Source organism: Ochotona curzoniae, unplaced genomic scaffold (assembly GCF_017591425.1).
Source record: "Ochotona curzoniae isolate NIBS_2020 unplaced genomic scaffold, NIBS_Ocur_1.0 contig_3622, whole genome shotgun sequence".
Lineage (NCBI taxonomy): Eukaryota > Metazoa > Chordata > Mammalia > Lagomorpha > Ochotonidae > Ochotona > Ochotona curzoniae.
The window spans coordinates 19742842-19809827 of NW_024465926.1; the positions used below are offsets into that span (position 1 = coordinate 19742842).

The window sequence follows — 66986 nt, forward strand, 5'->3', positions numbered from 1 at the left end:
GGCTAAGCAACTGAATTCACTGGTGTATGCATGAGGCAGAATAAGCACAGGTTGGTCTGCCTTTGCTGCAGCATCAGCTGACAAGTGCTGGGAATGGGGGCAAGTCCTGTCAAGCCAGGCTGCAGAACCAACTGGGAAGTGCAAAATCCAGGGCTGGGAGTGGGCCTAGCAGGGAAACTGTAAGTACCTCTCTGATGGGCTGCAACTCCCACTGGTGAGCATGAGCAACAGGGCTGGACAGGGCTGGTGGTTAACCTGGCTGGACAGGTGATCGTACCTGCCAGCATAAGTGTGGGCTGAATAGCGGGGTTGTTTGGGCTGAGATGGGCTGAGTTAGGCTGCAGCACCCATTGGTGTGCACAAAAGCCAAATGGGATGAGAGACAGACCAGACCAGGCTGCTACACACAGCATCAGATGCAGGAACCAGGGCTAGGGGCCTGGTAGGGACTCTTGGGGGTCGCTCTGACTTTGGTTGCCCTTCCCACTGGTGTACATAAAAGGATGGAGGACAGAGCAGACTGGACAGCTCTCCTGGCCAAGCTTTGACAGCAAGTGTCTGGGTGAATGGAGACTCTAAAGTGGACTATGTCAGCCAATGGAACTTGGAAGAATTTCCTCATCCTTGGAGCAACAAAATTAATAGCATTTCAAAACTATCAAGACCACTTGAGAGAACCTTCAGAGCATGCTCCACATCTGGGACCTTGGAAAGACATCAGGTGGCCATCCCCTGTCCCTGGGTACTGATGCAGTGAGGTTACTGGGAGCAGCCCTCTCCCCTTCTCTCCTCACTTTCCCCAGATACAGGAAGAGAAAAAAAGAAAATTGCAAACAATGGTCTCATCCACTTTCCCCTATTCATTGACCCTTCCCACCCTAATCAGTGATCCACATAGGCATGCATCCTTCTTAATTATGTAATCATCAAAACTAAAATTTAAAAAAAAAGATTATTTGCCGGGGGATCTAACATTCAGCCCAATGCTTGCACTCAGAGTTAGCGTCTTTGTTAGACTCAGATGAACATGTGGTCAAGCTCGTGGTTAAGATCCTATGTGATGTGACATCGTGTCCCCTCCCCTGCCCCGTCATTGCTGGGGAAGTGTTATTATTACATGCATTTGCACGAATGGGACCTATTTTAGAAACCTTGGAACCAAGTGACAGATGGAGCTTACCTTTCCACTGGCACCATAAAGCACTTAAAAAAAAAAAACTAGTTTATTTTTATTTAAAAAGCAGGTTTACAGAGAGAGAGAAAGATCTTCCATCCACCAGTTCTCTCTTCAAATGACACAAGGGTTGGAGCTGAGCTTGATCCTAAGCCAGGAACCAGGAACCTCTTCTGGGTCTCCCATGTGGGAGCAGAAACCCAAAACCCAGGCCATCCTCTGCTGTTCTCCCAGACCATATACAAGGAAGGGGACCAGAAGTGGAGCAGCAGAACTTGAACTGGCACCCGTATGGGATACTGTTGCTGCAAGCAGACTTAGCCTTCCAAGTTGCCATGCCAACCCCCACAACATACTTTCTGACAGCACAGATATATGTTTTAAATTAAATCTAACCTTTCACAGTTTCTTTTTGTAATTAATCATTCATTTGAAAGTCAGAATTACAGAGCCCAGCGTGATAGCCTAGTGGTAAAGTCCTTGTCTTGCACGCACCAGGATCCCATATGAGCACTGACTTGTGTTCCATATGAGTACATGCCTGGGGTCCCATGTGGGTGCTGGTTCTAATCCCAACAGTCCCGTTTCCCATCCAGCTCCCTGCTTGTACAGGCCTGGAAAAGCAGTCGAGGACGGCCCAATGCTTTGGGATCCTATACCTGTGTGGGAGGCCAGAAGAAGCTCCTGGCTTGGATAAGCTCAGCTCCAGCCATTGTGGCCACTTGAGGAATGAATAAGCAGACAGAAGATCTTCCTTTCTGTCTCTCCTCCCCTCTGTATATCTGCCTTTCCAATAAAACTAAATAAATGTTTTTTAAATAAATAAATAAATCTTCAAAAAAATAAGTCAGAGTTCTTTCATCTATTGGTTCATTCCCCAGATAACCATAATGGCCAGAGCTGCCCCACGCTGAAGCCAGGAACCTGGAACCCCATCCAGGTCTCCCACATGGGTGGCAGGGGGCCCAGGCCCTTGGGCCATCTTTTGCTGCTTTCCCAGGCCATAAGCCGGGAGTTGGATCAGAAGTGGAGCAGCTGGGACTCGAAGTGGTGCCCGTATGGGATCCCGGCGCTGCAGGCGGTGAAGACTCGGCGCTGCAGGCGGTGAAGACTCAGCTTGTGACAATTTTGATGTTGTCATTCAACAACAGCCTTCATGGTTGGCTTCAGCTGACACAGGACTTCCCGCGGGAACTCCGTACCCTGACTTTCATTTCTCCCAGCAGCCTAGGGGAAGGGAGAGCTTTCCAGTGCTGAGAACGGAGAATCCCAGAGAATTCAGAGAATTCAGACTTCTTCTCCCCCACTCCCCCAAAGCCTCAGGCCCTGACTTCCAGGTAGCTAGCTGCACCCCCACGACCTGTCAGCCACTCAGTCTCCGCCCACAGGCCACCCACTCACAGAGCCAGGTTTTGCTGTGTCCCAGGTTGAGTCTGGCTTTAATGGTCTGTGACTACAAGCCTGACCTCTTTGGGTCTCAGTTTTCCTCTGTACATTGGGGCCGGTCCCCTTTCCATGAAAACTTCCTTGGGCTGCCCATCTTTAATCTCTGTGTAATGTGTGCAGTAATGACTGGGACACCTCACCATGCCTGGTTCTCTTGTGTCCTGAAGCTTGGACCGGTGCTGTTCCTTTTGCAGGTGACATTCCTCCTAATGTTGCTTTTCCAGTTTGTCTATTGAGGGTGAATGCTTGGGTAGGAGCAGGGAGCATGAAAGCAAAGCAGGCAATGTGGGTGTAATGTTGTCCGCTCCTTGGGCCCCGCGCCAGCACCTGCTCCTGTCTGTCAGCGGGCAGCTCCTGCAAGACGGAAGTGGAGGGGGCTGGACTGGCTGCTAAGGACACAAGGAGAGCCTCTGCAGAGTTTAAAGCCCTAGGGGCCATGGCTGTTGTACATACAGTCTGCGGGCTGCTGGGCAGTGGGACTGCAATCACAGTCTAGCCAGGGGCCTCCCGGGGCTGCCCAGAAGAGTGTGATGGTGGCAGGCATGCAGGTGGAGAGAGGCAGGCAGCTTCCACGTGCTGTGCTGATTCCCAGCTGTGCACACACCTTTGAGCAGAGGAGGGCTTCTCAGGCTCCCTGGGGGGAGAGAAGTGTTACCATCAGTAATGACCTGTCCTGCGGGGTTCCTCGGGAGCCCAGGAGGGGGGAAAGAGATAGATCTGGAGTGCCTCTGAGATTCCTGTTTTGGTTTTTTGTTGTTATTTTGGTTTTTGGTGTTTTGTTTGTTTGCTTGTTTGTTTGTTTTTAACTTGAAAGGCAGATTTTACAGAGAGGACAGAGAGAGAGAGAGAGAGAGATCTTCCATCCACTGGTTCACTTGCCAAATGGTCACATAGCTGGAGTTGGTCCAGTCCAAAGCCAGGAGCCAGGTGCTTCCTCTTTGTCTCCCATGTGGATTCAGGGGCCCAAAGACTTGGGCCATCTTCTGCTGCTTTCCCAGGCCACAAGTAGAGAGCTGCATTGAAAGTGGAGCAAGCAGGACACAAACTGTTACCCATGTGGGGGTGCCAGTGCTGTGAGGCAGAGGATTAGCCTGGTGAGCCACCAGGCCAGCTCCAGGGACTTCTGGCTTAAGGAACTGTATGGATTAATGAGAAATGACTCAGCAGTGGGCACGCCAGGTCCGGGAAGAGGCGGGAGGAAGGGCTATTTTAGGATGTGTGGTGGAATATGTTAGTGTCCTCATCGTATCTCAGGCCTCTGGGGCTTGGTCCTCACGGCCATGGGCAGAGCAGGGCGGGTCCAGCACAGGCAGCTGGAGGGACAGAACTAGGTGGCAAAACCAACAGGCAAATCCCTTGAAAGGCAAAGCCAGCAGACATGCTTGGGCATCTCGGGGTGGGTCATGTCACCATCAGACCTGCACCCCACATGCATAAACAGGCGAGCTGGCAGTGCCCAGCCCCATCTCCCAGACACTTACTAGAGTGGTGCGATGGCAAGCAGAAACAACTTCTCTCCACTCTGGGCTAGGAGAACCTGCACGCTTGGAGCTGCAGGCCTGTGCCTGGTCCCTGGCTGTGGGAGATCACCCCTGGATTTCTGCCTGTTACCCGGTGGGCGTGACTCACAGCTTACCTGCCCATGACCTGAAGCACAGCTTCCAGTCCTGCGTGCAGAACGTGACCTCTGACATGACCAGAAGAACACAGCCGCCTCACCGTTTGGTGACCGTGGGGCTTGCTGGTCAGGACCCCTCCCCCCCCCCACCCGCTGAGGCTTGGCACCAGGTAGGATACAAGCAGGTGCTTGCTGGGCGTGCTGGCTGCCCTGCTCCATGTGCATGCCCGTGACCAGCACAAGACCAGGGCATTCTGACACCTGCAACCCTGCAGCCATGGCCCTGACCAGCAGGTAGCTAAGGGTTTGGGGGTGCAGAGTCAGGTTATGAGGTACAACAAAGGGGACTCAGAATATCCCCGGAGGCCGCACAACAGGGAGCTACCGACAGACACCATTGATAAAGTAGTTGTAATCATCTTATTAAATTCTTTATAATTAGTTAATTTAATTAATATTAAATTATTTGTAATTACCATGAGTGGGTATACTTTAATTTGTTGTTTTTAATTTTTATTCACTTGAAGCCGAGAAAGAGCCAACGATCTATCTTATCTTGGTCCACTGTTCAAAGTCCCCCGGGGGCCAGCGCTGAGCCAGGTCTAGAACATGGTAGGCAATGGCAGGGACCAGGACCGCAGCAGCGGGAAGTGGAACTCAGAAGTAAAGCAGGCGGGACTTGAACCAGGCACTCTGATGACAAGCCTGTGTCCTGGGCAGCCTACCTGCTGTATCAGACTCCCTCCCCGGGGGGGACGGACTTTTTCCGATGAATCTCACACACACACAGAGGCTTGGTGATGCAACCGGAAGGAGACGCCTGTCTCAGGGACCATGAGCCAGGACCTCGGGCTGTTCTTTGGGGGCTCAGAACATGCCTTCTGCTGTCGGACAGGGTCCCCAGAATCCAGCCCCTGCTGTTCCTAAGGCAGCGCTGGCAGTGTGCGTGTCTAGGTCCTTTCTCGACTGCTGGAAAAACTGCCAGATAGTTCATAAACAGTGGCTGCAAGGAGCTACTGATTTGCCACGCCAAACCCTCCTGCTCTATTCCTTTCCAGTCCTAATGTAAACGACTTGACATCCACCAATGCGGTCCTTAGTAACCACGAGCTTATTTTGTGCTTACTAAATGAGATCCTGTTTTGTTTTGTTTTTTTACACATAATATCATTTAATCTTTCATAAATGCTCATAGAACATACGAGTTCTCCTCTCCGCGATGGAGATAAGGAAATATTCAGTAAGAAGCGCAGATGAGTTGCATTTTGCAAAACAAAGTGATGGTTTGGTATTCCAAATTATGACCTTGCATCTTAAAGGTTGCAAAGCACTGAGCACCGGCTTCACTCGTGTCAATTTTTCCTGCCCCATCTTTCAAACAGGCATCATGCCAGCCGTCTCTTCGGGGAGGCGGCCGGAGTGACTGAGGGAACGCAGCGTGTGTCCAGCGACCCCCTTCTCACCACCCCGGGGCCGGTGGGGAACCGCGCACTCCTGGTTCTCCCAGACCTGCGCGCAGGCCTCACCGCCGGCCGCCAGGGGCCGCTGTGACGCGGCTGCAGCCCGGCGCTGGCCGCTCTAGGCCGGCGAGGGGGAACGTCGCCGTGCCTCGCCGTGCGCCCGCGCCTCGCCGTGTGTGCCGCCGCTCGCCCTCGGTGCTGACCTGCTGCCCCCGCTGCCCACCATGGCCCTGCTGCACTCGGCCCGCGCCCTCTCCGCGCTGCCCGCCGCCTTCCACCCAGGCCTCGCCGCCGCAGCCTCTGCCAGAGCCAGGTAAGCCGAGACCGACGGCTGCGGCTGCGCCAGGACGTGCTGCCGACCCCCGGCTGCCCTGCGCCGTGCGGCCGAGGCACGGAGCGTCCTGAGCGCCTCCCAGGGACCCTCAGAGTCCCGCATCCTTCCCCGCGCCGGGCACCTCAGGAGAGGCGGGGAGGGAGGTGGGAGGAAGCGTGGCCCTCTGCAGCAGCACCAAGGCTCCCCACCCGTTCTGGGGTCTGGAGAGGACGAGGGGCGGCGGGGTGAGGGGAGAGCACGCGGGCGGCGGCCCCGGTGCCAGGCTCGCGCCGATTGGCCGAGGTGCTGGGGGGCAGGCCGGGGTGGACGCGTGTGTCCTTGACAGGCCATCGGGGTGGAGGGTGGGGTGCGCACCTGTCGTGGCCTCCCCAGGGCGGCTGCAGCCTCAGCTGGGCCGCAGCCCGCGCTCAGGCCTCGCCCTCCACGCTGCATCCCATGACCTTGGCGTGCGGCATCCTCTGTCCATGTCACAGCCCGAGTCCGCGGTGACCACCCCCACCCCCACCAACACCACCAGGGACCCGGTCTGGCCTTCAGGCAGGAGGTCCAGCTGTCTTGAGCTTCATGCTTTTTTTTTTTTTTAAATCCTTTGAAGCCCCGAGTTGGAGGGAACTCTTGTTCTCTGCATCCCTAACTGTGCTCTTTCATTCAGTAGATCTTTCTTAACCTTGCTTCCTCAGAGCCGGGCACTGGTCCAGTTGTCGGCCCTAGAGGCTCGAACAAGCCTGTGGGAAGGACAGGCTTGGTGCCCAGAGCACAGGTGTCATTTGGCACTGTGATGGGGGATGCAAAAGGGAAATTAAAAAAAAAAAGCGCACAGAGTTCTTTCCGGTGGAAACCTGAGCCAGGGGATTAACTTTCTCAGGGATTCGAGTGCCTCGTTCCTCTGGTGAGGAACCAACCAAGTTTTAAAACCGCCGCCCCCTCTCCAGGCAGGTAACTGCGGGCGGTTTCCCTTGCCCTTTCGCGCTGGCCTTTGCTCTAGGCCCGCAGAACAGCCTGTCCTCTGCCAGCGCCGGCTGGCTGGGGCAGTAGGGTTTCGCCTAAGCTTTGACACTTTCTGCTCTCCCTGATTTGGGTCCTTCCTGGCACACGGTGCTTGCTCTTTAAGCCTGCCAACCTAGTGGGCCTCATAGACAAGGAGTTCTACCAGCAGCAGCCAAGGTGAAGGACAAAACAGGGGTCCCTAACAGTGTGGACCAGTATGTTTCCCCGCTGTGATAATCTTCAAGTAATTCCTTGTTTCAAGGGATTTGGCTGGGGGGGCGTCAGCTAAAGGGCTTAGTGAAAATCCCTGCGGGGTGTGACCTTCCAGGCATTCTTTGGGGCTGACTCATTTACTTTTTCCTGTCTTTTCCCCATTAGAATGTAAGTTTAAGGAGAGCAGAGTCCTTACTTTTGTGTTTTAACAATGAACAACAGTGTCAGACGTGTAGGCTTATTTTAAGCGCCGACTTTTAGCTTAGCAACAAAACCAGAATATTTTAATGCTGTGTCTTAGGCCAAAAAGTGCAAGGCTGTTGCTGAGATGTGCATGGTAAGCCACCCCCTGTGGTGCTGTGCCCAGTTGGAGTCCTGGCTCCACTTCCCATCCAGCTCCCTGCCTGTGGACTGAGAAAGCAGTCGAGGACTGCCCAAAGCCTTGGGACCCTGCATCCACCTGGGAGACCCAGAATTGCTCCTGGCTCCTGGCTTCAGATCGCGCAGCTCCAGCTATTACTGTCCCTTGGGGAGTGAATCAACAGACTGGAAGATCTTCCTCTCTGTCCCTCCTCCTCTCTGTATATATCTGACTTTGCAATAAAAATAAATAAATAAATCTTTAAATCTTTAAAAAAAAAAAAAGATAACATCAGTACCAACCTACTGCTTGGGGTTTATACACTGCCGCATGGTTGGATGATAGCACCAGGTACCAGACCATCACTTGGGGAGTGATCCAGTAGATAGAAGATCTCCCTCTCTGTCTCTCCTCTCTGTTCATCTAGTCTGCCTTTCCAATAAAAACTCCGTCCATTGTGGAAGTGTGTGTGTGTGTGTGTGTATATATATATATATATATATATATATATATATATTTTTTTTTTTTTTAAGATTCATCTGTTTTTACTAGAAGGGCAGATTTACACAGAGGCAGAGAAAAGATCTTCCATCGTCTGTTTCACTGCCTAATTGGCTGCAGTGGCCAAAGCTGAGCTGATCTGAAGCCAGGAACCAAGAGGCTCTTCTGAGTCTCCTATAAGAAGATGTGATGGAAAAGAATTTTGAAAACTGCACAACACTGAGCAGGCTTAAGCCTCCTGGAAATTGCGAGGCATTTGGCCTGGAAATGCTTATCTGAATGTTTTGTACTGAACATCTTTTGGTTGGTTGGTCAATATTGCTCAATGTTGAAGCTTTGTACTTACGTTCAAAGTACAGTGATAGGAGTCCCTGTGTGGGTCACAGGTTATCAGCATCAGCTTTGCCCCTGGAGTACTCTTGTTTTGCTCTAAAGCTATGCCTGCAAAAGCATCAGGTACTTACAGTGTGTTTCTATGCAATTTTAAAGAGAATAAGAAAGGCCATTGATGACTTGAAACGTGGTTGCTCATGTAGGACTAATCAAATTAAGCACCCCTGTTCCTATACTTAGAGTGTTTGAAATACAGTTTTTGGGGGGCTGTCATGGTGGCTCAGCATGCTAATCTTCCACCTTGTAGTCCAGCATCCCATACGGATGCCAGTTTGTGTTCCAGCTGCTCCTTTTATATAGATAGGTAGGTAGGTAGGTAGATAGATAGATATTACATAGTATATAAGTATATAATAACTATGTAAATATGTAAGTATATATTTATTTATTTATTTATTTTTATTGGAAAGCCAGACATACAGAGAGGAAGATCTTCTGCCCACTAATTCATTCCCTAAGTGGCTGCAATAGCCGGAACTGAGCTGGTCTGGAGCCAGGAGCTTCTTCTAGGTCTCCCACATGGGTGCCGGGTCCCAAGGCTTCAGGCTGTCCTTGAATGCTTTTCCAGGCCACAAGCAGGGAGCTGGATGTGAAGCGGGGCCGCCAGGATGTGAACCTGCACCCATATGGGATCCCAGTGCGTGTAAGGCAAGGACTTGAGCCACTAAGCTACTGCACCAAGCCCCAGCTGCTCCATTTTCAGTCCAAGCCTGGGAAAGCTACAGACGATGGCCCAAGCACTTGGACACGTGCACCTAGATGGGAAATCCGGAAGAGGCTCCTGGCTGCTAGCTCAGCTCTAGACATTGCAAAGTATTGAGAGATTGAACCCGTGTGTGGAAGATCTTTCTGTCTCTCCTACTCTCTGTAAATCTGCCTTTTGAACAAAAATAATTTTTTAAAAAATGCAGTTTGGGGGCCAGCATAGTGACTCAATCCTTTACCTCCGTGGGCTTCTCCATCCTCCCATGTGGGTGCAGGATTCCGAGGCTTTGGGTCAGCCTTTGCTGCTTTCCCAGGCTACAACAAGGAAGTAGAGTATCCAGGACATGAACCAGCGCCCTCCCTGCACCTGCAAGGGGAGGATTAGCTCATGGAGCTATCATGCGGAGCCCTCTTTTTTCATTCTTAAGTGTCTTCCTGGAATGCCCAAGTGGCCGCAATGGCCAGAGCTGAACTGATGCAAAGACAGGAGCCAGGAGCCTCTTCCAGGTCTCCCTCATCTGTTCAGGGTCCCAAGGCTTTGGGCCGTCCTCGACTGCTTTCCCAGGCCACAAGCAGGGAGCTGGATGGGAGGCAGGGGGCTGCTGGGATGAGAACCGGCGCCCATGTGGGATCCCAGTGCACACAATGTGAGGACTTTAGCCACTAGGCTACCATGCCAGTCCCCAGCTCTGTCTTCTATGCAAACTAATGTGTGTTGCAGTCCAGTCCTATCCTGCCCACTGCACACTCGTCCCCCATGCAAACCAATGGGAGCTGAAGCCTAGTTGGAGCAGACTCGGCTTGCCCCAGACCTGAGCCAAATGTAAGCCCGTGGGTACCATAACCTGGCCTCGTCTGGGCTATTCCCTTTCTTGATTCTTGTGCTCACCTGCAGGAACTGTGTCCTGATGGGAGTTGCCAAGCTCCTCCATCAGAACCTCTCCCTATGCCAGATACCGTCTACACTGGTGGGTCCATGGGTCTGTCCTACTTAGTCCACCTCCTGTCCTAGCCTTTCCTAACCAGCCCTCACCCATTCCGGTTATTGTTGTTGGGTACTACAACCCAGCCAAACCTGGTCCTTACCCAGACACAGCGCATGCTTGGCTCAGCAGGGACAGAGACCTAGCCCAACCCGTCCTACACCCATCCTGATTCTCACAAGCTGCCATGGGTACTAGAGTCTAACCCAGTCTTGCATGCCCCAGACCCAGTCCACACCCAGCTGAGGGAGACTGCATCCATGTCCAGACCAAACTGCAGCCCTCACTTTGGCCCCCACACTCACCAGTGGGACCCACAACCCAGCCAGGACATCTGCTTACTTCCCCAACCAGGCCTGATCCCGGCACAGATCCCATGCATGCCAGTGGTTGCTCTGGCCTAGCTTGGCATAGCCTCTCCCCTGTTTTGACCTTTGTCTTCAGATGCTGCAGCCTTGCCTGGCCCGTCCTGGCTGCTAATTCCAGCTCTCACTGGCAGGTGCTGCACCCTGGCCCTGCATGACCTGCACTCTATCTTGGCTTCTGCATTTGCCAGTGGGCAATGGTTTGCTTGGCCCTGCCCACTCCAACCGCTTCCAAAACCAATTCACATACTTACCACAGGATGGAGCTACCCTGCCCAGCCTGCCCAGCACCCAGGCCTGGACCACGTGCTCATTGGCAGGAGGTGTGACCCACTAGGGAAATTTCCCAGGCTCCCCCACTTGGGCCATTCCCAGGCCCTAATCTCACTTGTGCTTGTCCCTTACCTAACATGACCTGCCCCATCTGTCCTGGCCTTTGTATGAGCTGGTGCAGCCCAGCCTGCCCCACACCCTGTTTTAGGGTGCTCATGCAGGTGTTGCAGCCTGGTCCTGCCCCACTTGCTCCCAGCCCCAGTACCAATGAGCATTGGTAAGTTCCATGTTCATGCCCATCATTCCAACTCCCAAGCTAAGCAGCGGGACTTGTGGTTCCATAGGGTTGGCCTCCATATCCTCCACAGGATCCACTCCTGGACCTGGTTCTTGCGTGCTAGTTGATGTCATGGCCCCGTCTGTTGTGACCCAGCCATGTCATACCGGCTCCCAGGCATGGCTTGTGTATGCACTGACGTGTGGTAGTCAGCTGTATTCCACGCTGACAAGCCCAACCCAGGATTTCCATGTGGGCTGATGCATCAGTCTGACCCATAAAGATCTTCAAGTCTCTCTGCTCCAAACCACCAGGTTTCAGTCCCCTCGCTGACCTGCAAGTACAGTGGCTCTGTGTTGGGTGTCCCTCAGGATTCATTCCTCAGTGACCGTATCCATTGGTGTCCCTAGGCAGTAATTCCAGACCCGCAAAAGGCCAGGATCCTACCCCCACCTAGCAGTGGTGGATGGGGAGCCAGGATCCCAAGCAGGAAGCCTGGGCCAGCACGGGTACCCCCAGCCACAGCCACATGGCTGGTGGATCCAGATACCGATGCCTCTGGCCAGACTTACCTCAAAATAAATAAATCTTTTTTAAAAAATAAAACCCTTGAGCTTGTAGGAGTGGTGCCTACCTCCGGCCCCTGCCTCCAAGTTCCTGGTGACACAGGCCCTGACAGGCAACAACAGGGTGGCTCAAGCAGAGTACTCACACCAGGCCAGCTCAGGAAGACCCGAGTTCTGTTCCTGCCTTGGGTAGTCAGCATTGGAAGACTGAAACAACAGACAGAAGGGTGTTTTCCCTGCTCTGCCTCCTGCCCTCTTCCTCTCCCCCTCCCTCCTCTCATATTTAGAGGAGAAAGAAAAGCTTCTTGCTTATTTACCCCAAAGAAAGGGGGTAGAATGGTCTTCTTTTTTCCCCATAAAAATAGTTTTTATTGGGGGTGAGGGCCTCAGTCTGATACATTAATGTATCCATTCTGGCAGGAGGCTATTTATGGGAAGAAGGGACAGTACTTTCCAAAGGACCACTAGGAAATTTAAAAATAAAAGCCAAGTTGTGTTTTCTGTATTTCAGATCCACTCTTAGAGATCCAAGCTTAAAAAGATAAATGATATTTGGTCACTTGATGAAGATAGGAATGGGCATACCTCAGAGAAATCACCATTGATTACCTATTTAGTTAAAATGTCAACAAAACATTAAAATTAAACATACAAATGCAAGGAACCTTGGCTCTTCCGTGTGTGAGAAACAGTTTTTTGGTTTGGGTTCAATAAGATGGGTGGGTGTTGTAGTGCAGCTGCCTAGACTGCGGCTCTCCTGTCCTGGCTCCCTACAGTGCGCCGGGGAAGCAGGGGAGGATGGTCCAAGTGTTTGAGTCCCTACCACACATGTCAGCCAGGTGGAGTTTCTGGCACCTGGCCCAGCCCTGGCTTCTGTGGTCATTTAGGAAGTTAACCAGATCTCTTTGTATATTTCTTGTCTGTTGCTTTGTCTTTCAAATAAATCTTTTGATAATTCACATAAAGCATAGACACGTTTTCTAATAAAAACAGAATCTCCAATATCTAGACTGCCCACAAAGTGGGGAAAAATGGTTTTTGTGTTGCAAGTTAGGTCATTGGTTAATGGCTAAACCGAGGAAACTAACCCATCAAGGTTCAGCAAACTTTGTTGAAATGTTGATACACCATAGCTTCTGTCCAAATTCTGTTCTGTTACTATAAACCCAAGACACGGTGTGCGCTCTGTGTTTGCCTGCCTGCTGCTCTGTCACATTTGAAACAAACTGACACTTTGTACAGTAGAAATTGTCTCTCAGGAAGTCTGCATGGTTGCAAGGTCAAAAGGATTTTCATGATAAATTTTGGATGTAATTTGTGGGTGCTTTCTATGTGTTTCTAGGTTGATGCTTTCAAATAAGTAGATATTGTGTTTCCATTTCTTACATGGTAAATACTAATAGTCACGCTGGGTAAGTAAAGGCTCTTTTCAGTTCCCCAGTACTGAAGAGTTGTAAAGGGCCCTCAGACTTCTCTGTGACAATGCTCTATCTCTTTTTCCTTGAAAAACAAAAATATTCAGTTGGATTTCTCTGTCATTGATTCTAGTATCATTAGTTATTTAAACTAAGTAACTTTTGTTGCGGTACACTGTGTGTAGTAAACATGCCAATATTTGTCTGAGTGGACCTCTGGTACTCAGAACCATCCCTGACCTTGAGAATGTAGCAGGTATAATTCTCATTTCAGCTCCTGGTGGGCTCATGTGGAGATGGGCCCCCCAGATCCCATCCTGGGAGTTACAGAAGCCTACAAGAGAGACACAAACAGCAAAAAGATGAATCTGGGCGTTGGCGCCTACCGGGATGATAACGGGAAGCCTTACGTGCTTCCCAGCGTGCGGAAGGTAAGCTTGCCGAGTCGGGGACACGAACAGCCTGAAGGCAGCTCCCCGAGAGGGACAGAGAGAATGGTGATGTCCTAGATGTAAGAATGAAAGCTTCGGGAAGGGGAGTTTGGCACCGCAGTTGAGGTCTCACCCCTGGAACACCCCCGTCCCATAATGCACCAGGCTCAAGTCCCAGCTGTTCCAATTTTCAAGTCAAGTTGCAACTACATGGTCTTTTCTAAGACTGAATTTTCTGTAGGTCTGTGACAGTCTATAAAGAGGGGTGGTGTCATGTTTAAATCTGAGGCTATGCAAAAGGACCAAGATTTAAACAGAGGGAGGAGTAGTCCTTTATGGATGGAACTTAGTGTCATTTCCATTTCTCCCCTCTGGATTGCCTTTATAAACCCTCGTGTTCAGGCACGTCCTGTCCTTTATCTCCACTGAACTAGGAAGTTACTCAGATAGTGTTAGCTATTATTGCGGGCCAGAACATAACCCGGCACTATCGCGTATACCTCACTAGCGCTCAGAAACAGTGACTCTCCACCTGACAGGTGAGGGGCTGGGACTCAGGAAGACGAAACAAGCTGCTGCCCAGAGCCACGCAGCCAATGAGGGACAGCCAGGCCTCTGCCTCCAAAACGTGAGAGGTGCCCATTGCTGCTCCCTCTGCAGTTCTTAGCCTGACATAAACATTGAACTGCCTCTGTGCATTTGGTCTTATCATCTTACATCTACTTTAGGTGTTGTTCTTAAACCTTGTGCCTATGCATTCCACAAATGCCATTTTATGTTAGCTGTATGGGAAGTGCATCGTGTCCCTGCTGCTCTATTTCCCATCCAACTCCCTACTTGTGGCCTGGGAAAGCAGTCAAGGACGGTCCAAAGCCTTGGGACCCTGCACAGATGAGGGAGACCCGGAAGAGGCGCCTGTGATAAAATTGACTCAGCTCCGGCCATTGCAGCCATTTGGGAGTGAACCAGTTTTGGGATAGATCTTTTTTAAAAAAGAGAAAAAAATGATGGATTTGTTGTTGTTGTTGTTGTTGTTGTTCTGTGATATTAAATCCAAGTATTCTGTTTGTCTTTCTTTAACATTAACTTAAAATAGAAAAGAACATACTCCCAAAAAGTAATTTATAAAGTTTTAAATAGTAATTTCTGGAAAAGAGAAGAAAGTAAAATGCTGTATTTTCCCTTGTCTAGGCAGAGGCTCAAATTGCTGCAAAAGGTTTGGACAAGGAATACCTGCCCATTGGGGGCCTGGCTGAATTCTGTAAGGCATCCGCGGAACTAGCCCTGGGCGAGAACAGCGAAGTGCTGAAAAGTGGCCGGGTAAGCTGAGCAGGGGCCAACTTGGAATGTCCACAGACTTCAAATACTTGAAACCAAGAGTGTATGGGCATTGTCTTGAAGTAATCACGCCTTTAAATAGTAAGCCAGCAACAATTACGCAAGATTTCACAATTTCGAAATTGCTCTGGTAATCCTGGAAATGTAGTGATCATTGGACCGACAGGTTTGGTTCTACTGTGGTTATTTATGTGATTATGTTGTTTTGCAGGAGTATGCTTTGGGAATGCTGAGCTTGCCTAGGTTTAGGCCTGTGATTTGCCCCCACACTGGGTGCTAAACTTCCAGCTCAGGATCAGGGACCTGAAAAGGGAACAAGGTCCAGGGTACCGGTACCATGGGGCTGGGACCAGTTGCCTGGCCACCCTGCTTCCAGCTTGTGAAGCACTCCACATGCCTCGTGGCTTGCTTTCTTTGCAGGTGAAAAGGAAACAGTTTTTAATGACTATATTTGTATGACTTTTTGGAAAAATCTGAGAGAAATAACGTGAACAAATTACAAAAATTGAGTGAATGTTCTCTTTCCCCCTCCCACTCTAAAAAGCCCAGATAAATCTGGATCATTTTGGTACGCTCACACATTAAGTTTGTTCACCCAAAAAAGCACAGTGCCTTGACCCCAGGGTAGTGATTATCTTAAGTCACAGGCAGAATGAAGTTTGGTTGCTATCCACACAACTGCCTGTTAGCCCTCTTGAAAGCAGTTTTCATTTCTGCTGTGATTTGGTTTGTAGGCAGTGATGCTACCAGACCTGCGGCTGGGCTTTTATTTCCATTGTGCCAGTGTTCGCAGAGACAAACTATGTCAAAGAAGGTTGTTGGTTGGGCTCCCCCTGTTTGACCCCTAGTAAGTCTTAAAGGGCTAAAGTGCCTTTTAAAACAAGCAGGAAATCTCTGAATGCCCTATGGTTCCTTTATCCCTTTCTGTGGGCCAGTTTAAAGCCTCATGCCCATCTCGGGCGTTTCCAGCCTGGGATGCTCCTGGTGAGCCGTGGCAGCCTGCGGGGCCTCTCAGGGCGGGGCCTGTGCAGGGAGAGCTGCATGTCACTGACCACGGCCATCTCTCCCCCAGTTTGTCACCGTGCAGACCATTTCCGGAACAGGGGCCTTGAGAATCGGAGCCAGTTTCCTGGTGAGTGTGGAAGTTCCCTTGGGGCGGTCAGGGCTGCCTGTTGGGTGCGTCTGTGACCGTGGACCCAGACATAGAGTTCCTCTACCCCGTTCTGTGAACGGTGAAGATATTTTGGAGAGAGTCAAGGAAGCCGTAATGACTTCCCTTTATTCACTGTTACAAAGAAGCAATTGCGTTTTAACTCTCTAAACTGTATGAGGGAGGTACAGGTTACCCATTGCACAAAGGAAGAAATTGGGGTTCACACACATTCTCACAACCAGGCAGTCTTGTTGCTGCATCAGAGTTTTTGGTGGAGGAAAAAGTCTTCTCAGAAAATAGGCCAACTTGTTCCGCCTCTCCTGCCTTCATTTTCCTCTTCCTTTTCTGCTCATCTTCCAGCAAAGATTTTTTAAGTTCAGCCGTGATGTCTTTCTGCCCAAACCATCCTGGGGAAATCACACCCCCATCTTCAGGGATGCCGGCATGCAGCTGCAGGGCTATCGGTACTATGACCCCAAGACCTGCGGCTTTGACTTCACAGGTGCCATGGAGGACATCTCAGTAAGTACGGGCTTTCAGGCGGGAGGGCCGAGTGAGCAGCCAGGAATAAACTTCCTGGCGGGCATCGGACAGCTCCCTGAAGGTCCCAGTATCTGACTTAAGATATTCCCATAGCTCGGATTGTCTTTGATACTTGTCTGACAGTGACTTGTGCCATGTCGGGTATATCATCTCCTTTAAAACCACAAGCCAAGGCATGTCTTGATTGTTCTTCTCCGTAGAAAATTCCAGAGCAAAGTGTCCTCCTCCTGCATGCCTGTGCCCACAATCCCACGGGCGTGGACCCTCGCCCTGAGCAGTGGAAGGAAATCGCAGCAGTGGTGAAGGTGAGGAGGATGGGCCGATGGGGGGCAGTATTGTGTTTCGTACTCGTTCTTGGGTGCTTAGTAACGGGACAGAATCTTCATGGTGTGAATTAGCCTTGAGTCCTCAGAAAGTTTCCACCTGTGGGAAGCTGCCAGTGAAAGACTTGTTTGCATAGTTAGCAGTTCTATAATAATTAATGATTTATGAGCAGTGCAAAAAAAAAAAAAAAAAGAACATCTCTTTTTCAGCCCAGATGTTGAGAATTCTGGCCTGACTTGTTGCCGAACCTGTTTAGTAGGCAGCTGGCCTCAAGTGTCTCCTGTTACACCTACACTTGTTCTGGTCACTAGCTGCTTGTTCGTCCTTTTATACACTTTTTTTTTTTTCCCCAAAGTCACGTATTTATTTGGAAGACAGGGTTACAAAGAAAGAGATACTTTCTGTCCACTGCTTTGCTCCCATATGACTGTACCTGGCTGGGCTTGATCAATCAGGCCAAAGCTAGGAGCCAGGAGCTGCTGCTTTCCCAGGCGCATTAACCTGGAGCTGGAGCACAAGGGCCGTAGGCAGGACTCAAACCAGCACTTGTGTAGAATGCCAGCGTCTCAGGTGGCAGTTTGACCTGTACTTCAGTTATATCTGATATGATATGAATAAGATGGTATCTTATTGTGGTTTCGGTCTGTATTTTCCTGATGGTTAATTACCACACTTTTTTTTTAATGTTTTTGTATATTTCTTTTAAGATCTACCTATCCAGTTCTTTGCCTGTTTCCTAACTGAATCGTTTGTCTTTGTTGCTGTTTAGGTTTTTTTTGAGATCCTGATATAAATATTAATCCTTCTTCAAGTAAATGGCTGGCAGATATTGGATATATCTATCCAATTGGATAGCTCTTTCTATTGGATGTATCTTTATATTCTATTGGATATATCTTTTTTTAAGGATACTTTAAGATTTATTTATTTATTTTACTTGAAAGGCAGAGTTGCAGAGTGAGAGAGAGAGAGAGAGAGGAAAATACAGATCTTCCATCCGCCGATTCACTCCCCAGATGGCTGCAACTGCCAGAACTGGGAACATCCGAGTCCAGGAGCTTCTTCTGGGTCTTAAATGTGGGTGCGGGAGCCCAAGGAATTGGTGCAGCCTCCGCTGCTTTCCCAGGTGCAAGAGCAGGGAGCTAGATCGGAAGTGGAACAGCCTGAACTAAAACCTGCACCACAGCGCTGGCCTCTGATTTGCCTTACTCTGTTGTTTCCTTTTCTGTGTAGAAGCTTCTGGGTTTACTATGCCATTTGTCTAGTTTGCTTTTATTTCCTGTGCTTCAGAGTCCACTGTCATCGCTGTATCAGTGTCTTCAAATTTTTCCCCTTTTTTCTCCTAGCAGTTTCATACTTTCAAGTCTTAAATTTAGGTCTATGAATCATCTTGAATTGATTTTTTTTTTAATGATGATAGGGCTCTACTTTTCATTCTTTGTATGTCTCGTTTTGCAGTACCATTATTGAAGACTATTCTTTCTCCAGTGTGTGTTTTTGTCAAAACTATAGCTTTTTTTAAAAAAAAGAAAAGATTTATTTAACTTTTATCACAAAGTCAGATATACAGAGCGGAAGATCTTCTGTCCGATGGTTCACTCCCCAAGCGGCTGCAACAGCCAGAGCTGAGCCAATCTGAAACCAGGAGCCAGGAGCTTCTTCCAGTTCTCCCACACAGGTGCAGGGTCCCAAGGCGTTGGGCAGTCCCCGACTATTTTCCCAGGCCACAAGCAGGGAGCTGGGTGGGAGGCGGGGCAGCCTGGATTAGAACCAGTTCCCATATGGGATCCTGGTGCATTCAGGGCAAGGACTTTAGCCACTAGGCTATTGTGCCAGACCCCAAAAATATAACTGAGTAAGCACACCAGAAAGGTAGAGGGTCTCTCTTGATTTCTCCTTCTCTGTTTTTTTCTCTGTCAAATAATTTTGTTAAGAATCATGTCATCTGTAGCTATAAGTACAGATGTTTTGATTCCGTTTTTTAATTTATGGTGCCCTTTATTTTTTTCTCTTCATTGATTGCTCTTACTAGTACTTTCAGCATTGTATTGAATAAGAACGATGAAAGTGAACACATTTCCAGATCTGAGCTTACATACTTTTTCATGTCCCCTTTCCTGTTTTTTGTTTGTTTCTTTTGTTTTGTTTTGTTTGCTTCCGGATAATAGATGCCGTGGCAGCATTGATAGCTCAGATGCTTGGCAGCATTGATAGCTCACATGACAGGCTTGGATTGTGTTCCAGGCTCTTGGCTGGTGCAGGCACTTGGGGAATCAACCAATGATTAAAAGGTCTACTTGTTTTTGTGTGTGTTTCTGCCTTTCGAGTAAAATGAAAATAAATTTAGAAATTTTTATATAAAGATGAGGGGCACAGTGGGTTAAACTGCCCTTTGCCACACCCACAACTCACGTCAGGTGCCGCTTTGAGTCCTGGCTGATCTGCTTCTGTTCCGGCTTCCTGTTGGTGTACCTGGCAGGCTAGCACGTGATGTCCCGATGCTTGGGCCCTGTCACCCATGTCAAAACCCAGGAGGAGTTCTTGATTCTGAGCTTCTGTCTAGCCCAGGCCCAGCTGTTGCAGTCTTCTGGGGGGATGAGGCAGCAGATGGAAGGTTTCTGTGTCTCTGTCTGGCTTTCAAAGAAGTAACTTTTTTTGTAAGAGTTGGTGATTTGGTTCTGTTGAGGCTGTCCATCAACCATGAGTATGCGTGTTATGCCAGGGTCACTTTAACCCCAGAATAGGCTGCTGCTGGTCCTGGGTTTGACAGTCAGAAATAATTAAGCCGACCACTGCTGGCCTCAGAGGGCTTCCTGTGCCATTAAGCAGTCTTCTGGGCAAACTGAGATTCATATTTTCTGAGTATCTTCTTGAGCAGTCATATCGCCCACATTTTAAAAAAATATATATGTTGATAACTAGGAAAATTAAATCGTCTCCCAACTGCATCTGGGGCAGAAGGGTGTTGCCTCTGTGAGGTGGGCGTGGGGGCAGTAAACGGAGATAGCCATCCGGGCCTCTCCCGACGGACTGCCTGAAGCTGGGCTCTCCTCTTCCTTCCCAGAAAAAGAATCTGTTTGCATTCTTTGACATGGCCTACCAAGGCTTTGCCAGTGGTGATGGTGACAAGGACGCCTGGGCTGTCCGCCACTTCATTGAACAGGGCATTAACGTGTGTCTCTGCCAGTCTTACGCCAAGAACATGGGCTTATATGGTAAGTTAAAGGCCCCAGCATGGCGTGTGTGCTGCTGAGCTTGAAGAGGAGCTCGGGAGAGAATGCCACAGTGGCAGAGAGTTGGAAAGGGAGGTCGAGTGTGTGTGACTGCATGTCCGTCCTTCCCCAGAGAAGAGAGGCTTGCAGCGTGGACTTCACTGATCTTCTCAGCCACATCTTCTGTGTCCTGGGAAAGACATAGAAGAAAACATTCTCACTTCTCTAAGCGAAAAGTGGCTGATCCCTGAACTGAGAAGATAAACGTAATAGGGAGATGCACGGATGGAAGCCTCAGCTGTCTGTTGGGCCTCCGCAGATTTAACTAGGATTTGCTTCTGCATGTTGACTGGGGAGCTGGAAGGCAGGCTCCACTTTGTCCTTTCAGGTGAGCGTGTCGGAGCCTTCAGTGTCATCTGCAAGGACGCAGAGGAAGCCAAAAGGGTGGAGTCTCAGTTGAAGATCTTGATCCGCCCCATGTATTCCAACCCTCCTCTCAACGGGGCCCGGATTGCCTCCACCATCCTGACTACACCAGATCTGCGAAAGCAATGGTAAGGGCTCCTGACTGTTCCCAGCCCTGCACCCCTGCCTGCCTGCACACTGCTTTCCCTCCGTAGCTGGTGTTTAGTTGGCTCCTGGAGACATGTAGCACCTCCCAGATGCCAGCGTGAGTGAGGGAAGCAGGGAACGGTGAAGTTCTGTTTACACTGTCAGACACACAAGGTGATCTCTCCTGGTAAACGGAACACGTGATTCAGAAATAGTGGCTGTGCTGCAAATTATTGTCACTCAGTTATGGTCATCATAATCCACATAAGAAAACATTTTTACAACATGACCACAGACATTGTTATTTGTCTATGGTTATATACATTGTTTTGTTTGTTTGTTTGTTTTTTTAAAGATTTATTTTTATTATTTTTTCATTGGAAAGGCAGATATACAGAGAGGAGAGACAGAGAGGAAGATCTTCCGTCCAATGATTCACTCCCCAAGTGAGCGCAACGGTCGATGCTATGCCAATCCGAAGTCAGGAGCCTCTTCCGGGTCTCCCACAGGGTGCAGGGTCCCAAAGCCTTGGGCCGTCCTCGACTGCTTTCCCAGGCCACAAGCAGGGAGCTGGAAGGGAAGCGGGGCAGCCGGGATTAGAACCAGCGCCCATATGGGATCCCGGGCGTGCAAGCTGAGGACCTTAACCACTTGTGCCACAGCGCCGGGCCCTATACATTGTTTTAAAACTCAGTACTGGGCCCACTGCAGTAGCCTAGTGGCTAAAGTACTGGTCTTTCTTGCGCCAGTATCCCATATAGGTGCCGGTTTGTGTCCCAGCTGTTCCACTTCCCATCCAGCTCCTGCTTGTGGCCTAGGAAGGCATTCGAGGATGGCCCAAAGCCATGGGGTGCTCTGCCCACATAGGAGACCCGTAAGATGCTCCTGGCTCCTGGCTTCAGAATTGCTCAGCTCTGGCCGTTGGCAGCCACTTAGGGAGTGAGCCAGTGGACAGAAGATCTTTGTCTCTCCTCTCTGTAAAATCTGCTTTTCCAATAAAAATAAAATAAATTGTAAAGAAAGGACAGTTTTATTGAAGCACAGCCACACCCATTTACTTCTGAGTTGTGTATGGCTGCTTTTGTGCTGAAGTGGCAGAGTGGCTGCCACACAAACTATGACTCTTGGTCTGAAACACTTACCGTCAGTTCCCCAGCCCCTGTACCAGCCCCTGCTTGCGTAATTCGGAGTTCATCAAGACCCATGATATCAGTAGAAGGTGTGATTTGCTGTGTGTTTATCCCATGTAGCTGCTTAATTCAGAGGTAGATTCATTAAAAAAAAAAGATTATATATTTTTATTGGAAAGGCATATTTACAGAGAAGGAAAGAGAAGAGAAAGTCCATCTACTGGCTCACTCAGATGACTGTGACAGGTGGAACTGAGCTGATCCAAAGCCAGAAGCTTCTTCTGAGTCTCCCTCACAGGTGTAGGGTCCCAAGGCTTTGAGCCATCCTCAACTGCCTTCCCAGGCACAAGCAGGGGGCTGGGTGAGAAGCGGGGCCACCGGGACATGAACAGTGCCCACGTGGGATGTTGGTGTCTCAGGCAGTGGCTTTGCCCACTTCTCCATGACACCAGCCCCACTTAACACTATTTTTATATGTTTTTTTTTTCTATTTCTGTGTTCTCTTATTACTATGAGGTATTTCATTGCAGCATACCGTTAATAGTCAACAGTAGACACCACTGGATGTCTGAGGTGTGCTCTCCATCCCCGGGGAGTTTGGAACTCCCGGGAACAACACACACATCTCCTCAATGCCAGAACTCCTGATTCTAAGGAGTGCTGTGCTGTATGAGTAGTTCCTTAAAGAGCGGAGAGGACTTTTTATTGTTTCCAAAAGAAATGAGGGGCAGGGGAGAAAGAACAGGCAGGAGAACTGCAGAGCTTGTCCAGAAATCCCCACCCAGTTTCTCTAGCAGAAACCCCGGGGGTGAGGAAGGGTACAGGAAGCAGCCAGCTGAGAAGCTGAGCTTACCCTGAAGCACTGTGCTGGGTGTGAGGAGTCAGACCTTCGCTCTCAGGCAGTGAGAAGGCCAGCTGGGTGCTGCGGAGGGAGCAGAAGTCCATCAGTGGCTGTGCACTCAGTGCCTTTAGGAACCAGGCCTCATGGCGGAGACGGGTCGAGAGATGGCTCAGCAATGAGGATAGGAACTCTTTACATGTCTTTAACAATTGTCCACTTGGCAAGGGAGCCAGAAAGAGTGTTCCCACAGTGCTGTGGGAATGGTGTGGCCACGGTAGAGTCTAAAGCAGAGGGAGGTTGTGTTCTGAACCAAGGGAGCCGTGTGCAGGAGCTGCCTTCTGCAGGCCTCCAGACGGAGTCAGCTCTGCCTTCTTGGGTACCTTGTGCCGTAGTTGCTCACATACAGGTGATGCTTTCAGGGTAAGAACCATGTTTCAGTCCTTAGCGTGGAGCATAGCAGCCAGTGTCTTCATTGTGAAGGCAAGCAAATGTATTCCATTCCTGTTAAAAATCATGTTGTATTTTATTGTGTAACCCATGGCTTTTGCCTTAGCTTCAATTAAGCATGTTAATGTTGTCTGATAAAACTATATTATAAGTTTTTTTTTGTTTGTTTTAAAATATTTATTTATTTATTTATTTGAAAGACAGTTATATAAAGAAAGAGATAGGGAAAGACAGATCTTCCAACTGCTAGTGCACTCTGCAAATGACTGCAGTGGTCAGGGGCTGGGCCGGGCTCCAGCCAGGGGAAGTCTGCTTTCCCAAGCACATTAGCCGGGGGCTGGCTCAGAAGTGGAGCAGCTGGGACTTGAACCAAAACCCAGATGGATGTTCCTACCGCAGCAGTGACTACCCACCACAGCACAGTGCTAGTCCCAAAATATCATATGTATATAAAACAGAATACAATAAAATAGCTTTCTTGTCTGCCCAGTGACATGGTGACTCAGTCAGGGGCTAAGGAATTTAGATGGATTAAGGCAACAAACATGAATTCTGACACACTTGCCATGCTTGGCCAGCCGGCACTACATCTTGGTCTTTCCCCACAGGTTGCAGGAAGTTAAGGGCATGGCCGACCGCATCATCGGCATGCGAACACAGCTGGTCTCCAATCTCAAGAAGGAGGGCTCCTCCCACAACTGGCAGCACATCACTGACCAGATTGGCATGTTTTGTTTCACAGGTCTGAAGCCTGAGCAGGTGAGTGGGCTGCAACTCCTCCGTGGTTGACCAGTTGGTCCAGAGTTTGTTGTTACCTGTTTGCTTCCCTGTGTGTCCCCTGTGAGCCTACACTTCTGAAGAGCAGAGCTTGTTTTGATGGTGCAGTGAGCACTGCTGGCTCTCCAGAAAACACGAGAGCAAGCCGTGGTCTGTAGCTCTATCCTGCTTCTCTGCTCAGTGTAGGATTTTGGTTTTGACTTGGTCACATGTCAGAATTCACCATCCCAATTTTAAAAAGCCTTCTCTTCTTTTGCTCTATCCTAGCATGTCAAATTGTAGGAAAAGAGCTTAAGTGAAAAAATAAACTTTCTGTTATTTTTACTGCATTAGCAAGCTGGCTAGTGTACCATATCAAGACTGAGAAAATGCCCTTGGCCGCCAGCAAATACCAAGTTCTTGTCCCTCGGCAGGTGGAGCGGCTGACCAAGGAGTTCTCCATCTACATGACAAAGGATGGGCGTATCTCAGTGGCTGGAGTCACCTCTGGTAATGTGGATTACCTCGCCCACGCCATTCACCAGGTCACCAAGTAACTTCCCCAGTGCCAGGAGACAGAGACAACCTTTCCGTGCTCAACCTCTGCCTCTGTGAGATTCGCACCAAGGGAGGGTGGATGGTGGTGGTGGTGGATCATTTCAACCGCACAGCGCAGCACTCAACGATGGATTGTGTCTCAGAAAAGAACATGCAGTGAAATAGTGCAGAGGTACCTGTGGCTGGTGGCTGGTGGCTGGAACTTTGTGGCTTTAAAACCAAACTTTTCTCTCTGTCCTTTTGTCTTCAGCTTTTCCAAGAGTTTACATGTGCAGGAAAGTCATAACACCAAAAAAAAAAAAAAACCAAAAACCCTGTCAGTCATGCCATTGCCACGTCTGAGCAGCTTTAAGTGAAGCAGTGTGCTGTGCTAGGGGCTGTTCTGGAGCCAGCTTCAGAGCCAGCACTTCATAGAGGCTTTGCGAGAGCTACTTAGTCACAGTCAGTCAGGTGGCCTCATGGTTGTCCCCCCGTGATGGAGCAAACCATCAACAGGCCGATTACAAGAATTGTGCTTTGTGGAAACCAGTGAGTCCGCTACCACTGCAGCAAGAAAAATAAACCATACTGTTTCTTGTCTAATTTAAGAAAAAGAACACTCTTTCTCCTCCCTATCACTGCTGTTCTGTTCTTTAGTCAAAAAGCCCTGTAACTAGCCTAGATTTCCATTCTGTTCTACTGATTAATTGACCACCAGACCCATCCGATCAGGGTTTATTTAAGAAGAAAGAACATCACCTGGGTTTATTTAAGAAGGAAGCACGGTGGTGAGTTAGGGAAGCGCTTTGACTTCCGCGTCCTCTTCAGTGATTGTGACATTGCCTCCTCTGGGGATGCCGCCTCTGCCGACTGGACCTCTTCCCTTCACTGCTTGTGCTCATGCGGTCCCTCGTCCGACAGCGCGAGCTGGGCGGTGCGTAGTAGCACAGGGAAGGGGATGTTCTGGACTTGCTGTGCTGCGAGACGAGCGCAGACCTGACCCTCCGGAAAGCTCACCACCATCCACTCTGAGCACGTAGACTTCTCGCGGCCTGGTTTCTCTGTTACAATAAAATGACTGTAGATCCAACACTGTCTGCTTGTTCTTTCACGGGAGGCAGGGGAAGGTGTGCGGGTGTACCGCAGAAAGCCTCGAGTCCTGTCCAGCTGACCGTGAGCCAGGACAGATGTGAGCTGCTCCCGAAGTTGGCGTTTTCCTCTCCATCCTGCCATTCAGCTCGGCCCTCCCAAAGGTGCTGAGAATGTGGCTGTAATCCCTTAACCGGAAGAACAAGGACCATTCCCCAGTGACCCTGTGCATATGGGCAGGGCTGAAAGGTTGGAGGGGAAGTAGTCACTTTTAGATTTCTACAGGAACCAAGCAAATGATACAAATAAAAGCTACAGTGGGCAAGCACCTGTGTGCAGTAGACATCTGGCCTGGTGGTTAAGATACCCATGTCCTGTATCGGGGCACCTGGGCTCAAGGCCCAGCTCCACTTCTGACTCCAGCCTCCTGTTTGTGAGTATCTTGTGAGGCAGTGGTGATGGCTTAAGGAACTTGGCCCCCACCACCCATGTGGGAGACCTGGGCTAATCTCCCAGCTCCCAGCTTCAGTCCTAGGCAAGAGACTGTTCTGGGCCTTTGAGGGGAGTGAACCAATGGGCAGAGGGTCTGTAGTTCTGTCTCAAATTTTAAAAACCACGACAATATAAAGAAGTGAATACAAAGTTAAACACCAGCAAGATAAGGTGCGAACTGGAGTCCAGTCTTCAGTGATTAACTCAGCCTCAGAGCTGAGACTACAAGCCTGGGGATATAGGTCTTAGTTTTTTAATTTTATTTTTATTGAAAAGGCAAAGTTATGGGCCTGGTGCCATAGCCTTGTGGCTAAAGTCTTCACCTAACATACACTGGGATCCAGTAAGGGCACTGGTTCTAATCCCAGTTGGCCCCATTTCCCATCCAGCTCCCTGCAGTCACTTGGGGAGTGAATCATCATCAGATGGAAGATCTTCTCTATATCTCACTTTGCAATAAAAATGAATCTTTTAATAAATAAGTCTTTTTTTAAAAAAAAGAAAGGCAGAGTTACAAAGAGATAGCAAGGGATAGATTTTCCATCCACTGGTTCACTCCCCAGAAAGTTGCCATGGCCCCAGCCTGGTTAGACTGAAGTCAGGAGTTGCTTCTGGATCTCCTGCATGGGTGGCAGGACCCCACTTTGGCCACCTTGCACTGCATTCGCAGGGAGCTGACAAAAGTGGAATAGCCGGGCCTGGCACAGAGGCCTACAGGCCAAAGTCCTCTCCTTGAACACGCCAGGATCCCATTTGGGCTCCAGTTCTAATCCTGACAGCCTTGCTTCCCATTCAGCCTCCTGCTTGTGGCCTGGGAAAACAATTGAGGATGGCCCAAAGCTTTAGGACCCTGTACCCGTGTGGGAGACCTGGAGGGTTCCTGGCTCCTGGCTTGGGATCGGTGCAGCACAGGCTGTTGCACTCACTTGGGGAGTGAATCAAAGGATGGAAGATCTTCCTGTCTCCTCTCTGTATATCTGACTTTGCAATGAAAATAAAATAAATTTTTTTTCAAAAGTGGAATAGCCAAGCCTAGTGAATGACTCAATTGTTAAATCCTCACCTTGCATGTGCCGTAATCCCATGTGGGCACCGGTTCGTATCCCGGCTGCTTCTCATACAGCTCCCTGTTTATGACCTGGGAAAGCAGTAGAGGATGGTCCAAGGCCTTGGGACCCTGTGCTCATGTGGGAGACCTGGAACAAGTTCCTGAGTCCTGGCTTCGGATCAGCTCAGCTCAGGCCATTGCAGCCATACGGGGACAGAGCTGGTGGGCAGAGGATCTTTCTGTCTTTCATTCTCTGTAAATCTGACATTCCGATAAAAATTAAAAAGCGGAATGGCCAGAATACTAGCCAGCTCCATATGGGATGCCGTCATCACAGGCAGTGGCTTTACTCTCCCATGTTGTGACCCATCCCATCATCCAGTTTTTTCAGAAGCAGTTTGCAATCCATGGCTTGCCAGTCTGTGAGCGCTGACAAGGTCCTGTGCTGCTGGTAGCAAACAGCAATGCAGCTGCGTGACTTGAGCCTTTATGCCTGTTCTGTCCCCTACACTTCACGCAAGGAGCTGTTCGGGATGGCACAGTGACTGTCTAAACAATGGAACAGGAATCCTCCCCTGCAGGGGAAAGCAGGCCCAGCTGCTTCTCCCCTTGGCTTCTCCCGTCTCCCTAGGGACACAGTAATCTCTTCCTGGCACAGTGGAGAAGGCTTAGCCGATGGACTGCTGCACCGGATGTCTTCAGGAAAGCGCCTTTGGGAGGAGACGGACTGACTTAGCATCCTGGAAACTGACCAACTGGCTTGGGTATGAACAACTGCTCTAAGTTACCCTATTCTGGTGCAAAAAATGGTTGACACTGACTGCCAACCTCTCGCCAGGCTGAAAAAAGCATCTAGAGCCCGGCGGCGTGGCCTAGTGGCAAAAGTCCTTGCCTTGAACACGCTGGGATCTCATATAGGCGCTGGTTCTAATCCCAGCAGCCCCATTTCCCATCTAACTCCCTGCTTGTCTCCTGGGAAAGCAGTTGAGAATGGCCCAAAACCTTGGGACCCTACACCCACATGGGTGACCCGAAGAAGCTCCTAGCCCCTGGCTTCAAATCAGCTCAGCTTTTGTCATGGCAGCCACTTGTGGAGTGAACCAGCAGATGGAAGATGTTTCTGTCTCTCCTTCTCTCTATAAATCTGACTTTGCAATAAAAATATATAAATCTTTAAAAAACAAGAATAAATAGTAGCATAGTAAATGACCTTGTCAACCCAGTGCGATGACTCAATCAAATAAATCCTCACCTTGCAAGCACCAGAATCCCATATGGGTGCTGGTTTGTGCCCCAGCTACTCCACTTCCCATCCAGATCCCTGCCGATGTCCTGGGAAAGCAGTAGAGGATGACCTAAAGCTTTGGAATCATGCACCTGTGTGCGAGGCCTAAAGAAGCTCCTGGCTTTGGATCAGCTCTGCTCCGGCCATTGTGGTCATTTGGGGAGTGAGCCAGCAGATGGAAGATTTTTGCTGTCTATCTCTCCTTCTCCCTTATAAATCTGGTCTACCTTTCTAATAGAAATAAATAAATCTTTATAAATAAATGAATAACCTCATACATAGGTTAATATATATTCAAGCAAGCTATCAGATGGCTGAATCTGAAGAGCTGGGATCTGAGATGCCACTCCCAGCAGCTGGGCCTGCGTTGAGCTCCTCCAGAAACCAGTTAGCTGTGTGCTGCCAATCTGACAGGTGAGGTGGGACATCTCAGTGTTCTGATGTTCATTTATTTCTGTTTTGGAGAAGATAAAGCATTTTTCGTGTCTGAGATGATTTTTCTCTAAGTGATCCTATCAGTTCTTCCTGTTGTATATGGGAATACAGGTGGTACTGTCCATTTCATAAACCCTCTGACTTTAAGGAGTAGTAACCTTTCTTGACAGGAGTTAGTTGCATTCTGTCCTTGCTATAACAACAAAAAATTACAGAGCAAATTTAGGCTACAGAAACAGGCCTATGTAGTCATGTATACAATGATATCTATGCATTTATTTGTTTATTTTAAAGGTATTTCTTTTTAAAGACATTTATTTTAATTCAAAAGATTGGTTTATGGAGAGAAAGAGAGATAAAGATCTTCCATCTGCTAGTTTACTCCCCAAGTGACTGCAACTGCTGGAGCTGAGCCAGTTCAAATCCAGGAGTCAGGAGCTTCTTCTGGGTCTCCCACGCAGGTGCAGGGTCTTGGGCCATCCTCAACTGCTTTCCCAGGCCACAGCCAGGAGCTGGATGGGAAGTGGATCTGCTGGGACACAAATTGGCACCCATATGGGAAGCTGGTGCTTGAAGGTAGAGGATTAGCACTGGCCCCATATCTAGGCATTTATAAAACTTTTCCTCTCATATTTATACTTTAATTATGTGTTAGTCTATAAGAAGTTCACAGATCCTGCAAACCAACCAAGGCCAGTTCACTCATTCCAGGCAACAGCCAGCTTCCTTCTAAGAACATTAACGTGCTGCTTGGAAAGTTTGATTTATTTTGCTTTTTACAGATACTGTTTGGGGGTCTGGTGCAGTGGCCCAGTGGCCAAATCCTCACCCTGCATTCGCCGGGTTCTATATGGGCACCACAACAGCAAAGCATTTCAGTTCTGTGAAGTCTTCCTAAGCGGTTGGGAGGCAACGTCATGAAGTGGTTAGCAGCTCTAACCTCAGTCAGACATCGCATCACCTGCTCTGCAGAACATGCGGACACCTCCCCTTCTTACAGGTGCACAAACTAAGGCCTGCCTTGCCCATGAATGCACAGTCTGCTTGCAAGTCTGGGGCTCCTTCGCTCTGCTAAAGGCTGCATCTGTCTTTATGACACTTCCGCAAATACAGCCTCCACTCCAGCTTACGAGCCAACACCAATCGAGGCTGGCAGCTGTCTGGTGTCTGCACTCAACGTTCCTCCAACTTCTTCCCAAGCAATGAGAAGCAGGATTTTAACATGCATACACACACCGTGTACAAAGACTGTGCTGTGGGCTGCGTTGTAAGCTCACATTTATCTAAAACAGGACTGGAAACCAAGCACACCCTTAACATTCTGTGGTACACCCCCAGTGGCTGAATGAAGGTAAATCACTCCCAAGACTGGAGGCTCAAGGTCCTCCTGTATTTCAGAAATCTTATGCATGTTTTCAACATGACTTCTTGTAGCAGAGAGGCGGGGGCGGGGAGGGGAACGGAAACCTAACCACACTCGGCAGGCACACCCACATGATCTCCATTGGCCAGAGCAATTTACAAGGTCAACTTAGCAGCAATTTACCTGAAAGTGGCAGGGCAGGGTGCAAATCTCACCCGGGGAAGGACAGCGAGCATGTTAGAGGAGCACTGCCATCTCCCCATGGCAGGTTTCTGGAAGAGGCGAATAGGGCGTCAGAGTACAGGCCGGGCTGCAAGGCACCACATTCCCCAGGAGGAGCTGACATCCGCTTTCATGAAACAAACTTCAGTCTGACACAGGCTTCGCTGTTGCAACCATTTTCTGCTTTTCTTTTCCCTTTAAAAAAAATTGAAAGACTTACTTATTTTCTTATTGGAAAGTCAGATTTGCAGGAGAAGGAGAGACAAAGAAGATCTTCCATCTGCTGGTTCACTCCACAAGTGGCTGCAACAGCCAGAGCTGAGCCTATCTGAAGCCAGGAACCAGCTTCTTCTGGGTCTCCCACGCAGGTACAGGGTCCCAAGGCTTTGGATCTTCCTCCACTGCCTTCCTAGGCCACAAGCAGGGAGCTGGATGGGAAGTGGAGCAGCCAGAACACGAACTGGCGCCCATATGGGATCCAGGCTCATGCAAGGCAAGGACTTTAGCCACTAGGCTACTGTGCTGTCCCCACCCCATTTTTCAAGATGTATTTATTTTCATTGGAAAGGCAGATTTTACAGAGTGATCTTCCAGCTGCTGCAATGACCAAACCAGAGGAGATCCAAAAGCTGGGAATTTCTTCCAGGTCTCCCATGCAGGTGCAGGTTAGGCAGTTTTGGGCCATTCTCCACTGCTTTCCCAGGCCATCAGAAGGGAGCCAGGTCGGAAGTGGAGCAGCCAGGACATGAACCAGCACCCATACAGGATGCCAGTGCTTGCAAGGTTGAGGATTAGCCTACTAAGCTGCTGTGCCAGCCCCTCTGCTTTTCAAAAAAGAAGAAGAATCCTGTAGAGTTGAAGATGTTCAATAGCCTGAGTGTGTGGATATACAATTATGTAGAACTAAATACCCACAAAAAAAATGGGTACATGGGCCCGGCACGGTGGCGCAGTGGTTAAGGTCCTCGCCTTGCACTCCGGGGATCCCATATGGGCGCCAGTTCTATCCCGGCAGCCCCGCTTCCCTTCCAGCTCCCTGCCTGTGGCCCGGGAAAGCAGTCGAGGACGGCCCAAAGCTTTGGGAACCTGCACCCGCGTGGAAGACCCGGAAGAGGCTCCTGGCTTCGGATCGGCATAGCATCCACCGTTGTGCTCACTTGGGGAGTGAATCATCGGACGGAAGATCTTCCTCTCTGTCTCTCCTCTCTGTATATCCGCCTTTCTAATAAAAATAAAATAAATCTTTAAAAAAAAAATGGGCACAGGCAAAATCGGGAAATCCCAGTAACTTCAATGAAGTGGGTTCTGTCCATGCCAGTGTCTTGGGGCTGATACAGGATCTCTTTTTATGATTTATGGCAAATTTATGAAGCTTGGGACTCGCAAGAATCTCTAGGAGGAAGAAGCAGTATGTGCCCTTGCCAAAGATGTCAGCCATAACAATAAAACACACGGGCTGGCCCGGAGGCATGCTGTAGGGTAGAGGAAATCAGGGAGCTGATGGCCAAAATTTCACCTGCGGAAAACTACAACTCCCAGGGTGACCCGCGGCCGCCCAAGCAGGGAGTCATGTGATCCATGCTCACGTGTCTCCGTAGCCGGCTCGGGAATGAAGCGCTTTAGGTAGGTGATAGAAGGTGAAGGTGGTGGGATCCTTAAATCCTGTGATCCGTGGAGCACCCTCCGCAGCGGAGTCCGCCCGGTTCCGTGTAGAGCTGCGGGTCAGTCCTCGCCCCACACCTGCCTTTGCCGTGCAGGCTCCGCGTGTTGGTCTGCTGTCTCCACCTAGTCCTAGGCCGGGATCGAGTCCCAGGGCTCCTCCCTATTTTATGCCCCTTGGTAGCCCACCTATCAGCAGATCTGGGGATTGGCCCCTTCTGCCCTGCTCCGTGTGCACCGTGGCGCACCTCCCAATACAGCTCACCCTTCATATTTCGGAGCCCCTGGTTGGACGGGGAAGCCGTTCTTCTTGGGATTCGCCGGGCCTACAGCCGTGATTACATTCCTGCCCTGAGCCCTGAGCATCGGGTTTCCAGTGCTGGCACGACCACTGCTCCTTCCCCTCCGCGCTATCTGTCCTGGCGCCCCGTTCAGTGAGGAGCCAGTCTTCCCGGCCCCCTCCACTCTGCCAAAGCCAACAGGGAGGCAACCCAAACTTTTCTCTCCTCTGACAGCAGATTTGCAGTTTAGAGAAAGAAGCAGCTGGGACTGGAGCGAGACGTGGGGAGAATCAGACCTGGGAGTTCTCAGAAGAAGCCACCCCCTCCGCTGTGGTGCAGCAGGTGAGCCAGGAGGCATGTGGCAAGTAGTGGGGGAGGGGAGTGGGAGCTGGGGATCTGGGACCATGCCCGCGCATGAGCTGCAGAAGGACCGCAGCCTTGGCTGCTGCGTGACGGAGATGGCACGGCGCTGGGACAGAGGTGCCGGAGGGAAGGATGCTATTCTAGGTCTCTTTGGTCAGCTGGCTCTGGAAACGTGTGTTAGGGGAGGCGGTGAGCAAGGCAGAGCCGGAGCTGCACTGGAAGCCTGGCCATCCCAGGACTCTGCCTTGACTGCTCGTGGCTTTGATTTTCTGCTGAGCTGTGCAGAACCCGAGTGGCAGGTTGCGTAAAAGGAAGAAGTCCTGTGGCGTTGGCGTGACATGTTTGGATTTGGAGGCAGAAGAGGGAAGTCTCCTCTGGGGCCGGATCACTTGGTCCCGTGCCTGCTGGCAGGTGTCTGCGAGCACTCAGCGGGTCCACGTTCTGCTCCATGCATGTGCAGTTCCCAGCAGCAGGAACCACAGAAAGCATCCGGGAGGCGAGGGCTGAGAGCAGGGCGGGGAAGGGGCTGGCTCTGTAGTACTCAGTGGTGGCTCAGTTACCACGCTGGCTCTGGTTGGCTGCAGGATAAAAGCAGGGAGGGGCCGCTAGAGAACAACATGCTGATGTAGTCTGAGCACCCTGGGAGTGGGGCTCAGGACCCAGGAGACTGGCACACAGCAACAGCCTGGGCGTGGTGACCCAGAGCAGTCTCTGCTCCCTTTGTTTCTTTCTTTTTTAAGTTTTTAAGAATTTTTTAAAAGATGTATTCATTTTTTTGTAGCAAAGTCAGATTTACAAAAAAATACAAAGAGAAAGACCTGAGATGATCCCAAACCTGGTGAAGTTTCTTTGGAGATCCCTCCAACTGAACTGCTGATCTCAGAACCCCAACCATGAAGAGACTATGTCAGCCAGTGAATTCTGAATAGGTTTCATTGGGAGTGGAACGGCGAGACTGGCAGCAAATCAGAACTGTTGAACTGTCAAAACTGCTTGAGCAGGACCCTTGGAGCATGCCTCACATCGGGGACCTGGGATGGGTGGGAGGCTGGGTGGGGCTTTTCCCTTTGTTTCTCCCCTGAGCCCAGATACAGAGGGAAAAAATTATATTAGTATGGAAACAATGGTATTACCCACTTTCCTATAGCCCTTGACCCTTTGTACCCTAATCAACTATGTAAGATTATAAAAAAAAAAGAGAAAGATCATCCATCCAGGCCCAGAAGATCTTATTCTCTGTCTCTCCTCCTTTCTGTATATCTGACTTTCAAATAAAAATAAACTAATCTTTTTTAAAAACAAAGAAAAAAATGGTTCACTCCCCAAAAAGCAACAGCCAGAGCTGAGCTGATCCGAAGCCAGGAGCTAGGAACTTCTTCCGGGTCTCCAACACGGGTGCAGGGTCCCAAGGCTTTGGGCCATCCTCAACTGTTTTCCCAGGCCACAAGTAGGGAGCTGGATGGGAAGTGGAGCTGCCGGGATTAGAACTGGCGCCCATAAGGGACCCCAGAGCGTTCAAGGAGAGAACTTAAGCCACTAGGCCACCACACCAGGCCCTAGACCTCAGTTTTAACCGGTTCTCTGCTGCCTGCTTCGTGGGGGTCAGCTTTATGTGAAGAGGCACTTACAAATATAGTAGGAGGAGTGATCCTTCATCAAGTGTTACCCTGTCTAATGTTAACATACTCCTCATAGGAACTTTTATTGTTAATTAATTTATTTATTTGAAAGGTAGAGTTACAAAGGAAGAGACAGAGAGAACAAGGTCTTCCATCCTCTGGTTCACTTTGCTAATGGCCCCAGTGACTGGAGCTGTGCCAGTCCAAAGCCAGGAGCAAAGATCTAGTTCAGGGGGCTTGTCCTCCACTGCCTTCCCAAGCCAGAGGCAGAATCAGAATCAGAGCTGAATCAGAAGTGGAGCGGCGAGGGCTTGAACTGACATTCAAATCAATCATATGGGCTGTTGGCACTACAGATGGAGACTGAGCTTGCTATAGCACAGCACCAGTGCCAAGGCAACCTGTGAGAAGTGATGTGACTTGTTCAAGGCCCCACAGGCTTGAAGTAGAGCAGTCCACATTCTGGGTTGGAGGCCTGGATCACAGCCCCTGCACATTCAAAGCCGCTGTTGGCCTGGGAGTGTGGACTTGGTCCTTTGAGACCACTGTTTGTCTTGGCGATCTCAGGCTGTGAGGTGAGCATAGAGAACCCTGGAAGCCACACTTCAGGGCTGGGCTCCTCCAGATACCGGGACATTCCCTCCTCCCAGGTTTCCTGGAGGACAGGCTCAAAACAAAACCACAGTTCACTTATTTACCCAGAGTAGAGGGACTGGATCAGATGACAAGCCCATTGTCCCTGTTCAGCTTCTTGGGCCCAGGGCTTGGACAAACACAGATGGGTATATTGGGTCATTTAGGCCTGGGTCGGGGGACTGGTGTTATGGCATATCAGGTAAAGCCAAAGCCACTGCCTTCAACACCAGCATGCCATAGGGGCACTAATTCAGGTCCCAGTGTCTGCACTTGTGATCCAGCTCCCTGCTAATGGCATTACAGCCATCTGGGAGTGTGAACCAGTGGATGGAAGATCTTTCTCTCTCTCTCTCTCTCCTCCCTCTATCACTCTTTCAAATAAATAAACAAGCCTTTTTAAGAAATTCTCATTGGAAAAAAAATTCTTATTGAATGGCCCGACATGGTTGCCTACCGAATGAAGTCCTCACCTTGCATGCACCAGGATCCCATATATGTGCCATTTCATGTCCTGGCTGCCCCACTTCCCATCCAGCTCCCTGCTTGTGGCCTAGGAGGGCAGTTGAGGATGGCCCAAAGCCTTGAGACCCTGCACCTACATGGGAGATACAGAGGAAGCTCCTGGCTCCTGGTCATTGTGACCACTTGTGGAGTGAACCAGCAGATGGAAGATATTTCTCTCTGTCTTCCATTCTCTATAAATCTGACTTTGTAATAAAAATAAATAAATCTTTAAAAGAAAGAAAGGAAGGAAGGGAAGAAAGAAAGAGATTCCTATGGAAACAATGGTCTTTACCCACTTTCCTGGAACCCTTGATCCTTTGTGCCCTAAAACTAAGATCATCAAAATAAAATAATAATAATAAAAAGAAAAAGAAATCCCTGTTGAGTCTGGCTTGGGTTTGAATACTAGCCCCAGCACTGACTGCCGTAGGATCCAAGGTTGAGTGCTCAGTGATTGTACAATTGAGTCTGCTCAATGGGGACAGTCATGTGGACCTTTTAGGGTCATGCTGATAACATAAAGCTTGCTAGCCAGTGGTAACAATAAGCATCACATGTTGTGGTGTTGCATCATAGAGCAAGTCTCCTAGTCCCTGAGACAAGGCTGAGAGGAAGCCAGCCTGGGCAGTAACAGGGACCTGAGGGCTCCAAGAGGAGCCCAGCAAGTTGGATGTTAGAGGTGACTGGGCAGCAGGGGCTGGTAGCATTCCATAGCCAGCATCACTCACTATCTGCCTGAGGACACAGCTGTCACTGGGATGCGACACTTGTGTCACAGGACAAGGGTGAGAGTTGGCCTGAGTTTTGACGCACTTGAGTACCACATAAGGTTAACACTCTGGGCTGCAGGGAGGCCCCCACTGTTGTTGGCGAGGACTCCTCTTCAGAGCCTGTGGTGTGGAAACAGGCTGGGAAGCCAGAGCGATCTGGATCCAGATCCTGCACAGCGACTTACTTGTCTGGGGCCCTGGGTCTGTGATGTTGACCTCTGGCCCTTTGGATCACGAGGCCCATTGAGTGAGCTAAGGCACGCCCATGGCACACCTGCCCAACACGTGAGCTCTGTGCAGCTCGGACGTTAGTGCTCCCATTCATGTTCAACATCTTATTTACCCTGCTTGTCCAGGAGGCTGCAGCAGGCAGGGTTTGCGGTTTGCATGTTTCTGCCTCTGCCGCCCATTACTATGGCACTCCATGGCCCATTCTACTCAGAACTGCTTGCCTGTATGGATCCTAACCCTGTGCTGCAGCTTCCCCAACCTAGGATAACAGCAGTGCCACTCTTTGTCCCAAACAGGCTGCCCAGGGGATGTGGTCGTGAGGCAGAGCCCTCATCGCCTGCAAGAAGCCAACTCCTGGGGCCATGGCCCAGGTCAGCATCAATAGTGACTATGGCGAGTGGGCCCTGAGTGCTGATGCTGGGGAGCGAGCCCGACTGCTGCAGAGCCCTTCTGTGGACACAGCACCCAAGAATGAGGGGGATGCCTCTCCCGGGGGCCCGGGCTCAGGCACCACCTCCACGCTGGGAGCCATCTTCATTGTTGTCAACGCCTGCCTGGGCGCAGGACTGCTCAATTTCCCAGCAGCCTTCAGCACAGCCGGGGGCGTGGCAGCAGGCGTCACCCTGCAGATGGTGAGTGTGCCAGCCTGGAAGGCAGAAGTACATGGTGGGGCAGGGGCAGGTGGGCTTTATGCCTTTCCAGGGAAGCGTTCAATCAGGGTCTTCCATCCTGCACACACATCAGACATTATCCATCTATTCCAGCTTTTCCTTCCTCTAGGCCCCCATGAAACTTCAGAGAGGGATTTGATTGTCACTTGTGTTTTTTTTAAGAGTTAAAATGACTTTGTGATTATGTTGGAAAAGATCACCCTCATCATTTGGAACTACATAGTGAAGTATTTACTGATGAAATTATTTGATCACTTCTGTTTGCCTGAAAAATAATCCAGAGTAGGAAAGGGAATAAGATGGAGCAAGATAGGCCATATATGAGTCGCCTTTGAACTTGAGATACTTGGAGATCTTTTGCACTGTTCTACCACTTCAGTTTTTTTTTTTTTAAGTTTCTTTTTTTAAAGATTTATTTATTTTTATTGAAAAGTCAGATACACAGAGAGCTGGAGAGACAGAGAGGAAAATCTCTCATCCAATGATTCACTCCCCAAGTGACTGCAATGGTCCAAGCTGATCCAATCAGAAGCCAGGAGCCTCCTTTGGGTCTCCCATGCACGTGCAGGGTCGCAAGGCTTTGGGCTGTCCTTGACTGCTTTCCCAGGCCACAAGCAGGGAGCTGGATGGGAAGCGAGTCCACCAGAATTAAAACAGGCGCCCATATGGAACCCTGGCATGCAAGGCAAGGACTTTAGCAACTGGGATACTGTGCCAGGCCCTTAAGTTATTTTTATAGGGCTCAACGCGATAGCGTAATAGTTAAGGTCCTCACCTTGAATGCGCCGGGATCCCTTATGGGTGCAGGTTCTAATCCCAGCAGTGCCACTTTCCATCCAGCTCCCTGCTTGTAGCCTGGGAAAGCAGTCGAGGATGGCCCAGAGCCTTGGGATCCTGCACCTGTGTGGGAGACCTGGAGGAAGCTCCTGGCTCCTGGCTCCAGATCTGCACAACACCGGCCATTGCATCCACTTGGGGAGTGAATCAACGGACGGAAGATCTTCCTCTCTGTCTCTCCTCCTCTCTGTACATCTGCCTTTCCAATAAAGTAAATAAATCTTTTAAAAAAGTTATTTTTATAAAACTTTTGAATCTTAAAGAAAATTTCCACTCTGCACCCTCTAGCAGTCTTATAAAATTGCCCACTTGAGTGGACCCTCAGAGCATCAGGGACCTGGGATGGGTGGGGCTTCTCCCTTTTTTTCTCTCCCCTTGCCCTAGATACAGAAGAAAATAATAATAATAACTTAGAGGCAGTGATCTTACCCACTTTCCTGTAGCCCTTGACCCTTTGTGCCCTGATCAACTATGTAAAGACTGTCAAAATAATTACAAGAAAAACCTGCCCCGTGAGATGAGACCCCTTTCTCCAGCCTGCTTTGGGCACTGGCTGGGTAGCTGTGTGATGAACCCAAGTGGCCCTTGGCATCCAGGCCTTTCCCATAGCACCTTGTTCTGCCCCCGCCCACAGGGCATGCTGGTCTTCATCATCAGTGGCCTTGTCATCCTGGCTTACTGCTCCCAGGCCAGCAATGAGAGGACATACCAGGAGGTGGTGTGGGCTGTGTGTGGCAAGCTGACAGGCGTGCTGTGCGAGGTAGCCATTGCTGTATACACCTTTGGCACTTGCATCGCTTTCCTCATCATCATCGGAGACCAGCAAGACAAGAGTAAGGTTCCCTCTAGGTTCCCGTTTCATCTCTCCCCCTTCAGTCCTGGGGATCCCGAGAGAAGGGGAGGGAAACGGTACCCAGGCTTTCTTGGGACCACCCAAGAGTCCTTCTCACAGGTTGCTGGGCCCAAGAGACGGGAGAGGGTGCTGCCAGGGTTCCCCTCAGCACAAGGGCCATGCACTATTGTGGCCTGGCGTGACATTTCCTCCTCCCTCCCTGTGCAGTAATAGCTGTGATGGCAAAGAAGCCAGATGCAGCTGCTGACGGCCCCTGGTACATGGACCGCAAGTTCACCATCAGCCTCACAGCCTTCCTCTTCATCCTACCCCTCTCCATCCCCCGTGAGATTGGCTTCCAGAAATATGCCAGGTAAGGAGGCCCCACCCAGCCTGTGCCAGACAGAAATTCTGATCATAGACAGCTTGAGGCCCAAGGGCTGCTGAGAGCCAACCCCATCCTCCACACTACCTCACCTTCCTAGGCAAAGCAGACTGGACCAGGGTTGCAGAGTCCCAGGCTTAAGACCTTCTTTCTCTGTCCATGACAAGGGGGACAATATCCTCTTGCATTCATGAGTCAGTCAGTTCTAAATATGCCATGTCAGAGAAGGGGTGAGGGAGAGCTGGAATGGGATGTGGATTCTGCTGGCCTTGACTTTGGATCTGGGGTGGATGGGGTCTGTGAGATTTGGAGACCGCCAGCCTGCCAGCATCTTTGACACAGTGTGGTGTGAAGGAGAGAGCCCAGCTTCCTGGCTCCATGTCTGTAGAGCTGAGGGATTCCAGTCTGTAAAGGAGTCCCCCTTGGCTGTCTCCAAGGTCCCTAGAAGTCTCAGCATCGCAGTATCTATCCTCCAAGTGCTTAACTTACATTGTCACCGGATTCTCCGAGGCCGGGTTCCGAGGACAGCCCTTGCCAAGTTTGGGCTCCTCTGAAATCCCAGATGTGCTCTGGATCCCAGCTCTCCAGAAATGCCCAGCAAGTCCCCATTCCCTGGCCAGCTCCCTCCCCGCTCGATCAGTTCTCAGATATTTTCCAAGTGTCTTTAGGCACAATTGCCCTGGTGTTCAGTGTGCACCTGTGGTCACCAGAGTTGCAGGTGGGCAGCCCTGAGGGGAAAAGCAGAGAAGAAACAACTCGGTCTCTCCCTCCCTCAGCTTTCTGAGCGTCGTGGGCACCTGGTATGTCACCGCCATCATTATCATCAAATACATCTGGCCAGATAAAGAGATGACTCCTAGGGACATCCTAACCAGGTAGGTGTGGCCTCCCAGGAGACATCTGGGCTAGAGGCCACCAGCTGGGGCCAAGCTTTCGGAGGCCACACAGGTGCCCTTCCTGAGGCCTATAAAGTCACTCATTAGGGCTGTCTGTGGCCACAGTAGGAAGAAGGCTGGAGAACCAAATGGTGGGATACCGTGCCACTAACAGTCAACAGATGAACCAGTGTGGGACTGCCAAGGGGTAAACGTACCTCTTCCCAACTTGGGCTTATCTGTGATTTTCATAGGAGGGCGACTTGGGTCTATCATCTAAAGAGGGGGGGAAAAAATCTGGGACAAACCAGAAACAGACATCAGTTCAGAAGCCAAGAATTCTGCACTGTTAATTCCCCAAGGACCTTGTAGAACCTTAGGGTGCTGACTCATTGGGTCTCCTGTGAGACCCCTTCCCAGATGAAGGCAGGTTACATGTGGAGAACTGCAGGTGGCTGGAGGCAGTGGTGGGATGGATGAAGAGTCAGGCCTGGGGCCTGTGGGTGGTCCCAAGTTCTTCTTAAGTAGCAGCACCTCATGTGTTTTTCCACAGGCCGGCTTCCTGGATGGCTGTATTCAATGCCATGCCTACCATCTGCTTTGGATTTCAGGTGCTACTTGCAAGGTCCCCACTGTACCCTTAGCTTACCCCTGCCATGGGATGAAATCCCATTACATGGAATAGAGGGGATCCTGGGAGGAAAGATGGAGCAGGGATCCTAAGACAAGACCCTTTATCCTTAAGGTCTTTTTATTTGTTCATTTGTTTTATTTAAGATTTGCTTACTCGGAGGGGTAAAGGTACAGGGAGAGGCAGAGAGCTCTTCTTCCACTCACCTGTTCACTTCCCAAGTGCCCACAGCTGGGCCTGGGCCAGGACAGAGCAGACCTAGGAACTCCCATCAGGGTCTTTCATGTGGATAGCAGGAAGCCAAGTACTTGGGCCACCATCTCATGCCTTTCCAAGCACATTATCAGGAAGCATTATAGGAGGTGGAGGAGCCGAGCTCAAACTGGTCCTCCCATGTGGTTTTCTGGCATCCCAAATGGCAACTTACCATGTTGCACCACCACACCCACCCCAGTCCCTGTCATCTCTGTCCTCAGGGTACCTCCCTTTAGAAACTGGGGGTGAGGTCCCTCTCCCCCATGACCATGTGCTTCACACGAACAGTGCCACGTGAGCAGTGTGCCCGTCTTCAACAGCATGCGGAGGCCCAAGGTGAAAACCTGGGGCTGGGTGGTGACAGCCGCCATGGTCATTGCCCTCGCTGTCTACATGGGCACAGGTGAGTGCTCCCACCCTCCCACGTTGAGTTCCGGGGTCCTCTAGCCACAACTGTCTGGGGAGACAGCCCTGTGCTTCCAGCATGACAAAACTCTTCTGTGGGCCCTGGCTGGAACTTGCCTTGGGAAGTGTGTGGCTACCCATTCACTTCCCAGTTTCCATTGCTACTAAGTGTAGGGAGCTGTTCTCAGCATGGGGAATGCCACAGGAGACAGTAAGACCTGGTCCTGCACTGGTGGCATTGATGCCCTGTGGCCAGAGTCGGTGGGGCACTTGCGACAGTGGCTGGTGCCATGGTGACCATGAAGCCCAGAAGATGCACATGGAATGGGGGCAGGGCCAGATTGGGGGGTGATTGAAAGCCCCTCTCTGAGGAGGCTGCATTTGAAGAAGCCCCAAATGATGAGCAGGAGCTAGAACATGAGAAGTTAGGAGCAGTGTTTTCTTTAAAAAAAAAAAAAAAAAAAAAAAAAAAACAAGATTTATTTTCACTGGAAAGGCAGATTTATAGAGAGGAGGAGAGACAAAAGACAAAAGAGTTCCCATCCACTGGTTCACTCCCTAAATGTCTGCGATGGCTAGAGCTGAACCGATCCAAAGCAAGGGGCCAAGAGCTTCTTCCTGGTCTCCCAAATGCAAGTAGGGTCCCAAGGCTTTGGGTTGTCCTCCCTGCTTCCTCTAAGCAGGGAGCTGGATGGGAAGTAGAACAGTCAGGACACAAACTGGTGCCAATATGGGATGTCAGCACTTGCAGGTAGAGGACTAGCCAGTTGAGCCATCACACCAGCCCCGGGAGAGGCATGTTGCAGATGGAGGAACCGCACAGTGCCACACACACGGGGGTCTGTGTGGCTGGAGTGCTGTGTTTACAGGTAGTGGGCAGGGAAGCCAGGTTCATGGCTTGGAGCAGATGTTGGTGGGAGCCAAGAAGCAGCATCTTGACCTGGGGTGTGTGGGAGACAGGCTTGACCACTGAAAAAAGTGCTGAGAGGTGAGGGCCAGGAAGAATTGTGTGTTGTTCCTGCTGTGGTGGAGCCGCAGGGGCCACCTGCACCCATAGCCGGGAACAAGGGCTGCAAAGAGCGTCCCTCTTCCCCCAGGGCTCATTAGGTGGAGCAGGCAGACAGGCAGGGAGAAAATGGAGCGAGGGGATGTGAGTGAAGGTCCTAGCAGGGGTGATGGGGGCTGGGCTGGGCAGGGCCGAGTTCTCCAAGCTGAGACCCTAAAAATGACTGGATGGTAATGCAAGGAGCTGGGCAGATGATGGGTCACCCAGAGGCTCCAAGATGGGAGCACAGTGGGCGTGTTCAGGGTCGGCAGAGAGATGCATGAGGCCGGAAAGAGAAGGCCTTCTCTGCAGACCTTGCGGAGACCAGACCCCTTCCACCTTCCCCGGCTGCCCCGACTCACACCTCTCTCCCGGCCACAGGCATCTGCGGCTTCCTGACCTTCGGGGCTGCCGTGGACCCGGACGTGCTCCTGTCCTACCCGTCGGAGGACATGGCGGTGGCCGTGGCCCGAGCCTTCATCATCCTGAGCGTGCTCACCTCCTACCCCATCCTGCACTTTTGTGGGCGGTGAGCCATCACCCCTCCCTTGTGCTGCTGGGGCCCTGTGAGTGCATGCTGTGTGGTCCTTACACCCTGTGTGCATTGGCCCAATGCCACAGAAGGAAGACTGACCGCTGTGCTGGCCACCGCAGCCCCGAGTCCTCAGGATCCCTAGGCCCTAGCCTTGCCTGAGCTTTCATGCAGACATCCTCAGGGGAACCCCAGGCCATGACTGCCTTCTAAGGGAAATAACTGGTGCTTTCCGACCAGGCCCGCAAAGCACCAAGCCCCTCCCAGCCAGCGTCTCATCCATTACCCTTGGCCACCGCAGCCCATTCCCCAAGGCAGCATATGGAGGCTTTACCCACGGGCTACCCAGGGAGGGCTCTGGCTGCTGGAAGCCAGCACCTGGCGGAGGGGGGTTTGGAGGGGCGTTACCAGGGGCGCCCCTGAGCCGCTTTCTGTGGACAGGGCGGTGGTGGAAGGCCTGTGGCTGCGCTACCAGGGGACGCCAGTGGAGGAGGACGTGGGGCGGGAACGGCGGCGGCGGGTGCTACAGACGCTGCTCTGGTTCCTGCTCACGCTGCTGCTGGCGCTCTTCATCCCGGACATCGGCAAGGTCATCTCCGTGGTCGGAGGCCTGGCCGCCTGCTTCATCTTCATCTTCCCAGGTTCGGATCCCCCCACGCCGGGGGACGGCCCTGAGCTTGCATCCCCTCAGACCCAGACCTGAGTCAGGAGCCGGCCCTGCTCTTCCTGGCAGCCATTGCTCCTTGGCCCTCAGCATCCCGCCAGCTCTCTCTGTGGCACCCTGTGGGGGGGAGGGGTCTGTGACGACACCCTGAGGCCACCATTCAGCAGCCTGCATCCCGCACCCCGTCTGCTGCCAGAGCCCAAGGAGCTCTCCTGCCCACCAGCCACAACTCCCACCTGTGCCCTAGCTTATCACCAACCGAGAGGTTACTCCCATAAGCCCTTGATACTTTGCCTGGATCAGCGGGAGCCCCATGGGCTCAGAAAGACACTGAAAGGCAGCTGAGGTGTGGGCTGCACGGAGCCATCATGTGGGGCCCTGCGGGTCTGCCAAGCACCCCTGGCAAGACGGATGCCAGGCCAGCAGCTGCCTCCCCCAAGGGGGATGGGGCAGGAGGAGAGAGGGAATGTCCCTGCCCCGCAGACTCTCAGGGTCCCCTCTTCCTTCCCAGGGCTCTGCCTCATCCAAGCCAAGCTGTCAGAGATGGAAGAAGTCAAACCAGCCAGGTAAAGCAGAACCCAGCCTGGGGTCCTCTCAGGGAGACAGTAGGTGGCACTGGCAGGGGGAAGGAAGTGGGTGCTGGGAAGTCTTAAAATGGGCTGCATTAAGAGACTTGGGAGTTTTAAGATATGCTTTATGAAATTAGGTCTTGGGCCCAGCACAGTATCCTCATTTTTTAATTTTTAAAAAATTTTAATTAAATCTTTGAGGGCCCAGCATCGTAGCCTAGTGGCAAAAGTCCTCACCATGCATGCACTAGGATCCCATATGGGCGCTGGTTCTAACCCTGGCAGCTCCACTTCCCATCCAGCTCCCTGCTTGTGGCCTGGGAAAGCAGTCGAGGACAGCCCAAAGCCTTGGGACAGTGCACCCGTGTGGGAGACCTGGAGGAAGTTCTAGGCTCCTGGCTTTGGATCGGCACAGCACCAGCCGTCACGCTCACTTGGGGAGTGAATCATCCGATGGAAGATCTTCCTCTCTATCTCTCCAGCTCTCTGTATATCTGACGTTGTAATAAAAATAAAATAAATCTTTTTAAAAAAAGATTTATTTATTTGAAAGAGAGCGAGAGAGAGACAGAGAGATCTTCCACTGTTTCACCACCCAAATGACCAAAGCGGCTGGAACTGAGCTGATCTGAAGCCAGGGCCTTGGAATTTCTTCTGGGTTTCCCACAAATGTTCAGGGACCCGAGGACTTGGACCGATTTTCCTCTCCTTTCCCAGGCATGTTAGCAAGGAGCTGGATGGGAAATGGAGCATCTACGACTTAAACTAGCACTCATGGGATGCCAGTGCTTCAGACAGAAGCTTAGCTTGCTATGCCATACTGCCATTCCCAGTATTTTTTAAAAAATATTTATTTACTTTTATTGTAAAATCAGATTTACAGAGAGAAGGAGAGACAGAAAGATCTTCCATCTGCTAATTCACTCCCAAAGTGGTCACAACAGCTGGAGCTGAGCCAATCTGAAGCTAAGAATCAGGAAATTCTTGCGGGTCTCCCAGATGGGTGCAGGGTCCCAAGGCTTTGGGTTGTCCTCTTCTGCTTTCCCAGGCCACAGACAGGGAGCTGAAAGGGAAGAGGAGCAGCTGGGATACAAACCAGCACTGATATGGGATCTCGGCTCATGCCAGATGAAGGCTTTAGCCACTAGGCTACTGTGCTGGGCCCACCGGTATTTTTCTTTTATAAATTTTTATCTGTGATAGCCATCACAATTTTAAAAATAATGGACTGTAGAAAAGAAGTGACGTCCCTCATCTTCACTGATCACCTCTACCCCCATCCTGTATCATTCTGAAACGGCTCTGATACCAGCTTTCTCAGCCGCTTCCCTGCGAGTCTGGGTGTGTCTGCGCACAGTGCTGTACGCGCGTGTCAGTGGTTTCATGGCAGACACGTTTTCCAGCAGCTTCCCCGCTCCCTGCCTTTCAACCGTGTCTCGGTCATCACTCCGTCAGCAGAAGGTCTGGGGGAGGCACGCACTATGGTGTAGCCGGCGAAGCCACACCTTGCAAGGCCGTTGTCCCATTTCAAAATGCTGCTTCAGTCCCAGATACTGCTTCCCGTTCAGCTTCCATCAGATGTGGTACTTGCCACCCACACGGGAGATCAAGGTGCATTGGCCGGGCCCAGCCCTGGTTATTGTGGCCGTTTGGGGAGTGAGCCAGTGGGAGAAGATCTCTTTCTTTCCCTGTCTCTGTTGCTCTGGCTTTCGAATAAATTTGTGAGTAAACTTTAAGGGAAAAAAAAAAAAGATTTAATGGCTGCAAGGTCTTCAGTTATATAAATGCTGACATTTGAAAGGTACAGCGAGAGGCAGATCTCAGGTTACTTGGTTCAATCCCAGAATATGTGCAACAGCCAGGTCAGGACCAGTCTAAAGCCAGGAACCAGAAACTCCAGCCTGGTCTGCTACGTGGAAGCAGCGTCCCAAGCACTTGAGCTGTTAGCTGCTGCCTTCCTGGCTCATTAGCAGGAAGCTAGACCTGAAGCAAAATGTCTGAGACTCAAAACAGGCAGGATGATACAGGATGCAGCGTGCTGGTCTGCGGCTTATCCCACTGTACCACAGCCTGTGGACATTTTTATATATCTGTTCCAGGGTTTGAGTAGAACCTTTTTTTTAAACTACCTATTTTACTAATTTCAAAGACAGTTACAGAGAAGGAAAGATACCATCCCTGCTTTATTCCCCAAATAGCCACTGTGGTTGGGGCTAAACCAGGCCAAAACCAGAAGCCAGGTGCTTCTGTGGCATCTCCTCCGTGGGTGCAGGGGCCCAACGCTGAGGCTGTCTTCCTCTGCTTTCCCAGGCTACGTTAGCAGAGAGCTGGGTGGGGGGGTCTCAAGCCAGCACCTAAGTTTGAGAGTCTGGCATTGCAAGCACCAACTTACTCCGCTACACCGTAGCCCTGGCCCCCCACCCCTGCTTTTTGTGCCTTTTATTATTGTTACTATGGAAACATTAACCAATTGATGTGCTTTTTCCTGAACATCTTTTCCCATTGGGAGGCCTGCATTCTAACCCAGGACCTGCCCCTGTTGTGCTGTGCCCAGTCCGTCTTGACCTCCTTACCTGGAAGCCAGGGATAACACTCCTGACTACCTGGTGTGTTTGGGCTGTCCTTGGGAACTGAGCAGGAGAAGTGGTGTGACTGCAGGAACCAACTATTAACTCCATTGGTGTAGCCAGGTGATGGGATGATTGCTCAGACCTCTGTCACCCTCTGCCCTACAGCTGGTGGGCGCTGGTCAGTTATGGAGTCCTCTTGGTCACCATGGGAGCCTTCATCTTCGGCCAGACCACAGCCAACGCCATCTTTGTGGATCTCTTGGCATGATCGCTGCCTCCCAGGAGACCCGGGGCCTCTGCTGCTGGACCCAGGAAGCTGTCTCCAAGAACCATGGGACTACCCCAAGGATGACATCCTGCCATCGGGCTGGACTGACATCTGTGCATCCCTCCCTGGGAGCAGTTCCAAGCAGAATCGGGCCCCACACCTCTGGACAGCTCGGACCTCCTTCCTCCCTGCTCTCCAGTCCTGGCAGTGTGGGGGTGATGGCAGAAGAACTGTCTCCTATCTCAGAGAAGCCTAGAACCCAGCAATGGCAGAGGAAGGAGGAAGCCGGTCTCACTTCCCGCTGTGAGCAAAGGGCCGCCCCCACCAGGCTCCACAGAGCCACCTGTCCGGGCTAGGGCCACATTCACTCCTGTAGGCTTAGCACCCGCTCCTGCCCGTTGGCACCGGGGCTTCCTCTGCCCCTCCCGAGGGAGCGCTGAAACCACACAAACATGCAGAGGCGAGTGGATTCAGGCCTGCCTATCCCACAACCCCCACTGCACCCGCCAAGAGGCCCCCGCAGCCTCCCTCCTGTGGCTAATTGACCCTTCCCAAAGCTGCAGGGTCCCCACCCTTCCTCTGTCTCCATTCCCAGTGGTCCCAGCTCATCTCCCTTCCTCTTCAGACATCACCAAGTCTAATGTTTACAAACGGTGCCAGCCTGGCCCCGAAACCAGGGCCCGCCTCGTGCCGCCACGGTGCTGTGTGTATTGCTCCGTTAGCTTTTCCACAGGCAGGCAGGGGAAGTCCGCTTTTCTCTGCCAGACTCTGGGTGGCCTTGCTTAGAGGTGCCAGGGCAGGCAGTGGAGAGAGCCTCCAGCTGGCCAGGATCAGAGGAAAGTTCAAGGGCGTTTCCCTTAGCACCTCCCTTCTCCCCCAGCCAGACCTACCCTGATCAGATAGAGAGGGCTGCAGCTGGGTTGGCACTGAGGGGGTCACTTGGAGCCCAGTCCCCACCCTTGCTGGGGCTGCTCGCTCACACCTCCATCCACCCAGCCCCCATCACTGCTTCACCTCCTGACCATTCTCCCTGGGTAGCTGCCTCCTCTCACCTAAAGGTTTTCTGGGGCTGGGAGGATGCCAGACCCTATTAGCATCATTGCCCTCAGTGTCTATCAGTGGCCTGTCAGTCACATTGAATCCTCCCTGGATTCTTGTCCCAGGCAGGATGTGTAGGGTCATCCTCCCACCCATACACCTGTTTGAACCACCACGGCCCTTCACCTGTCCGTCCAGGTACCCAGTCGGGCTTCTGTGTCCTGGAACCCCAGCATTTCCGTGGGCTGTCCTGCCCCGATCCTCAAGATTGTGTCACACAGCCCTCCTGCCCATCCTCCCCAGCCAGGACAGTTTGATCTAAGGCAAGGAAGCCAGCCAGAGGCAGCTCGCCCGGAGCTCAGCCTGCAACCTGACAGCCGCCTTTCCCCACGTCCCTTCTTGCCCGGGGGCCAGCCCCTCCCCCTCTGCTGTCTTCCCAGCCCCACACCACCCCTGCTAGCATCCATCACCGGAAGACAGCCCACAGGCAGGTCTGCACAACCTGCTTATACCCCCATTTCACACATAGGCAGGCCCCAGTAAGAGCAGAGAAGGAGCTAGAATCTGGCCTCGTGGTCCAACCTCAGGCAGGATCCCCCCTTGCGTGCGCTGCCCTCCCTTCCCCATCAGGACATTTCACGACTTCCACCTGTGCATACTCGGAGGGAGGAGGATGGCTAATAAAAGGGGTCATGCTGCTGAGCTGCGTGCCCTTTGTGCGGGCACAAAGGTGGGGCAGGAGGCCTCTTGTGGCTACTTGGTCTGTCAGATTCAGGTCTCAGGATCGCACCTCTGCTCCTGGCACCAAGCGGGAACCTGCAGGCCACTCCCTTCTCCTCCCAGCCCATCCCAGAATGTGTCCCTGTCCAGGCCAGCCACCTCTGCCTACAGTCATGCCTTTGTTCTGCTTTTCCTGCCTGGCCCCTGCTGCCTGTTGCTCCACAACCATGGATCTTGGGGCTGAACCTATAGCTCTCAAGCTCCTGAGCATCCATCCCTGGGGAGCAGGCCCCTGAGGTCCTGGGCACAGATCCAGTCACCCCGCTCCAATGTGCTCTCAGTGTGGTTGGGCAGGTTGATGCTAAGCAAGCAGTCAACACCAAGGGTGTACTTGAAAACTGTGAAGATCCATATCCTTTGCTGGGGAAATACAGTGTTATCTTTGGGCCTTGGAAATTCAAGGAACTGAGGAAGGCTTCCTAAAGGAAGTACTATTTGTGTGGCCCCTGAATTTACTAAGTAGGGAGAAGTGGGAGCTGCATGTGCAAAGGCCCTGGGGTAGCAGGAACCTGATTTGATCTGGAAAGTGGCCAGTATAGGTGGAGCATTGCCTTGTGTGGACGGAAGGAGCAGCAGAGATGGGGCTAAAGAGTACAATGGCTGCCTCCTGCCCTCAGGGTCAAGGCTAAGCGGCACATCTGCCGCATCCTCCCTCTAAGTGGGAGAAGGGAACTCGGCCACTAACAAAGAAACATGTTGGAAAGTCTGGGCACAGGACAGCTTTGGGCCACAGCTCATGCCTGCCTGGAGGACAGAGAGGAGCTGGACGCTGGGTTCCAGCATGTCCATGGACAGAGAAGAAAAGGTTATGGCTAAGCTGGAGGCAGATCCTGCAGCAGACAGCCACATGCACCTGCCCGTGCATTTTAATGCTCCCCAAGCTGCTAGACATCTGGGCAGTGTCAGTCTCCCATATCAGAGTGTGAGCCACACGGGAGTGGGGGACAGCTTCATCCATCTGCTGTCCTGTCCCAGTGTCCAGCACGTGCCCGGGAGCTGTTGAATGAATGAGCCTGTGTGTGTGTTCCTTCACTGTGCCAGCCCCTCCACCTCATCTGGTCTTCACCACTGCTCTGCAAAGCCAAGGACATGGGGTCATCAGACGAGAGCCCGGCAGCACTCCTACCATGCATAAGGAGCTTGGTGAACCGGAGAGTTGCCACAGAGCCAGCCTCGTGGTTCCCATCCGCAATAACCTGCAAACCCCATGCTGGCACCAGCAGCTGATCTCGGAGCCCTCGCCAGGCAATTGCTGGTGTGTGGCTGTGGGCAGATCACGGTCACTTCTCAGGGACATTGCTCATGTCTGAAATGGGGTTCACAATTTGACCTTCTTAACAGGTTTAAGGAGAGGAGAGGCATTAAAATCAATAAATCACTTCAAATGTGACAGGCCTTGGGGCTAGCACACAGGCCATGGTATAGCATGTTAAGCTGCCTCCTGCGGTGCTGAAGGTGGCTCAAGTGCTTGGGCTGCTGATTCCAGCTTGCCCAGCCCAAGCCATTGGGGCCGTTGTAGCAGAGTAAGCCAGGAGATGGCAGATTGCCGTCTCTCCCTCTCTGTAACTCTGACTTACTTTCAAATAGATTAAGACATCTTTAAGAAAAGCAGCAGGTCCTGTTTACAAAACCCATGTGAAAACCCAGCTTCTCCCCCTGAGGATCTGTGCTGACAGTCACTGGGCCTGGGCTGGGGTCTGAGTTGGCATAGCTTCCGTGGTGCCAGTGTGCCAATGATCTGGTCCACAGAGCAGCGGAGGCCAGATCAGGGCTGAAGCCCAAAGGTGCCTGTTGCACGGTGGGGGAAGTCAGGGAGTGGGTGGGTCACATTTTTTTTTTTTTACTTGAAAGTCAGCTTTACAGAGAAGAAAAGACAAAGATCTTCCCATCCACTGGCTCATTCCCAAAATGGCCACAGTGGCCAGAACTGAACTGATCAAAAGCTTCCTCAGAGTCTCCAACATGGGTGCAGGGGCCCCCGGAATTGAGCCATCCTCCACTGCTTTCCCAGGCCATAAGCAAAGAGCTGGATCTGGAAGTGTAGCAGCCAAGCCACGAACCTGTGTGCATATAAAATGCTGACGCTTGAAGGTAGAGGATTAGCCAGTTGAGCCACCACACCAGCCCTGTGGCTTTAGTCCTTGAGTGATGTTTCTGACATGCAGTAAGTTCGATGATGCCCATCTTGGTTTTGCTTTTTAAAATTTTTTCTATTTGTTGTTTTATTTTGTTGTTATTGTTATTAATGATGATTATGCCTGTCTTGAAGATATAGTTGCTACAACCCCTGAAGATAAATAGCGTTGTAACACTAGCAGGCTGAGGGTGAGCACACAGCTGCAGTAGGTTCTTGTGGTCCCTAGAGGGCGCCATTGCATCGTTGCTTCTGATGTAGGGACGGAAGCTTCGGATTGCCAGGGCCCTTGGAGATGGCTGCTGCTGCCCCAGGTGGGTGACACTGCTGTGTGAGGACAAGGTCCCTTCTAAGTCAAGGCCTGCAGGTCTGGAGGGGAATCAGGTCACACTACTACAGACACTGATCACGTGGGTGTAGGTGTAGGATGCAGATATATACAAACCTCGATTTGGTCATAATTCCCGGGTATGATACATGAAAAAATCTTTGGTAAATGTGGAAGAGACTGGGCAGCCAGAAGTCAGACCCGTATCCTCCAAACAGATCTCCTAGAGGAGGGCCCAGAAGATGCCGACACCTGCATGACGTGTCAGAGTACCCGGTTACAAAACCCAGCTCTAGCTTTTTTTTAAATCTATAAATTTATTTCAAAGTTACTTTTGCAGATGCATTAATATTTAATAGGCATAAATTGTAGAGAAGGGGCCAGCACTGTGGCATAGCCAGTTAAATCTCCCTCTGCAGTGCCAGCAACTCATAAACACTGATTGAAGTCCCTACTATACTTTTTTTTTTAAATTGAAAAGCAGGTATACAGAGAGGAGGAGAGACAGCGAGGAAGCTCTTCCATGCGATGGCTCACTCCCCAAGTGGCCACAACAGTTGGAGCTGAGCCCATCCGAAGCCCGATGTAGTGGCCTAGTGACTAAAAGTCCTCGCCTTGACCGTGCTGGGATCCCTTATGGGCGCTGGTTCTAATCCCGGCAGCCCCGCTTCCCTTCCAGCTCCCTGCCTGTGGCCCGGGAAAGCAGTCAAGGACTGCCCAAAGCTTTGGGACCCTGCACCCGCGTGGGAGACCTGGAGGAGCTCCTGACTCCTGGCTTCGGATTGCCTCAGCACCGTCCGTTGTGCTCACTTGGGGAGTGAATCATCGGACGGAAGATCTTCCTCTCTATCTCTCCTCCTCTTTGTATATCTGACTTCACAATAAGAATAAAATAAATCTTAAAAAAAAAGAAGACAGAAAGTGGAGTAGCTGGGACTGAAAGTAGCACTCGTGTGATGCCAGTGTTGCAGGCAGAGACTTGATTCGCTGGCCCACAATGCCAGCCCTGTAGATGACTTCTTGTTAAAAAATGAAAGCTCAGAGGAAAAAGAAAAATCCACCTAATTGTGAGCTCTGGGTAGCTGAATTCAAACTAATCTGAGTTCTCTGAAGAATTCAGGTGCCAGGACAGTCTGGATAATTGGAATACAACTTGAAACGGCTGGGACTGCATTGGAGCCCTTGTTTCAGGATTCCAGCTGGTGGGTCTTGCCTAATCACGCTGCTGGAGAGTGTCCTGTGTGCTCACTCAGCAGCGTGTGACCCTCCCACGCATCTTCTCAGTTCATCGGCGAGCCCTGAGGGCAGAAGGAGAAGTTCCAATCCAGGCACTTCATCTCCCTGAGCCTGAATCTTCTGCTAAGCAGAAGCGAAACGAAGCGTGCGGCAGGTCGAGGAGAGGGGCAGATTAGGTAAGCTGCAGAGGGGAGTGGGTTGGATGAAGTTCGGATTGCAAAGCTCCCAGCACTTGCGCTAGCCCCAGTGTGGGTGCTCAGCAGCTGCGGCTGCCTGTCCCCAACACTCCATAAAATGTGTCTTGTCAAGAACACTGTTGGGTGACCAGATTTTTTTTTTTTTATCTTGCTCCCCCCCTTTTTCCCTTCATTTAAAAAAATATATATCTATTTTTTTTTATTTGAAAGGCAGAATTACAGAGTGAAAGAGACCTTCTATCCACTGATTCACTCCCCCAAATGATTGCAACAGTTGGATCTGGGCCAGTTTGAAGCCAGGATCCAGGAGCCTCTTTCAGGTCTTCCATACGGGGTCAAAGGCCCAAGGACCTGGCCATTTTCTGCTGCTTGCCCAGACCACAAGCAGGGAGCTGAACTGCAAGTGGAGCTGCCAGACGCCTTGGCGCCAGCCCCATCATTTAAAAGATAATTCAGGTTCTGAATAAGCTGAGCATTGCTACCTCCGGTCAGTCCCAGACAGGGCTGCTTCCCAACATGCTGTGACACTGCCTGGCAGAAGCTAAGCTAAGGTCACACAGGAAAGGTGATAAAAATCTCCCAGGGCTCAGCCTGTGCGAAATGGACCCTCCTGTCCTGCACCGCTTGCCTGCCCCCATTAACCAGGTGCAAAAGGTAAAGAAATAACCACTCTGCTAGTCAAAGCACTGGCTTGGGGGCTGGTATATGGTCCACTAACGGAAGCTCCCAGGTCTCCCACCTGAGTGCCTAGGTTCGAGTCCCCGGTTCCTGGCTCTGGTTTGAGAAATGAACCAGCAGAGGGGAGTGCTGTGTCTTTGCCTCTCAAAAAACAAGCAGGGGCTCCATTGCAGTGCCCTAGTGGCTAAAGTCCTCCTCACCTTGAACACACCCAGGATCCCATATGGGCGCCGGTTCTAATCCTGGCAACCCCTGCTTCCCATCCAGCTCCCTGCCTGTGGCCTGGGAAAGTAGTCAAGGACGGCCCAAAGCCTTGGGACCCTGCACCCGCGTGGGAGACCCGGAAGAGGCTCTGAGCTCCTGGCTTTGGATCGGCTCAGCACCGTCCATTGCGCTCACTTGGGGAGTGAATCATCCGATGGAAGATCTTCCTCTCTGTATATATCTGACTTTGTAATAAAAATGAACAAATATTTAAAAAAATCAATCAGACACATGGAGATATGTGGTAAAGCCACCAACTGCCATGCTGACATCCCATATGGGCTATTCTACTCCTCATCCACTCCCTGCTCTAATGCACCTGTTAAAGCAGCAGCAGATGACCCAGCTGCTTGGGCCTCTGCACCCTGCACTCCTTGCTTTAGCTTTACCCAGCCCTGGCCATTGCAGCCACTGGGATTGCAGCCACTGGGGAGTAAACCAGCTGATGGGAGATTCTCTCTTTCTCTTCTTCCCTATCTTCTAATTAAATAGATAAATCTTAAAAAAAAAAAAAAAAAAAAAAGGACACTAGGCCCAGTGCAGTAGCCTAGTGACTAACTCCTAATCTCGTATCTGCAGGGATACCATATGGGCAAAGGTTCATATCTTGGCTGCTCCACTTCCCATCCAGCTCCCTGCTTGTGGCCTGGGAAAGCAGTAAAGGATGGGCCAAAGCCTTGGGACCCTGCACCCGCGTGGGAGACCTGGAAGAAGCTCCTGACTCCTGGCTTTGGATTGGCTTCTTGCAAGTTTCCCAGATTTAGCCCAGAAATGAGTCGGAGGCAGACTCTTAGAAACTCAGGAGTCATTATCCATCAGCTGGCACCAACTGGTGGACTGTCCCACTCCACCACCCGTGGAAGAGGGGAGCTGCCCCAATCAGTCTTATTCAGGGTTTCTTAACCAACAATCATCCAATCAACTAAGAGAGCATTGGTACAGGATGCAGATCATTCAATCAACCATGCCTCATCAGTGTGCTATTGTAGTGGGGAGGAACAGATTCCTAGTTTAAGCATCATGTACTTTAAACTATCCAATCCTAAGAGTCTCACCCCACCTAGCAGCAAACAGTACAACTAGGCAAACAGGACCTCCCAGTTGTGTTTACAGAAACAATTTGGGGCAATCAGCATACCTCCTGAGCTGTAAAAGAAAATCAAGATCTCATCCCCAAACGAGATAAACATTTTCACTTCTCTTTCAGGACTTTCTAAGAATCAAAGATCATGGCAAAGGATCAGGTTATGGACAAGTCCCAGATCTGCCTTTCCAATTTAAAAAACAGACAAATATTTTTTAAAAAGGCAGATTTAGGGCCCCGCACCGTGGCCTAGAGGCTGAAGTCCTGATGTGCTTGGGAAGTGGTACATGACGGCCAAAGTGCTTGAGTCCCTAGCTGCTGCGTGGAAAACCCAGTTGGAGTTCCTGGCTCCTGGCTGAGGCCTGGCCCAATGGAGGATCTCTCTCTTACTTTATTGTTCTTTCTCATTGTTACTCTGCTTTTCAAATAAATGAGAGAGAATGTTAGTCCTCATCTGCTAGTGTAATGCAGAGCCAGGAAGCTAACCAGGGCCACTGTGAGGGGTGCTGCAGGTCAACTTGTCCTGAGTGTGAATCTCTGCATAGAATACCCACCCCAAGGGCCCCCGCATGGTGGCCTAGCAGCTAACGGCTAAAGTCACCTTGAAAGCACCAGGATCCCATATGGACACTGGTTCTAGTCCCAGCAGGCCCGCTTCCCATCCAGCTCCCTGCTTGTGGCCTGGGAAAGCAGTCGAGGACGGTCCAAAGTCTTGGGACCCTGCACGCACGTGGGAGACCTGGAGGAAGTTCCTGGCTCCTGGCTTCAGATGGGCTCAGCACCAGCCATTGCAGTCACTTGGGGAGTGAATCATTGGATAGAAGATTTTAATCTCTGTCTCTCCTCCTCTTCTCTATATATCTGACATTGCAATAAAAATAAAATCAATCTTAAAAAACATCGAATGCCCACTCCTTTCCTTCAACTTCTCAATTAGTCCAGTCCATTCTTGCCTGGACTATTAAGAACTGCCCAAAGAGAAAATTGCAACCAATTTCTTATATATCTAGTTGAGTCTTATTTGCAGTTCATAGATGGAGGAGCCTATGCTTTCCAAGAGAGAGTTCTAGCGGCCAGTAGCACAACAGTGGATGTGCAAGGTAGGGATGGGGAGAGGAGCAGGAGGCCACTTGCGCTCAAGCTGCTGCAGTGCCCCTGTCCTGTAAGGGGATGTCCTTGTTATATTGACTTGTAGCCCCAATCTGTTGGAAACACTGACCTCCCTGAATGTGCTCTCTCTGCCCCCAAAAAGCTTCCGTTTGATGACGTGGCATGCAGCTGGAATGACTCTGTGTTGCTTTTTTCTGTCTGGTCTGTTGGAGGAGACCAAACCATGACCACCTATGATTTTGTTAAATGCGAGAGACTTCAAGTTCAGATTCCTGGCCGATTCATGCAGCAGCCATTTGCTTATTTATTGAAAAAGCAGATTTGACAGAAGGAGAGACACAAAGATCTTCCATCCTCTGGTTCACTCCCTAAATGGCCACAACAGCCAGAGCTGAGCAAATCCAAACTTGGGAAGCAGGAGCTTCTTCCAGGTCTCCCACATGGGCCATACTCTGCTGCTTTCCCAGGCCACAAGAAATTTCTCTCTGTTTGTCCTTCTCTCTGTAAATGTGCCTAATGAAAAAAATCGCTTTTAAAAAACATAGAGGGGGCCCAGAGCGGTGACACAGTGGTTAAGGTCCTCACCTTGCACGCCCGGGATCCCAGATGGGCGCCGGTTCTAATCCCGGCAGCCCCTCTTCCCTTCCAGCTCCCTGCTTGTGGCCTGGGAAAGCAGTTGAGGACGGCCCAAAGCTTTGGGACCCTGCACCCGCGTGGGAGACCCGGAAGAGGCTCCTGGCTTCGGATCGACATAGCATCGGCCATTGCACTCACTTGGGGAGTGAATCATCGGACGGAAGATCTTCCTCTCTGTCTCTCCTCTCTGTATATCTGCCTTTCAAATAAAATAAATCTTTAAAAAAAAAAACAGAAATAAGCATCTAAAATAACAGAAATAAGTGTGTGAGTACTAGAAAACATGGAATGTGTACTAAAGATAAGGTACGTGGCGGAGAGGCAGGTGGCACAGCAGGGCAAGTCAACCAAGGATAATCAGGCTATACTTTAAACTGGGCAAATAAAAGATGAGCCCATTGAAGCAACATCACTCTCCTTGTTCATAGAGAACGAGACCATCCCTGTCTCTGCACAACAGCCCAGGAGACAGATCTCCTATCTGGGACATCATTAGCCTTGATTGGCCCTTCTTCCCTCGAACTCAACAAGAGATGCTCTCGCTGGCCAAGGCACTCCTTGGTAAGCGGGTTAGGGCTCCAAGGGTTAGTTCCTCCCCTATTTGAGGCTAAGAGGCTCCAAGGCCAAGGCCTCGGGTGTGAGAATTGTTACATTTTGTTTGCTCTGCTATGCATGAAATTAAGTGTGCAATTCAGGAACATTATGAAAAGGCAGCTGTGGTCTGAGTCGTTCTGTGCCAGGCACTGGACCGCTCCCTGCTTCTGACAGCCTCTCCCTAGGCTTCAGAATGTCTGCCTGAAGATGGAAGAATTAGCCTCAGTCTGGGGCAACAGGTTGGAGTGAGTTTTTGCCTGCCCTAGGCCTGGAATTCCTGGAAAAGAAACCTCCAAGACGTGACTGGCCAGCAAGATGTTATCTACTGGGGAAACAAAAGACCTGGGGAGTCAGGCTCTGGTGGCCAGCTGAGCCCCTCCCTCAGGGAGTTAACTGTAGTGATTAGCAATGGGAAAGGCGGGGCCAGGACACCCAGCTAGGAACAAGAGGCTGGAAGGCAGTGGTGCCCAGCATCCACATTCCAGGCGCTGGATGGAGGCCTGTGCTTCCTCAGCACCATTTATGGTTTTAAGAGGTTAACACCCAGCACATCCCTGCTTAGCCGGAAAGGCTACAGAAGTGCTGCCTGTCCCCTGATGTAACTCTAAGAATCCCACTGTCCTGACCCCTTTCAGATTCAGGCCATGCTGTCCCCAAGGCTATCATGGTACAGAAGGAACCCAGCTGGCACCAGGAAAGCCAGAGCAAAGTACACTGAGTTCTAGAGTCAAGATTCCTGCCAGTGTTGTGGTACAGTGGGTCAAGCCACTATCTGTGATTCCAACATCCTGCTGGGGCACCAGTTCGAATCCTGGCTACCCCACTTCCCATTCAGCTCCCTGCTAATGCTCTCAAGAAAGCAGAAGATGATCCAAGGAGCTGGCTCCTGCTGCATACATGGGAATCCCAGATGTGGCTCCAGGCTCTTGGCTTTGTCCTGGCCCAGTCTGGGCTCCAGCAGACCTGAGGGGAGTCAACCAGTGTTTGAGGGTCAGGTTCCAGTTCTGCCCTAACTAACCTTGCACAGGACATCGCCTCTGAGCAGCACTTCCTTCTGTGAGGTGGGACTAGCGATATCTCTCCTCTGGAAGATTTTTTTTTTTAAGATTTCTTTTTATTATTTTTTCATTGGAAAGGCGGATATACAGAGAGGAGGGACACAGAGAGGAAGATCTTCCGTCCGATGATTCACTCCCCAAGTGAGCGCAATGGCCGATGCTATGCCGATCCAAAGCCAGGAACCTCTTCCAAGTCTCCCGCACGGGTGCAGGGTCCCAAAGCTTTGGGCCGTCCTCAACTGCTTTCCCGGGCCACAGGCAGGGAGCTGGAAGGGAAGCGGGGCTGCTGGGATTAGAACCGGCGCCCATATGGGATCCTGGGGCGTGCAAGATGAGGACCTTAACCACTTGCACCACCGCTCCGGGCCCTAATTTATTTTTTTTTAAGATATATTTCTTTTTATTGGAGGACAAATTTACAGAGAGAAGGAAAGAAAGATCTTCTATCTTCTGGTTCACTCCCCAAGTGGCTGCAACAGCTGGAGTTGAACTGGTCTGAAGCCAGGAGCCAGGGGCTTCCTCTGGGTCTTCCATACAGGTGCAGGATCCCAAGGCCTCGGGGCATCCTCAGCTGCTTTTCCCAGACCACAAGCAGGGAGCTGAATGGGAAATCAATCAGCTGGGATACTGGCTGGCTCCCATATGGAATCCTGGCACCTGCAAGTTTAGGACTGTAGCCACTAGGCTACCGTGCCAGGGCTTTAAACACTTATTTTATTTTTTAAAGGCAGATTTTGAAAGGATTTACTTAATATTAACTTTTTAAAGATTTATTTTATTTTATTTTATTTTTATTGCAAAGTCAGATAAACAGAGCAGAGAGACAGAGAGGAAGATCTTCTGTCCGATGATTCACTCCCTAAGTGACTGCAATGGCCAGTGCTGACCCGATCCGAAGCCAGAAACCAGGAACTTCCTGTAGGTCTCCCATGAGGGTACAGGGTCCCAAGGCTTTGGGCCGTCCTCGACTGCTTTCCCAGGCCACAAGCAGGGAGCTGGATGGGATGTGGGGGCCGCCGGGATTAGAACCAGTGCCCATATGGGATCCCAGCATGTTCAAGGCGAGGACTTTAGCTGCTAGGCCACTGCGCCAGACCCTATTTTATTTTTTAATTGGAAAGAAAGATATACAGAGAGAAGGAGAGACAAAAATGCTTTCCATCCACTGGTTCATTCCCCAAGTGGCCACAACAGCTGAAGCTACGTTAATCCGAAGCCAGGAACCAGAGCCCATATGGGATCGTGGTGGATGCAAGGCCAGGATTTAACTGCTAGGCTACAGTGCTGAGCCCCTCTGGGAGATCTTTGTGACTTATCCAGAAAGAAGGGATTAAATCTCCTGCCTCAGGCTGCAGGAACTTGGCAACAAAAGGCAGGACTTGTCTGCATTCAGGAATCTTGTATTTAAGGAGGGGGTGGGATGGAAGGAATAAATAGTAAATGAGCGAGGAAGAACAGCAGGGTGTTGGGGGACAGAGCAAGATGGCAGGGCAGGGCAACTGACAGCAGTTCTATCGGGGAGTTCTCTCTGAGCAGAGACCTGTAGGCTATGCGAAAGAAAGTCTTGGAAATCTCTGGTGGCAGAGGGTCCCTGGCTGGGGACCCAAAGTGCAAAGGCCCTGAGCTGAAACTGAGGGGGGAGGGCAGCAAGAACAGGCATAGAGGAGGAGAGTGGCAGGGCACACTGTCAGAGGGGACCTGGTCCAGACCAGCGTGAGCACTTGGCCTGCCATCCGAGGAAGAGAAGCCATGAGGATTGTCTACTGCAACAAGCCATGACCTGATTTGACCTTTTTTTTTTTTTTGAGAGAAATTTTTATTTGGAAGTTGGAGTTTCAGCAAGAAGCAAAAAACAGAGAGACATTCTTTCCAGCCACTGGATTACTTTCCAAATGGTTGCAGCTGAGCAAATCAGAAGATAGGAGCTCAGAGCTTCCCCTGGGTCTCACACGTGGTTGCAGGGTCCCCAGGCTTTGGGTAGTTCTCTACTGCTTTCCCAGGCCACAAAGAGGGAACTGGATGGGAAGTGGAACAGCCAGGACAGGAACCTGCGCCCATAGGGGATCCCACCTTGTGCAAGGCATGGATTTAACCTTTGGGCCACTGAGCAAGGTCTCTGAGCTTACTTTGAATAGGCTGTTGTGGGCCCAATGTGGTAGCCTACTGGCTAGTCCTCAACTTGCACACAACTGGGATCCCATATGGGATCTAATCCTGGTGGCCCCATCTCCTATCCAGCTCTCTGCTTGTGGCCTGAGAAAGCAGTCAAGGACGACCCAAAGCCTTGGGACCCTGCATGTGTGTGGGGGACCCAGAAGGGGCTCCTGGCTCCTGGCTTCAGATTGGAGCAGCACTGGCTGTTGCGGTCACTTGGGGAGTGAATCATCGGACAGAAGATCTTCCTCTCTGTCTCTCCTCCTCTCTGTATATCTAACTTTGTAATAAAAATAAATTTAAAAAAGAAAGAAAATAAATACGTTTAACCAAACACTTGTTCAGGCTGGCTGCAAGGAAACACTGAAAATGGTTTCATGGACACCCTGTTCAAGTTTCTCCCAAAGCAGATAGGGCCATCCCTGCAGCCCTGGGGGCAGTTCTCAACTCCACGTCCTGGGTGAGGAAGCCTACAGCTCAGTGTCCTGCTCCAGGGGAGGGAGCCCTGAAGGGGATAGGAAGGGGTAGGAGGTGGGTTCTGGAAGGCCTGGGTGGGGTCTGAGGGTGGGTCCTTGCAGCCACCCTGCATTCCTCTGGAGATCAGGAACCTGGATATGGACAACTCCTGCTGGTCGGTCCAGAGGGCCTAGGACATGATGAAAGCCCCAGAATGTCCTCCTGCACTGAACAAAGGAGACCTTGTTCCTCCCGACTGTCTACAGCTCAGCTCCACCCACCACCAAAGAACTCATTAACATTTCAATGTGTGTCCATCTCTTCCTTTTTTTATTCCGGTAAAGCTTTATTTATTTGAAAGACAACATAACAGAGGAGAGACTGTGACAGAGAGCTAGCTGCTGATTAGCTGCTCCAAAGTCCGTAACAGCCGGATCTCCCACAGGGGTGTCAGGAACCCAGGCAGTGAGGTGGTCATCTGTGGCCTCCCCTAGCCTCCCCGGTGCATTGGCAGGAAGGCAGATCAGTAACAAAAGCAGGCTTGGGTCCCAGGCGCTCTGATACCGGTGGGGGCATGAACTAGCTGCACTATGATGCCCGCTCCTAAGAACTGTAGTTTTGCTTTTTTTTTTTTTTTTAACATTACAAGTTCAGAATCACTTAATTTTTTTTTTATGTCTTTTATTGATTTGAAAAGTAGATGACACAGAGAGAAAAACATCTCCCTTCCACTGGTTCAAGTCCTTTTAAATGACCACAGTGGACAGGTCCCTGGAACTCCATCCTGGTGGGCCATTGTTTGCAGCTTTTGCAAGGATATTAGCAGTGAGCTTTGGATAGCAGAGGCCAGAACTTGAAGTGAGGCTCTGACAGGCATATCACAAGAAAATATCTCACTTTGGGAGGAGATCTTGCTTGGTTTCTGTACATGGAAGGACCTGTTTGCCTGGTTCTGTTGTTTACTACTGGGGGAAGGTAGCTGTGTAGCTGTAACTGATTGGATAGTTTAGAATGCACATTTTTTAAAAAAAAATTTATTTATTTTAATTGCAAAATCAGATATAAACTGATTGGCTATCTGTGTTCCAGGGCACTCCAGTTGATTGGATAATTTGTATTGTGCACTGATGTGAGCTTAGTTGTTTGAATGGTTCCTTTCTTATACCAATGCTTTTTTTTTAAAGATTTAAAAATTTTTATTGAAAATTCAGATATACAGAGAGGAGGAAAGACACAGACGAAGATCTTGAGTCCAATGATTCACTCCCCAAGTGGCAGCAATGGCTGGAGCTGAGCCAATCCGAAGCCAGGAGCTAGGAGCCAGGAGCTTCTTCCAGGTCTTCCATGCAGGTGCAGGATCCCAAATCTTTGGGCCATAATCCACTGCTTTCCCAGGCCACAAGCAGGGAGCTGGATGGGAAGCAGGGCTGCCAGGATTAGAACCAGCGCCCATATGGGATTTCAGGTGTTCAAGGCAAGGATTTAACCACTGCGCCACTGGACTGGTTAAATGCTAATGCTGTCTTATTTGACTGGTAGAGTGATACTTAAAAACCCCTGAACAGGACTGGGAGGGGCTGTTCCATTCGCCATGGGTAGTGATATGGGACAGTCCTCCGGTCAGTGAATAAAGACTCCCGAGCTTCCAAGAGTCAGCCTCTGACTCATTCTGGGATAAACTTGGCCAAACTTGTAAGAGCACTTGAAACACTTTGGATTTCAAAGCATTTTCTGAGCTTAGATTTTAAGATTAAGATACTCAACCCTTAAAATCTATTCTAAAAATCTGAAACACTGTAATCTGGAACACATGTTTACTGCATGGCTCAACTTCTGATCCGGCTCCCTGCTAAGAATGTGCCTGGGAGAGCAGAGGAAGATGGCTCAAGAGTCAGGGTCTCTGTCACCCACAAGGGAGACTTGGGCACTGGTTGTAGTCTTAGCTGCTCCACTTCCCATCCAGCTCCCTGCCAATGCACTTGAGAATCAGTGTAGGATGGCCCAGATCCTTGGGTCCCTGAACTCACCTAGGAGACCAGGCAGGAGCTCTAGGCTCCTGGTTTCAGGCTGGCCCAGCTCAGGCTGTTGCAGAGATTTGGAGAATAAATCAATAGATGGAATCTCTCTTTGCTTCTCCCTCTCCTCTTTCTGTAAATGTGAATTTCAAACAAGAATCAAATCTTTTTAAAAAGTAAATGCATCCATCCATACACACACGTGCACACACAGTATGAGAAGATACCTTTGTTCCCAGGAGCCCCTGAGCCTCTGAGCTTAAGCGACAGTTCTACCCTCACCTTGCCTCAGGACCTTGGTGGACTCACTAAATTCTTCTGAGCCTTTCATTTCCTATCAGTAAACTAGAAACACAACGTGATATCCCTGGGCTCCTGTCCTGCCTCTCCGAACTGTTGGTGGGGGCTGACAGTGATAGGAAGGAAAAGCCTTAATATAAATTGTACTTCGAGAGATTGTTGTACGCACAGCAGACTTTGAGAATTACCGCTCCAAAACTCTTTTGTTTTATACATGTTTCTAAAGATTTATTTGTTTGTTTGTTTGTTTTGGAAAGATTTACAGAGAGAAGAAAAGACTAAAGGATCTTCCATCCACTGGTTCACTCCCTGGCCAGAGCTAAGCCAGTCTGAAGCCAGGGGCCTCCTCCAGGTTTCCCCCACAGGTGCAGGGTCCCAAGACTTTGGCCCATCCCTTCATTGCTTTCCCAGGCCACAAGCAGAGAGCCGGATGGGAAGTAGGATAGCCAAGACATCAACCAGTGCCCATATGGGATCCTGGCACATGCAAGGTGGGAATTTAGCTACTAGACTATCACACCAGGCCCCCCAAATAAATCTTTTTAAAAATATTTTTTTTAGGGCCTGGCATGGTGGCCTAGAGAATGTCCTTGCCTTGAACTCCCGAAATCCCATATGGGTGCCGGTTCTAATCCCGGCTGTTCCACTTCCCATCCAGCTCCCTGCTTGTGGCCTGGGAAAGCAGTTGAGGATGGCCCAAAGATTTGGGACCCTGCACCCGCATGGGAGACCTGGAAGAGCTCCTGGCTCCTGATTCGCACAACACCGTTCGTTGCGCTCACTTGGGGAGTGAATCATTGGATAGAAGATCTTACTCTCTGTCTCTCCTCTCCGTATATCTGGTTTTGTAATAAAAATAAAAATAAATCTCTAAAAAATTTTTTTAAAAAATATTTATTTATTTATATTTATTTATTTTATTTTTATTTTATTTGGATTCACTCCCCAAGTGGTCGTATCAAGTAGTTGCTGAGCTGTTACGATGTCAGGAACCAGGGACTTCTTCCGGGTCTTAACACAGGTGCAGGGTCCCAAGGCTTTGGGCCGTCCTCTGCTGCTTTCCCAGGATACCAGCAGGGAGCTGGATGGGAAGTGGAGCTGTCAGGATACAAACTGGTGCCCATATGGAATCCTGGTGCAAGCAAGGCAAGGGGTTTAGCACTACGCTGCTGCACTGTGCAGGTGGCTCCACATCTGATTCAACTTCCTATAAGTGCACCTGGGAGAGCAGTCGCAGGTGGCCCACGTTCATGGGCCCTGCCATCCATGTGAAATAACCAGAAACAATTCCAGGCTCCTGCCTTTGGCTTAGCCACAGCAAACATACGGGGAATGTGAATCAGCGGATGGATTATCTCTGTCTCTCCCTCTCTGTAACTCTGCCTTTGAAATATATAATGACATTTTAACGAAATATATTAGAAAGATAGTAAGGGTTGGAATTTAATAGTGGAGATGAAAGGAGATTAGGAGTCTAAGGTTGGCTGCCACTATGTGCTAGAAACAGGATAGAAAATTCTATGGTGGTCCAAGCTTCAGGAAAGTGAAGTTACTGATTCAGCTGGAAAATCAGGCTTAAAAACAGGAATGTAAAAACAATAAAGCCTTCTATTTCTGCTTACTTCCTGAAGCTCCTTGAAACATCGTGTAGTTTGCAGGGACTTCAGAGTTGGAAAGTTCTTTGTCTTCTAGTTATTTTTTCTCCTCCTCCCTAACCCAATTAAATGAGGCTTTTGTTTCTCAGCATTCAACGTTTTCCTCTCCAGGCTATTTTGAGAACCAATTATAGTTTTATGAAGTTTTTTCGGAGCCTCGGATGCACAGTTAAATTGAGGAAAAAGGCTGGAAGTAAGGCTTGAAAAGACTCAAGGTGAGGGATTCTCAGCCAGCCAAGATAACTTGCTTTTTAGTAAGCTTGCACTCCAACATACATAATTGCTGCGTTATAAGGTGATTCGGGAAATCCTTTTTGAAGGTCTCTAATGAAACAGTTTGGGTGTGATTTCTGAGTATGTCTTAGGAAAATGAAGGTGTACCAGGTAATCCACAGTACCCCTGCCAGTATGCAGACCTGTTGCCTGGGAGTTTCTCAGGACGAAGCCACAGAGAATTTTTCTTTTCTTTTTCTTTCTTTTTTTGAAAGATGGAATTACAAAGAGAGAGAGAGAGAGAGAGAGAGAGAGAGAGAGAGAGAGAGAGAGAGAGGACTTTCAGCTGTTACTTCACTCCCCGAATTGTTGCAATGGCCAGGGTTGGGCCAGGCCAAAGCCAGGAATCAGGAACCAAGAACTTCATCTGGATCGCCCATGTGGGTGCACACCTGTATGGAATACCAGCACCGCAGGTTGCTCATTATGCCACAATGCAGGTTCTGCCACTGGGGAATTTTAACACAGAGTTGAAGGACTTTGATCTCCAATTTGTTGTGCAAATCAGGCAGGTTCCTGGCTGAGTCTGCATGACACCTCATAGCAACCTCAAAGCTGGTGTGGCTCGGGAGGAGGGCCTGTGGACACAGGACTTTCTGAAGCAGCATCCAGGAAGGCCAGCAGCATGCCATTTTTCTTGGCAAACAGATTAGAGCGGGTAAGGGCTTTCTTTATTTGAACACATCTTTACTTTAGGAGATTTATGTTGGAGACCAAGCTGGTTAAAGAGTGACAGAGCTGACCTCTATGGGTGTCAGTGCTTTAAATTATACAAATAAAACATGAATATACCCTCTTTGGGATAAGTTCAAGCAGTCCATAGGGAGAAAAAAAAAAGCAAAGGTTTCTTTTCTCCTTCCGCTGCTCAGGGATCAATCAGCATTGATGTCAATTGTAGAGAAGAAGGGAGTATACCTTCCCAGAACATTTTTAGAATTGAGCCTGGCATGGTAGCCCAGTGGCCAAAGTCATCGCCTTGCATGCACCGGGATCACATAAGGGCACTTGTTCTAATCCCAGCAGCCCCGCTTCCCATCCAGTTCCCCATTTTGTAGCCTGGGAAAGCAGTTGAAGACAGCCCAAAGCCTTGGGATCCTGCACCTCTGCATGAGAGACCCGGAGGAAGCTCCTGGCTTCTGGCTTCTGGCTTCAAAATGGCTCAGTTCTTGCCGTTGTAGCCACTTGGTAAGTAAAGCAATGGAAGGAAGATCTGTCTCTCTTCTCTGTGAATCTGCCATGCTCAAGTTCCGCAACACCAGGGGGCAGAAAATTGCTTATCCTGCCTTGTCAGAAGTTTGGGAGAGTAAACAGTAAAACATCTTCTGAAGAAACACTTTAGTTGGCATAAGTCAGTTCTTTTAAGTTAAGCCTTTGAAGGAAAGTGGTTTTGAAGTTTGTTGCCTTTCTGTTCTGAATGTTTTCTTTCTCAGTCTGCAAAACGAACATCTTTTGCTCAGTGCATTCAAACACTCCATATGTTAGGTGAGTGAGGATTCGCCTGATTGTAGAGTCACAAGTAAAATTAAATGGTTTTACCTGAGTTTAAGTTTTTTTGATGCCTGTCTTCATTTCCTACTTTTCAGCACTGATTTGCTCACATGCCTACTTTGTGCCAGGTACTGGTTATTTAGGTGTTGGGATTGGCTGAAGTGATTCAGGTGGATGCTGTATGTGGGAGTTCGGGATCTCACGCAGGTGCGTGATGACATAAGCTGACATGTTTGCTGAGAGACTTGGCCTCCAGCCAAGAACAACAGGTGTCACCTAGTACACATATGCCAAGTGAAATAAAGCCATTAAAAAAAAACCACAAATACTGCACAAATGCTCTTTAAAAAATTTTATTTGCTTTTATTGGAAAGACAGATATACAGAGAAAAGAGGAGATAAAGAAAAAGATCTTCCATCTACTGGTTCACTCCCAAAGTGGCTGCAATGGCTAGAGCTGAATCAATTTGAAACCAGGAGCCAGGAGCTTTTTCCAGATTTCCCACAAGGGTGCAGGGTTCCAAATCTTTGGGACATCCTTGACTGCTTTCCCAGACCACAATCAGGAGCTGAATGGGAAGCAGGGCTGCCAGGGCATGGACCGGCACCCCTGTGGGATCCCAGCGTGTGCAAGATG

The 66986-nt window shown here is 50.3% G+C and overlaps 2 protein-coding genes across 3 annotated transcripts; both read left to right on the forward strand.

Annotated features, from left to right (window-relative positions):
* The first annotated feature begins 5852 nt into the window (after positions 1–5852).
* On the forward strand, positions 5853–25425 carry GOT2 (glutamic-oxaloacetic transaminase 2). 2 transcript variants are annotated; one of them, XM_040982604.1, is made up of 10 exons: positions 5853–6011; positions 13346–13502; positions 14694–14822; positions 15913–15972; positions 16354–16515; positions 16737–16841; positions 19925–20075; positions 20461–20626; positions 23651–23801; positions 24233–25425. In XM_040982604.1, the coding sequence occupies exons 1-10, from the start codon at positions 5923–5925 to the stop codon at positions 24353–24355; spliced, it is 1293 nt and encodes a 430-aa protein (XP_040838538.1). In that variant the 5' UTR covers positions 5853–5922; the 3' UTR covers positions 24356–25425. The 2 variants fall into 2 exon arrangements, with proteins under 2 accessions (XP_040838538.1, XP_040838539.1); XM_040982605.1 differs by lacking the exon at positions 14694–14822.
* Positions 25426–32448: 7023 nt separating this feature from the next.
* Positions 32449–46986, forward strand: SLC38A7 (solute carrier family 38 member 7). Its single transcript, XM_040982606.1, has 11 exons — positions 32449–32551; positions 36629–36964; positions 38475–38673; positions 38901–39045; positions 39834–39932; positions 40486–40543; positions 41107–41221; positions 42650–42797; positions 43242–43441; positions 43976–44030; positions 46769–46986. Exons 2-11 carry the CDS (start codon positions 36695–36697, stop codon positions 46869–46871), a joined length of 1392 nt encoding a protein of 463 aa, XP_040838540.1. The 5' UTR covers positions 32449–32551; positions 36629–36694; the 3' UTR covers positions 46872–46986.
* The last annotated feature ends 20000 nt before the right edge of the window (positions 46987–66986 follow it).

Coding starts and splice junctions, on each gene's coding strand:
- GOT2 (XM_040982604.1), top strand. CDS start 5,923: ATGGCCCTGCTGCACTCGGCCCGCGCCCTCTCCGCGCTGCCCGCCGCC. Junction 14,823..15,912: donor AAGTGCTGAAAAGTGGCCGG/GTAAGCTGAGCA, acceptor TCTCTCCCCCAG/TTTGTCACCGTGCAGACCAT. Junction 20,627..23,650: donor CCAGATCTGCGAAAGCAATG/GTAAGGGCTCCT, acceptor CTTTCCCCACAG/GTTGCAGGAAGTTAAGGGCA.
- SLC38A7 (XM_040982606.1), top strand. CDS start 36,695: ATGGCCCAGGTCAGCATCAATAGTGACTATGGCGAGTGGGCCCTGAGT. Junction 39,933..40,485: donor CCTAGGGACATCCTAACCAG/GTAGGTGTGGCC, acceptor GTTTTTCCACAG/GCCGGCTTCCTGGATGGCTG. Junction 41,222..42,649: donor CGCTGTCTACATGGGCACAG/GTGAGTGCTCCC, acceptor TCCCGGCCACAG/GCATCTGCGGCTTCCTGACC.